The sequence below is a fragment of the Papaver somniferum genome, chromosome 11 (genome assembly GCF_003573695.1).
Source record: "Papaver somniferum cultivar HN1 chromosome 11, ASM357369v1, whole genome shotgun sequence".
Lineage (NCBI taxonomy): Eukaryota > Viridiplantae > Streptophyta > Magnoliopsida > Ranunculales > Papaveraceae > Papaver > Papaver somniferum.
Genome location: NC_039368.1, coordinates 126,284,874 through 126,356,962, shown reverse-complemented (window position 1 = coordinate 126,356,962; position 72,089 = coordinate 126,284,874). Strand labels below are relative to the sequence as shown.

The 72,089-nt window shown below is 35.7% G+C and overlaps 3 protein-coding genes and 1 long non-coding RNA gene across 8 annotated transcripts in view; all 4 read left to right on the top strand.

The window, feature by feature from the left end:
- The first annotated feature begins 4,207 nt into the window (after positions 1 to 4,207).
- LOC113325080 (geranylgeranyl pyrophosphate synthase, chloroplastic-like) lies at positions 4,208 to 8,004 on the top strand. Its single transcript, XM_026573315.1, has 2 exons — positions 4,208 to 4,445; positions 7,847 to 8,004. The coding sequence occupies exons 1-2, from the start codon at positions 4,208 to 4,210 to the stop codon at positions 8,002 to 8,004; spliced, it is 396 nt and encodes a 131-aa protein (XP_026429100.1).
- Positions 8,005 to 33,765: 25,761 nt separating this feature from the next.
- Positions 33,766 to 35,105, top strand: LOC113325414. Its single transcript, XM_026573620.1, has 2 exons — positions 33,766 to 34,050; positions 34,138 to 35,105. Exons 1-2 carry the CDS (start codon positions 33,929 to 33,931, stop codon positions 34,841 to 34,843), a joined length of 828 nt encoding a protein of 275 aa, XP_026429405.1. The 5' UTR covers positions 33,766 to 33,928; the 3' UTR covers positions 34,844 to 35,105.
- A 29,855-nt stretch (positions 35,106 to 64,960) lies between these two features.
- Positions 64,961 to 68,406, top strand: LOC113323424. 2 transcript variants are annotated; one of them, XM_026571735.1, is made up of 7 exons: positions 64,961 to 65,258; positions 65,630 to 65,662; positions 66,359 to 66,562; positions 66,784 to 66,846; positions 66,925 to 67,068; positions 67,317 to 67,495; positions 68,155 to 68,406. In XM_026571735.1, the coding sequence occupies exons 1-6, from the start codon at positions 65,082 to 65,084 to the stop codon at positions 67,470 to 67,472; spliced, it is 777 nt and encodes a 258-aa protein (XP_026427520.1). In that variant the 5' UTR covers positions 64,961 to 65,081; the 3' UTR covers positions 67,473 to 67,495; positions 68,155 to 68,406. The 2 variants fall into 2 exon arrangements, with proteins under 2 accessions (XP_026427520.1, XP_026427521.1); XM_026571736.1 differs by having other exon boundaries at positions 64,963 to 65,258; positions 66,374 to 66,562.
- Positions 68,407 to 68,697: 291 nt separating this feature from the next.
- LOC113323458 overlaps positions 68,698 to 72,089 on the top strand; it is a 3,976-nt gene continuing 584 nt past the window's right edge. For 2 of the 4 annotated variants that reach the window (XR_003347621.1, XR_003347622.1), the window contains exons 1-4: positions 68,698 to 68,941; positions 69,050 to 69,206; positions 70,781 to 70,935; positions 71,317 to 71,411. This is a non-coding gene — a long non-coding RNA (uncharacterized LOC113323458). Of the gene's footprint in view, positions 68,942 to 69,049; positions 69,443 to 70,780; positions 70,936 to 71,316 lie in introns of those variants that run through there. The other 2 variants (XR_003347620.1, XR_003347619.1) reach the window with 2 other exon arrangements.

Genomic DNA, 72,089 nt, shown 5'->3' with positions numbered 1-72,089 from the left:
TGGTTTAGGTGATGAGTTGATGAATTAGGGTTTATGTTATGTTCTTCCTCATTAGGGTTCATGAAGTGATTGAACATATACAGAAACTAGAAGAGATGAATCTGGCAACGATTAAACTTGAAACACATGAAAGAATTGGTTGAGATGGTGGTTAAGATTAAAAAGAAGACTAAACTGAGTTAAATGAATGACTTATGGTGTTTGTAAAATATAAGAGTTGGTTAGGTTGGATTGAAGACAACATGGATTGGTTACTGCAAGGAAATCTCAGGGCCGGCTTATGAGGTAGGAAGTATAGGCAGGGTGCCTAGAGCCCAAAATTATAGGGGCCCAAAATTTTTAATTTTTTTTTCTTATTATGGTTAGTTTGTAACACTGACTGTTAGTAAGGCGTCTTGTCACAGTTAATCACTTTACAGATAGTTGTAACAGCTATAAGTGTACCAAATACCATGAAACATCCATACCGCTACTAATTTCTTAATTTTGTGAAATCAATAACAAATTTTGGGGGTATTTTTTTGACTAAATACAAGCTTATTACTCAAATCAAACCGAAATTCAGAAAACAATTAAGCGGCCTTCGGCCGCATCGCCTGGTTCCAAGTTACTGCTTAATTTATCTCTCTCTGCAAAAAAAAAATCTAACTTTATCTCTAAATTAGTGACCTATAAAAAAAAACCCGTAGTTTTAGTTCGCCTAGGGTACGCCAATCATATAAGACGGCCCTGGAATCTGTATGAGTAGTGGTTAGATAATTGGATGTAATTGACTATGATATTGTGAGACAAGAAAAGGGGGTCTACTGTTGTGTTGTTGTTGAGTGGGATGTAAAGGAAGTGAAGCTACAATTTGTAGAGGAGAACTTGATGATATTTCAGAAAGCAGAGAAAGATGGCAGAGAAAGGAAGTTGTCTGTGTTGGTGATATCTGCAGGGAAGTGTTTGAGTTAGTTTATGCATGGGTGTGCAGCTGACCTAGTCTAACTTTTAGGTATGGTGTTGCTGGATTGAAGGCAGTATTGAGTATAATGAGTTGTTGTTCAGATGTTAGTGAAGTTTAGAAGAGTAATGTGTTGTTGTTGCTGTTGTGTTGGGTGTAGAAAAGATATTATTTTAGAATGGTGGGTTTGGTGGTTTGAATTGCATGGATGAATGGTAATTGGAGTTGTTCTAGTTGAAATAAGCAAGAAAGTAAAGGGAAGATAGTTTCGGGGTGAAATGCAATTAGTGGAATTGAACTGAGCTGAGTTGTATGAGAAGTATTGATTTTGTTGTTGTAGCTGACATGAAGATGTGAAGATTGTAGTTTTGAAGTTATTATGTATTCTTGGTAGATGATCTGCAACTAAGTAATAATTGTGCAAATTAACTAATATTGAGGGAACTGGGTTAGAATTGCATTTGTTGATGTATGTTAGTTAGAGAAAAAGGCTTTGCAGATGAGAATGGTTGGTGTAGATGAATTTGGTGGTGTGTCACAAGGGTTGTGACTGAAAGAAGTTGGGAATGAATGGATTGTATAACTGAGACAAGAACTGTTGGTTTTAGAGTAATGGTGAAATTGGTATGGTTGTGGACTGGTTGATGCTAATAGAATTTTTTGAGAATCACGAATAAGAAATGAGAGTTGTAATTTTAGGCTGAGGGGTTGCAATTGCAGTTAGAATTACATGTTTGGAATAGGTCTTTGTTGTGTAAGTTGTGTTTGATGTGTAGTATAAAAGTTTGGCTTAGGCATTTGGACTAATAATCTCCAGTCAGTCTAGCTGACACAATCAGTTTAGCTGACTTAGTGTATATGACTGAGTTAACTCCGTTGACCATTTGACTAGGACCTTGACTTGACTATTGACGTTGATTGTTCGCTGACCATGTTAGACTGGATGTTGACCGTTAGCGACCGTTATTTTACCCTGTTAGACCGGGCCTTGGATTGATGGACCGGGTTAGTGGACTTGGGCTTAGGTGTAGTTTTCCTATTTTGATAACTTGGACCTTAAGGTTCGAATTAACCTTTGATCCCTTATACAAAGTTGTATCTTTTCTTAAGACTATTCGAATGAACTATAGAATCAAACCAATTGAATTAATAAACCTTATATATGCTAAACATAGATAATAAAAAGGTGTGGAACCATAAATGGGCTTAGAACCATTAGATATAATTGTATGATTCTTGTGTGAGGCATTTTGGCTAGATTCTTAGAGTTCTTGTGTGATTAACAGTTAGTTTTATTAACAATGATCGATTATTCAAAGGATGAACCAGTGGATTGAGGATCTCAAGGTATGCGAGGATTGTTATCAAATCAGGTGGGAAATTTGTAACCTTACTATAATCATTAGCGTTTCTTTTTATCTGCGAGCATGATGTGCACTTACTTCTTGTGAGCATATGTGAACGTAATTGGATAGGTACATTGTGTGATATGCATGTGTGGTTTCCCGTGAGGAGTGCCAGTGGTTTCCCCACATTTCCTCGCTAAGATCTATTAGGCGAGAGGTTGTTGCGAATATTATTACTTTTATTATATATTAAATTTTTGTCTTTAATAGGACGGGAGACCGTTTAAGAATATTACCTTAATAGGACGGGAAACAGTTTGCGAATATTATCTATTAGGCGAGAGGTCGTTGCGAATATTATATTATATATTATCTGAGGAAATCATTCGTGTGCATATCATACTTGATTGTATTATGTTGATTGTTCCATCGAATGTTATCTTCCTATTTTCTTTCTTGAATGTTGTATTTCAATATTAAGTTTAGATTTGAGAGTGGAAGTGTCAATTGTTTTCCTTTACTGTTGTACTTTAATTATTCTATCTTTTAGTAGCATGTTACTGATTACTCTAGAGTTGTACATTTCCATTGGGCACCCCTTTGGGATGATGTGCTCACTCGTTCCCACTTCAGTTTCAGTAATCAGAAGAAATGGTGCACGTGAAGATATATGTTTTGTAGCGTAAAGTTTTAGCGAACGAAAGATGTTTATTTATCTTTTATATATGTATTCTTTCTCTGTAAACAACACATTATTATATACATATCACTCGAGAGACTTTCATTTATATAATATCAGAGAGTTCGGGTTATGTTATTAGCGTTTTATGTAATTATGATTCTTAAAATCGATAATCTAGATTTGATGTTTCAATTAGGTTGTAATCCCATTATCTAAGCAGGTGATTAGATTGGGGCGTCACAGTTCGCACTATGATTTTTCCTCTCAAAATGTTAATTTGTCGGGATCTTTCTCATGATGAACCTGTGTTGGTGAAGGTTTAACCAGGTAAATCCACTATTCATTTACATGTCCTCTATGATGACTTTTTCATAAAGGGAGATCTTAATATTGAAGTGTGTTTTTATTCAATGCTCTCTATTTCAATATGATACGCTTGTTTCTCTGATGTGAAAGTTTGGATATACTTTCCATCCATACCAAAATTTATATTGTCAGATAAGATATCGTAGGAATACGAAATTGATATGACACGTGTTTTGATCCTAGTGAATCAATCTTGATGAGATTAAATGCCCATAAATTAGCCATGAGTCTGATGGAAGAGAAAAAAATTAACCCACATTCAACTCACAAATCAAAGTTCGTTAATGCCTTATGCTTTTTTCACATAAATGATTGCCATTACTAAATAATATTAAACACATTGCAATGTATCGTGTTACATTCGTTACCAAACATATCTATAAACATTGGAATGTCTAGAGTCTAATTAAGAGAAGACATAATCCTTGTAGAACACTTGATTAAAAATCACAGACAAGGAATAAGGGAAAGGACATGCACAAGAATTTGTGTGGAAATTACTAATGTTTTATTAGTAAAAAGTAGGGCTGTACATGGGCGGGTTTGGGAAGGTATTAACTAAAACCAACCTCGCATCCATGGACTGCGGTTTTTTATTTTCATAACCAACTCCGCACCCACAAACAGTGGGCAGGTTTTGTTACCTGCCCGCTACGGGTTGGACGGGTTTGGGTTTAAACCCGCTTAAACTCGCATAATCCTGTCTTTTCTCTTACAAAAGCAAAATGATTAGACATTTCTTGTTATCCATATACTTCTACTGCAATCTCCGTTGTACATCTATCTAACGAAGATAGACTCAAGGAAGAAATTGAAAATGAAGATAACCCAATTGAGGAAATGAGAATACCCTTCAATTTTAAAACTTATATGTATCAGAAAGGTAATTATGTTAATGAAGCCCTAGAAAAGTCAATTACTGTTAAAAAACCAATTAAAATTCATGAAGCTATGAGATACTCTCTTCTCGCTGGCGGGAAACGGGTTCGTCATGTTCTTTGTATTGTTGCATGTGAATTAGTTGGAGGGGATGAATTGACCGCGATGCCATCTGCTTGTGCTGTTGAAATGATTCATATTATGTCGTTAATTCATGATGATCTTCCATGTATGGACAATGATGATTTAAGACGAGGAAGAAGATGAAATGAATAACTGAGGAGGCGCCTAACAGAGAGGAAAAGTCGAAGAGACTAGTACCACTAGGGAAAGAGGGTTATCTATCTTATCTACAATCTACTAGTACCACTAGGCTTTTGATAACGTACGGCTAGGATTGGTTTTATCAATGGTGTATATTTAGCGGGTTTGGGCGGGTATTAACTGAAACCAACCTCGCATTTATAGACACCATGTTTTTATTTTCATAACCAACCCCGCACCCACAACGAGCGGGTTCGGATTAAAAACCCACGAGTTTAGCGGGTACGGGCGGGTTTGGGTATGATGGGCGGGTCTTGTGCATCCCTAGTAAAAAGATAGTAAAATATCACGGAAACCAATACAAAAAAAGAGTATTGCTACATTGAAGTTCATTAATTTGCACAAGTCACTTAAATTCCAAGTGATGGTATTCATTACTTGCACATGTACTTCCTGATATATGCAAAACTTCGCAAATGAGTAAACGCATATGTTAAAAAGTGTTGTCTGTAAACTCAAATTCCTTTTTCTTTTTTGATAAACAAGGAACCTTTTCATTAATGGGATTTCAAGGTTACAATGAGTTTAAGATCGAAAATAAGAGAAAACAGATTAACAAGAACATACTCTAAGAGTACAATACCGAGAAATCCGACAAGAGAAAGAGAAGGATTACCGGAGTAAGACAAATATAAGTATGAATAAGATCCGATTAAATAGGAAGAAGGATGGTTTTTCTCGGAATTAAATTCCAACCATTTAGTTTATTTTTCTTCTTTAAAAAGAAATGCTCCAAAGTAGGAGTGATTTTCTCAAATCTCTTGTAACTAATAATGAAGCTTCCGTCGTCAAAAAAACCACTGATGAAGATTTCTCGCCGGATAAGTTGATGATGAAGATTCCGATGAAGAGTTCGTCGCTGGAGACAACAAAGATGGAGATTTCATTGTTGGAGAGCATTACTGTTGATCTTAAAACCCAGCCCAATAACCCAAAATCGTCATTAAAGCAAAGATAAACCTCAAAAGAGTAGATAAAACCACCAAAACGGTGGAGATAAGTAGAAAACATAATAAAAACTAAACTAATCTACTTTTTTTTTACTCGGTCAACAACAAATAGAATAAAAAACGAAACTGTACAGGGACTAGGTCTTACTAGCGCATATCCAAGAGGCCATCGCAGGTAGAAAACCTATTTGAAACAAAAATAAACCTGTCCAGGCCATTCTACAGATAGAATGAAACCTGTCCTACCCTCATAAAAATCAAAAATATCTTCGTCCAACAAACAAGCTTGCTTGGCCAAAGCATCAGCTGAAAAATTAACTTCCCTATAGTTGTGGACATATCGTATATTGGAATAGAAACTCTTCGTCATTATCCATCTCTTCATTAGTTGCCAAGGCAACTCGCCTTTTTGAAAAGCTTGGATGCAACTCATCGAATCTGACCGAACACAAAGGTTTTTAACTTTCCATCTTTTAGCTAACATCGCACCATAAATAACCGCACACACCTCCGCATAAAAATTAGTCTGCCAGCCAAGTCCTACACTAAGAATGCCAAGCACTGCCGAGTTGGAATCACGGAAAGTAACACCAGAATCGGCTTGGCCTGGGTTACCAAGAGATGCACCATCACAACAAATCATAATTTCACCTGGGTTAGGAGTAGACCAACTAACCTCAACTGGATTGGAGATTTTACAAGCTCTATGCGTACCTTGAAATAGTTCAAAATGCGCAGGTCTTCTAAATTGTTATACATATGACCCTTCAGTTAAATTGAGTTGTCACGAATTACCTGATAAACTCTCCCTTTAAAACCGAGCCACTGAACCACAATATCTTCGTAATAAGCCTTATTGCGCAGCTTCCATAATTCCGTGATAATTGCAAGATTAGCAACAATCTACAGGTCCTTTATCATTTTGATGCGCCCCTTTGCAGCCTTATAAGAGGCCACAAGATCCTCGTTTGGTTGCAGTTAAAAAAATTCCGCCGCCCAAGCCCAAATCAAATGGCTTGCGAGCTGCATAAGTAGTTCCTTTATTCTCTGGATCCAATGTTTCTTCTTTGTCGGGAACCAGCTCGTCAACATTCACAACTACTATCACAAAAGAAACTAATAATGGTGATTTACACTAATTTCCACCAAAAAAAAAAAAGCTAAACGGGCTTTGTTACGAAATCGAGCCCAAATGACACGATTTAAACCCAGTGTAATAATACATTCCCAAAACAAACTAATGACAATGATTTTATGTAGGGCTGAGCAGAAAAACCGTAACCGCGGATTTCATCCGTATCCGTCCACAAATTTTCGGGTGAAAACCAATCCGCAAGAGTTATGGACCGGACACGGGTGCATTCTCAAATCCGCATGCGGTGCGGTTACGGTTGCGGTTGGGATTTGATAACCGCGGATTACCCCCACCGTAGGACAATTAGGGAATTTAGTAAAGTATTTAGGATAATATGGGAAGTTTTTGGACAGAATAGACCTCATCGTCTTTCTAATTTCTTCTTTTTCTTCTTCTTCATTCTTCTTCTTCTTCTCATTTCTTTCCTTCTATTTTTCTTCTTCTTTTTCTCTGTGTCGAATTCAATCAGAGGATTGAGTTAAGTGGAAGAGTGATTCATAGACTACTTGATAACGTGATGAATTGAAGAAGTAGGTGTCGTCTCTAGGTGTTAATCCGAGTTCTGGAAGAAGATAATCGGTAAGATGAATTAGGGTTTCATAATCGGTTTTGGATTTTGATTGAGATGAATTTAATTTGATTAAGGATTTGACGGGTTTGCTTTCGTTTAGGGTAGAGATGATTGCATGCAGTTTAAATATTGGTATCTTTAAGAAATTGAAGTCCACAGAGAAATTGGGTTTTCTGAATTTAGAGTTCGAGTAGAATTAATGTTGTTTGTGAGTTTCTGGTAGTTTTTGAAGGAAGTGGTGTTTATTAATTTAGTGATATGAAGATGTTCTGAAGATGAATTGAAGAATCAAAGAGTTAAGGTTTTCGTTCTTCCCTAAATTAAGAACTAGGGTTTCATAAGAAGTTCAAAGAAGAATTCGAAGATGGAATTGATGTCATAGAATGATGGTTAGGGATGGGTTTAGCCTGAATTAGAGTTTGAAGTTGAAGAATAGCTTGAAATTGTAGTTGAGGATTGATTCTATTTTAATGATTATTCAAATGCTTACCATCATCATCACCAATCATATTCTCAGATAGACAATACTCCTCCTATCCAACCACCATGAGTTTCCTCAGAAGCAGCAGCAGCTGTGGCTAGCCAAATTGCTTATTATACTCCTTACACTCAACCACATGATAACCCATCAACATCTTCTGATTATCCAGGTTTGAACCATGGTGCTGCCGCTGCTGTTGAGGCATTATCACAATTGACACACTTTGCTGGTAATATGGATGCAGCTGAGAGAGCAATGGCTGCTGGAGTGCAAGGCAGACATTGGAATCCTAAAAATGAACTAGGAGTTGGAGGAGGAGGAAGATGAGGAGGAATGTACAGTCAAATGCAAATGCCGCTTCAGCATGCTCCCTATCCGGTTCATTTTAGGGTATGTGGTTTTGTAACCGTTACTAGTTTTATTTGCATATGAATGTTAAGATCATTTATTGCCTGTATTTAATCAAACTACGCATATTTCTGAAATTGGATTGTTCTGTTGTGGTTTAATCAGTCTTAGGCTTGCTGATACCTCTTGATACATAGCATTTTCCCCCTTCCAGACGGCATCTAGTTACGGATTTCGCATGCCTAGTGACTTATGCTGCTTAGATGGCTGATAGGGAAACTTTTGGAGGATTCGCTTGCCTAGTGACTTATGCTGCTTAGCTGCTTAGATGATTTTTGTGATTAAATCCGCGGTTAATCCGCAACCGGCCCGCAAAATCCGTTGATCCGCAGAGGACAAATCCGCGGATGATTGGGCCGGTCACAGTTAAATTTTCCGAATCCGCAACTTTGACGGTTTGGTTGCGGGTGACCCCTAATCCGCATCCGTCCGTCCGTTGCTCACCCCTAATTTTACGTTAATTTTCCCCATCACTAAAAGAAGACAAGTGGGTTTCGTAAGAAATAGAGCCCATTCAAGAAGAACGATTTTTTGGGGACCATGTTTTATTTTGGGTAAAGACATTAGAAGTAAATTTAGGTCACCCCTTCTCTAGATATTTATATTAATACCTAAATTATCCTCCTGATTAATGTTGTGTGATGATTAGTGAATGATTTAGTTAAAAATAATTAGTGAGATTAAATTAAAAGATGGGTTTATTATTAGTTGAGTAGAATTATTGAGAGAGTAGAGTTACAGAAGATGAAGGAGAAAAACATGGAAAATAATTTTTTTTTCCAATTCACTAAGTTTGAGTATTCAAATGATGAAAACTCATCTGATTCTTCATCTCCATCCTCTCCTAGAATATTTGTTAATCTTCAAAATGATCCGGATTTGAACTGGATTTTCAACAGTTAGGTTACTTTATATGAAGAACAAGTAACCGAACTCATCTGAAGCTGTAGTTCGGTTGACCCGTGAGATGAACAAGTAACCGAACTCATCTGAAAGTGTAGTTCGGTTACTTGTTCCAAACACGCAGGTTACCGAACTCTCTAATAATAGAATTTCTAGGAGTTACAACGTTATGTTCGGTTGGTTCTCAACTAACCGAACTTTGATGTACAAAGTTCGGTTGGTTCGCAAACTGCATGCACTTTTGATATAACCGAACTTTACGTAATATAAGAGTATATAAGTTTACAAAGTTCGGTTCTTTCGCAAACTTGAACCTAACAGCTAACCAACCGAACTTTGAGTTCGGTTTCTGCGATAAAATTGTGAAGTTACCGAACTTAAAAAACAAAAAAAATGTGAAGTTCCAGCGTCTATTGTCAAGTTCGGTTACTTTGTAGTTTTAAAATTTTTTGCGAAAAAACCGAACTCTATTGGCTAAGTTCAGTTATTTTGGAACTCAAGATAGTGGCCACAATAACACAGTTCGGTTAGACTGGATTTGTTTTTTTTCGGTTCTAAGGGTGGAGTTCGGTTACTTTGTAGTTTTAAATTTTTTTGCGAAACAACCGAACAGAGAGTTCGGTGACTTAGTTTTAAATCCAATAGAACCGAACGGTTCTTCGTGTTCTTCATTTTCAAGAAGCTCGGTTAGTAAACTAGGATTTTTTGGAAAATCGGCCTAACCGAACATGGCTGTGTAACTCCTACTAAAACCCTATTTTGATGATTTATATTCGATTGAAGCAATCAAAATCAAATTAAAGTGAAGGGTTTGTTGGAAAATACCTCCGGAGTGATCCCATGGCAGAATCAGGCTGCGGCTGGCGTCTTTTATACTCGATAAAATTATCATGTAATAGAACTTAATTGTGATTGCATTGATGTTGTTACATTTCTTAAATAGGCGGTGGTGGTGGTGGTGGCAGGAGGTGGTGGTGGTAATCGGTGGTTGGTGGTGGTGATAATCGGAGGTGGTGGTGGTGGTAATCGGCGGTGGTGGGCGGTGGTGGTGGTAATCGGTGGTTGGTGGTGGTGATAATCGGAGGCGGTGGTGGTGGTAATCGGCGGTGGTGGGCGGTGGTGGTGGGAGGAGGTGGTGGTTATTAGGTTGGTTTTAAATTAAATTAGGTTAAGGGTAGGTTAGTCATTTCAACGTTTTAGGACACCCCTTATCACTATAGGGAAGATGGCCTAATAAAATCATGATCCCCTCAAAAAAACCATGGTCCCTGAAAAATCATTCATCAAGAAATGCCACCCATTTAATCCCACCGACCACCAATAGGCCCCATACTACATTCCTTAATGGAAAAGAAAGATGTTAGGCGTATAAAAAGCATAAGTCTACAAAATAAAAATTCTCTGGATCTTACTAACTATTGCAAAACGACGATGAATCCGAATACTGTAGTCGATAAATATGGAATGATTTTAGAACAACTCGAACAAGTATTACGAGATCTTACAAGTATAAAAACCAATTATGCGTGCCTCAGTGTAGCTGATATGCAAGATGTCATCAAGAACTCTAGAAAAGTCCTCGACGAAGCTCAAGAATACTTAAAGGAAAGAGAAGCTGAAGAAGCTATGAAGTTCGCAATGGAAAGATTAAACACCTGCATGAATGGTCTTCACGTTTAATATATGATAACGGGTAAACGATTCAGTCCACTTTGTGTTTATTTTTGGTGTTATCTTTGTTAACTAGGTCTAAGAAGATTGAATTCTTGATCATCATTAGTAGGAATATGCATTTGATTCATATAGCTACATCTTACTCGCGTTCAAGAAGATAATAACAAGCCTTTGAGGTGCAATAAAAAAACTTTATCCACGACTCCATGCCAATTTTTCTATCGGAGTATGAATTAAGTGCAATGAAACACATTGTTTGGTTTCTTTGATTCAGTTTTGTCTACCCACACGTTGATGTACACCCCATTTTTTTATTTTTTATTTTTGAAGCAATTGTACCCCTCATTGAACGTCCTGTGAGCATCTCTTGGGTCTCCTGCCGACCTCTTCAAGTTACCAGACAGGATCACTAAATTAAAAATGTATATGTAATAATAAAACGTGGTGTGGTGTCGTAGTGTGGATACATTCTAGTCATTGACTTTGCAGACTCATCGTTGGTTGTTGTTGAGCCGCATATTATTTTTCTATATATACACCCAAATAGATTATGATAATTATATATTTTCACACCCATGAGGTATTAAATTTCTCTGAGCATTTATCTCTGCCCCATAACAAAGAGAGTGATTTTGATGATTTATTTGCTTACTTGACTAGAAATGATAAGTATGTGAATTGTAAAGGTCATGTCATCGACTGGATAGCTCCAAACCAGCAAAGTAGATCATTTACTTATTCATGGTCACATGAGTTACTTAACTTGCCCAGCTATGGTGTACATGCTAGTCCTCAGGGAAATGAATCTGTTGCAACAATGGATCGTGTATCTATAAATGATCCAGTTCGAGAGAAGGCTGAAAAATTGCAAGCTCTTGAGAAGAGAGTATCGCATCTGCTCGAGCAACTGAATCAGGAGAAGAACGATAAGCAAGCTCTAGAGAAAAGAGTATCAGATCTAACTGAGCAATTCAACCAGGATAAGCAAGCTCTGAGAGACGAGTTAATGAGTTAACATTAAAATTTGAAGAGTGCTGCAGTGGTGCTAAAGGTGGATCGGCTAATGAGTAGTAGATCATGTTGATTCAAATCGACCAATTGGAGTACTTCCTGCGCTCATCTGTTTAAGAAAGAATGATTTTTTAGGGACCATGGTCTTATTAGGCCACCTTCCCTATAATTATAAGGGGTGTTCCAGAACATTGAAATGACTAACCTACTCTTAACCTAATTTAATTTAAAATCAACACAATAACCACCTCTCTCTCTATATATATAATCACCACCTACCGCCACCGCCGATTACCATCACCACCACCAACCACCGATTACCACCACCACCACCACCCACCACCGCCGATTACCACCACCACTGGTGTAATTTTGAAAGTGGTAAATAAGATTCGTTCGCTCGGACTTGTAAAGACTCGATTCTAGACTTAAAAATAAAGAAAATATATTCACAAGATTGTCACGATAACGAGAGATACTAGGACTTCGGATTCCACCAATTCTAATGTTCATGAGGTTCAACTAATTATTCTAGACATTTATAGCTCCAAAGTTAACTTTTTATAGACTCTTCTTCTTTGCCAAGGTGGATTTTTAAAAGATTAATTGTAAATCACAAGCATAACGCATCAAAAGTATTATACTAAGCATACATTATCAAACGAAATCACAACTAATTAGTGAAAATCATAAAACAATTAAATCAAGTGCAAAAAGTCATACAAGAAATAAGTAGAATTACCACATGCACGAAAAATAGCTTCCTCTTTTTTCCCAGTATTGGGGTTTAACTCCTCATTTATTCACATTCTCAAAATAGGTGTTCATAGCTCAAATAGGTGAAAAATAAGAGAAAACTTATAAAGCAAACAGTTTGCAACGCTGTATTGGCGTTACAAACAGCTGTTACAACGGGTGTTGAACTATTACAGAGAAAAGATGACAGCTTATGATATATGTGATCTATTGAACAACGATACTTCTGATGTGCTGTTTGAATACGACAGCCTTTGCGACTGTTCTCCAATGTTCTTCAGCTTCTCTTGTTCACCAGCAGCAGGTGAATATTCCTGCAACTTCACCCGCGCTTCTCTGCTCCGATTCTGACCCCCAAACTCTCCACCTCCTTCCTTGACCTCCCAACAACTTATATATAAAAAACAGAGCGATTTGATCTCCCCAAAACTCCTCGAAATATCTTCTTTCCTTCCTTGGCAGTTACAGCAATAATCTCTTCCCAAAATTGTTTCACGCGTTTCTGAGCTTTCCAACTTATCTCAAACTCTTCCTTAGATAGATATGTATCTTTGGGAAAGATATCCCTCTTTTAATCTCCCTAGAACTCCCAAAAATAGCTCCAACAGCAAACCGTGTATAACTTGACTTCTATTTCTTTTCCGGCTATTCTAGCCAATTTGGGTTCAAACAAAAGACTTCACCAGGCCTGTTTAGGCTAGGGAGTAAACCCAATAAATTTCAGCCATTGAATCGCTCTAGAACTCGATCGAATCATCACCCAAAAATCATGCAGACGTGATGAATATTTTCCCGCCAAAATTTTTTATTTGAATTTGGGAAGAAAGTGACCTCCCCCTTATCTGTGGATGGTCTCCCTTTAGCAGATGCCTGGAAATGGGTCACCCCTTAGTAATTAGGTTACCCCTTATCCAAAGTGAGAGTCCGTATAGTAATTTTCTCCACGAGCGCAAAAACCACTTTTTTAGCCAATTTCGCCGCAAAAACTTATTTCTTTAAAAATACCTACAGGGACATAAAAAGCCATAATAAATATAAAATCGAGCACTAATAATATATACAAATGAGATTATATAAGACACAAAAATGTGCCTATCAAATACCCCCAAACTTATTACTTGCTAGTCCTCGAGCAAATCAAATAGAAAATAAAATCCTAACTCACTGTCGCAGGAATCGTCGATTGCATTTAGCGTATGCAATAAGCCTTTAAACCCCTAGGTGGCCCAGTGGCCGAGTTGTAGTCTCGGGAGGGCTTACAAGAGATATACCCACAAAACCTTTACTCCAGACCCTAAATATCTACACAGAACCTTGGAAAGCACTAAAGAATCTCCTTGGTTGGCATACTTATTGACTACAGGAGGAAGTACCCTGATGCGAAATTCCAATTGCTGTACACGAGTTTGCACTCAAGCATACTAAAATTCATATAAAGTGACAGAGCTCTACTCAGATAGTCGCACTATGGACATCAATATCTGGAGTCAAAACTAATCACATGGATAGATCAAGAAGATGGATATAGAGAAAAACATAGATGGTTTTGATGTTTACTAAGTGAACGGCATTTCCCATATCTGTCTGAAGGCCTCCGCCAAAATGAACCTATCCTAATGGATTGAGGTACTAGTCTGACTAATATCAACACACTGGCATATACAAGGGCACCAGTGGTCGATAACCTAACTCTAGGTCAACACAACTGGCATATACAAGGGTACCAGTGGTCGACTTTACTGAATTTATTCCTTTTGGTCAAATGGTCTGGTCTCAATTTCTCTCTCTCTTTTTTTTTTTCTTTTTTTCTTTCATCTTTTTTTTTCAACTTTTTTTTTTTTTGGTATCTCAGTCACTCTAATTCACCCTTGCATTGGTAACAACTTGAATCGTGAGCCCCACCAAATCACTTAAAAACATATTAAAAATAAAAATAAAAACAGAAGTGAAAAGGACTCAACGAGATATGGCGAAACTACCATGTTATTTCTAACACCTGAGCTCTGTGCTTTTATGAATAGACTCTTTAGATGTTTCCATCTAATCAGATTGGTTCCTCAACTCCTACAACCAAAATGCTTCCATTCACTTAGATTGGTCAGTGCAATCCTTAATAGGCATAAATTTCTAGGCTCCAGAGTTTATTTATTGCAACTAAAAAGTTTCTCCCATAACCCCAAACTTAAATCTAACATTGTCCTCAATGTTCTAAAGATAAAATTAAAAGCATGAACAAGGAGAAACTGTTACCATTTGAAGAAAAAGAGATAAGGAAAGATATTACCGTGTTGCATGAGATTGGGTTACCTCCCAGGAAGTGCTAAGTTTAATGTCTTCATCCAGACATAAGAAAGGATTAATCACCTCGTATCATAAAGTAATAGCCGAAATATCTGTGGGTCATCAAAACCAAATAGAGCTATCACAAGTAAAAGGAATCTGCAACATGCCAAGAAAATTGACAAATAAAGCGCACCCTTGTCTAGTTTCCTATTTAAGACAACTACATCTAGCTGTGGTTCAGGTTCAGGCTCTATGAAAGGATCTAGATAAAATATTTTCATGCGCTGGAATTCCTCAAAGCTAAGGTCCGGTTCAGGTATTAGAGTCTGGAAAAACTCAAGTAAAAACTTAGAAGCACATAATAATAACCTGAATAATTGTGGATCCTTAAAGTCAATCACTTTTGACTCACACAACTGACCACAATGAGAGTGGTGGTCTTCCTTAAACAAATGTGTCGACCCTAATCTCCTAAAATAATTAGGTTTAGTCTCAAAACATAATAATTGACACATATGAAACTTATACGTTCCCACAATTTGTCGAAAAATATTTGGTGGAAAAACAAAGTCAATCTGGATATCATAGCCTGGGTAAACCGCATCAACTAGAGGATGGGTTTCTAACAACTGAACTTCCTTATGGACATCACTAGGTTCAGGAAAACGTGTATGAAGATAATCTTGTAAAATGGATGAGGCACATATGTCAAGTCCCAAGTGAGGGACCTTTCTAATAGTTAAAGCACATGGAGAATGATAATCACCCCCAAACTTAGAGTTTTTAGTGTCTCTGGAAAGACTAGTCACAACTTCCCTAATTTCAAGGTCATCTGATTCCTGAAAATGGTCAATTGATTCTTCTAAGTCAGGTTCATCCTCACTCATCTCTACGAGTTCACTTTCTTTATCTAAGATTAATGTTTCTAAATCGCTAGACTCTAAAACAATATTCTCAGAAAAAACTCGTTCCTCTAAACCATTATTAGCTTCGTAATCAAAAGGAAATACTACATCGTCTAAAACGGGAGTATCTCTAGTCAAATCCTCGTCCTTTTGAATAGGTGAATAATTATTAAAATTATTTGGATTTGAACTAGAAACATTATCATTATTAAGCTCAATTGGAGTAACAAATTCCTGATCACTATGCCTACTTATTTCAAATTCTTCATCAACACTATGCTCATCATAATCATCATTATAATAACATGAAAATAGTTGAACCTCATCTAAACAAGTAGTGTTACCAATTTTATCCTCGTCATCTTGATTATGTGAATAACTATCTTCATTTTCAAAGGTACTATTGGAAACACTATATTGGAAATTAAGAGCAGTTATGTTCTGGGCCTCTAACAAAATATATTGAGTCGACTCACATGACTTCCTGATTGAATCTAGGAAAGAAAGTTCACTCGTTGCATTGCTTTCGTCCATTACTAAGTTATTCATTTCTTCTAACTTACGTGTCGACTCAGCTAACTTAAGTGTTGACTCTAGTAGAGAGGAATTTCGCTCGTATGACCGGTTGGCGTGTGGATAGTAATTGGGCTCACCATGGTATGGACCATAACCTTCAAAAGGCTGATGTTCCCAACCATTATTCACACTATGGTCAAAGTAGTAACGTCCATTTTCAAACTCAGTCTGATATTCGTTGTATTGGCTATTGTAATACCAGTTCGACATTCTATTGCAGGGGTGTGAGTTGTCACACAAAATAAAACCCACTGACAGGGGATTCGTTGGTGGATAGAGTCTTACCTCCCGTATCAGACGGGCGATGAACCGTTGAAGTCGACTCAGGCCACCGACTCCTATGTCAGTGTACGAACCCGAGGGGATGAGGCGATATCGTAATCGTCGTCCTTCCCTGCAAACAATTTTTATTTAATCTTTAACCCTTCCTTAGGGTATTAGAAATAATGTCCAGTCCAAAAATGTCCAAAAAGGAAAAGAAAAATTACAAAAATAACACCCTATTTACAGTTTCTAAAAATAAAACAAAATAACTATATACAAAATCTTCTTCTTCACTCCTTTCGGATTCCTCTTTTCTTTCCTTCTTTGGCGATGCTTTCCTTTTATAACACTTTTTCTTCCCTTGTAGCTTCGCTCCAAATCTGAAAAGAATTGAAAAATACCAAAATGCGTAAAAAAGAACAAAAAATAATAAAAATAAAAAGAAACCTAAAACAAATCTAAATACAAGTCTGCGTCGGCGGCGCCAAAAATTGATGTAATTTTGAAAGTGGTAAATAAGATTCGTTCGCTCGGACCTGTAAAGCCTCGATTTCTAGACTTAAAGATAACGAAAACACTAAAATAAAGAAAATATATTCACAAGATTGTCACGATAACGAGAGATACTAGGACTTCGGATTCCACCAATTCTCATGTTCATGTGGTTCAACTAATTATTCTAGACATTTATAGCTCCAAAGTTAACTTTTTATAGACTCTTCTTCTTTGCCAAGGTGGATTTTTAAAATATTAATTGTAAATCACAAGCATAACGCATCAAAAGTATTATACTAAGCATACATTATCAAACGAAATCACAACTAATTAGTGAAAATCATAAAACAATTAAATCAAGTGCAAAAAGTCATACAAGAAATAAGTAGAATTACCACATGCATGAAAAATATCTTCCTCCTTTGTTCCAGTATTGGGTTTAGCTCCTCATATTATTCACGTTCTCAAAATAGGTGTTCATAGCTCAAATAGGTGAAAAACAAGATAAAACTTATAAAGCAGACAGTTTGCAACGCTGTATTGGCGTTACAAACAGCTGTTACAACGGGTGTTGAACTATTACAGAGAAAAGATGACAGCTTATGATATATGTGATCTATTGAACAACGATACTTCTGATGTGATGTTTGAATACGACAGCCTTTGCGACTGTTCTCGTCTGTCCAATGTTCTTCAGCTTCTCTGGTTCACCAGCAGCAGGTGAATATTCCTGCAACTTCACCTGCGCTTCTCTGCTCCGATTCTTTCGACCGCCAAACTATCCACCTCCTTCCTTGACCTCCCAGAAACTTATATATAACAAACAAAGCGATTTGATCTTCCCAAAACTCCTCGAAATCTCTTCTTTCCTTCCTTGGCAGTTACGACAATAATCTCTTCCCAAAATTGTTTCACGTGTTTCTGAGCTTTCCAACTTATCTCAAACTCTTCCTTAGATAGATATGTATCTTTAGGAAAGATATCCTCTTTTAATCTCCCTAGAACTCCCAAAAATAGCTCCAACAGCAAACCGTGTATAACTTGACTTCTATTTCTTTTTCCGGCTATTCTTGCCAATTTGGGTTCAAACAAAAGACTTCACCAGGCCTGTTTAGGCCTAGGGAGTAAACCCAATCAATTTCATCCATTGAATCGCTCTGGAACTCGATTGAATCATCACCCAAAAATCATGCAGACGTGATGAATATTTTCCCGCCAAATTTTTTTATTTGAATTTGGGAAGAAAGTGACCTCCCCCTTATCTATGGATGGTCTCCCTTTAGCAGATGCCTGGAAATGGGTCACCTCTTAGTAATTAGGTTACCTCTTATCCAAAGTGAGAGTCTGTATAGTAATTTCTCCCACGAGCTCAAAAACCACTTTTTTAGCCAATTTCGCCGCAAAAGCTTATTTCTCCAAAATACCTACAGGGACATAAAAAGCCATAATAAATATAAAATCAAGCACTAATAATATATACAATTGAGATTATATAAGACACAAAAATGTTCCTATCAACCACCACCACCAACCACCGATTACCACCACCGCCCACCACCGCCGATTACCACCACCACCACCTCCAATTATCACCACCAACAACCACCGATTACCACCACCACCTCCGGTTACCACCACCACCACTATATACATAGCTTAATATAAAACATTAACAAAGAGATTCTCACAAACCCATTACTTGTCATTCGTTTTTGGTTGAATAAATGAGAACTAATCATCAAAATGAGTTGAAAATGGAAGTTGCAGAGAGGTTTAATGGAGTTTTTTTCAGTAAAAAGGTCGGTTATCACAAATTATTTTTTTCTTAACCGAACTCAAAGTTCGGTTGATTCGCAAAAAAATACTTTTAACCGAACTCCTTGTATTAGAACAATACAAGTCCATATGTTCGGTTTGTTCGCAAAATTTTTAAGTTTTCTTTGTAACCGAACTCTACCTATAAGCCCAGTTCGGTTGATTCGCAAAATATGTTGAAGTTTGCGAACCAACCGAACTTCTAAAACTAGGTTACTTTTAACCTGAAGTTCGGTTGGGAACTTAGTTGCGTTGAAGTTTGCGAACTAACCGAACACACAAGATGTATTCAAATAAATTGTTAAGTTCAAAGTTCGGTTACCTACCATTTTATCCTAGGTAACCGAACATTGCACTGTACGACCAAAACCTCCATTAACGAGCGAGTTCGGTAACCTGCGTGTTTGGAAAACGTAACCGAACTACACTTTCAGGTGTGTTCGGTTACATGTTCTTGACATATGGTAACCGAACTACACTTTCAGATGTGTTCGGTTACATGTTGCTGACATATGGTTAACCGAACTGGCCCAAATTTACATAAAAATTTCATTTTTTTGAAATTTTGGAGCAATTCAAGCAACATTATCTAAGTTTGAAGCATACCTGGGTACCCAAATACCCTTCCTCCGGTTGTGGTTGGTAAAATCCATCTTTTTCATGTTTTCCTTCTTCATCTTCTCTAACTTTAGTCTCTCAATAATTCTACTTCTTTAAAAAAAGAAACTCATCTGATTTTTTAATCTCACTAATTATCTTTAACTTAATCATCTCACTAACTATTATTAACACTAGATAATCATAACCCAAAATTAATCAGGAGGGTAACTTAGGTATTAATATAAATATCTAGATAAGGGGTGACCTAGATTTACTTCTAATGTCTTTACCCAAAATAAAACCATGGTCCCCCAAGAAAAACCATGGTCCCCAAAAAATCGTTCTTAAGAAAACGCACGATACAAATGTTAATCTGTTTCAAAGGCCCAAACCACCTTTGCTTATCTGTTTTAAAAGCCCAAGCCACCATTGCTAATTTTCTTTTGTTTATGTTGTATGGCTATTTGTAAGTTGTAATATTCTCCTTCAAAAAAAAATTTGGTTTCTTTGTTGTTTAACTATTTTCGAGTTGGTAAACATATAGCAGTTGTTATTAACCTAGTAAAAAGATTCTTGTAACTAACATCATGATTTATGATTAGTTATACATCAAAATTTAGAACTAAGATTAAGGATTCCAAATGAACTTGATTTAAGATCGCTGAGACTTGGTAATCTACACCTACACTTATGTTCGTCTTTGATTATCATGTAGTATCTATTTATTTCAATGAATATGAAAAAGAAAACATAATACATAATGAAAATTGAAAATTGAAAATTGAGAAGTGCTTGATTTACTGAGCATTAAATATATGAGAATATTTTGAGATTCAAAAGAGTTATTTCTTACTACCTTTTATTAGTGAAAGTTTAAGTTTTCACCTTTATACTTACATTTGTAATTCATAAAGATGAAAACTTCAAATTTCATCGGTTATTAAATCGGAAAAACTTGTGAAAATAATTTTCACCGCCGGAACCAATAAAACCAACCGTAAACATATAAACAAAATGCAACAAAACCATATAAACAAAAAGATAATATATGAAAAAGTTAATCACGAGGAATACGAAAATCAATTCATTAATTTCAACTAAACAAGTAAAAAAATATACAATCTACATGGATTTTTATTTAAATAAAGATTATATTTTGTTATTACCTTTTTTAACTTGAGATTTGGTAGTAGTAAGGTGGGTGTTCATTTTTTTCTTAGTTTCACTAATCCGGAAATCCCCTGATTTTAAAATCCACTATATTATTTCTTTTATCTCCTTTTAGTTCTCTTGTTTCAGTTATGCCTTTTCAAACTAAGGAATAAACCAACATCAGGAAAGGTGAGATTTTTTTGGAAGTCCACTTAAAATATTAGCAATTATAATTCTTTTGAAAAGAAATTAACAAGTAATTTATACCGATAATTTAATTTTGAAATAGATAGATGGGATGATGGATTAGATAACTTAGTTCTCAAGTTTAACCATTGTTAATAATTCCTATTTTATAATTAGTAGACGTTGTCGAGGATGTTAAGTTTTGAAGAAAACTACTACACTAGACTTTAGTTTTTGTATAAGAACTATATGGTATGGTCTTTTTATTCGTATATATTTTATTCAACTATTAACTCGTGTCTATTAATACCCATTTAATTATGAAACATGTCTCATCGGTTACAATACATTATATCGAAGATAATAATAAAGAGATTCAATTGGAGGAAATAAAAAAACTTCAGACATTTTTTGGTTGGATGTGGATAAATATTTATTTGAGGATAAAATATGATAATGTATTCGTAATGTACTTACGTTTTGTTTCAATATTAACTTAATCATGGAAATCCATATCATATGTTAATAGTGCCTCACATTCAAAGCATAATAAAAAGAACAAATTGATTAAAAATAAATAATAAAAGAACCAACTGGGAAAAGTTTCTTGAAATGTCATTTTATTATTATATGAAGATTAATATTGAGAGACAGTTAAAAGTAGAATATTATTTGGTTAGAAAAACAAATGTATCCTTATATTCAGTGATAACTATAATAACATCTAAGTATGAGGTAAACACATATTTTAGAATGTTTTGATGTAAACTCAAATTGTTAGTTTCATATATGTGCAACCACAATTTTCTTATTAATTATTCTCACATCATGCATGTGTATGCTACATTTCGAAGAAATAAATTTGTAAACAAAAATTCAGAAGTTTCTTTTTAGGAAACTAAAAAAGTGGGATTTTCATGTCAAAAAACACATGTTAACTTTCAAACAAAAAGATATGAAACTGATCCCAGATTTTAAATATTGTCAAAACCACATCTCAGATTTTGGTGGGACTCAACAATTCCTCACGAAGGATTCATATGTTTTGGGAGATGGAAAAGACTTTATTATGGTCATAAATTTGATAACTACCATGTTGGTGTTGAAGAAGAAGCTTCACCAATAACTAGTTCTTCAAATTCACGAGAAACTTTTGGTTGATGATTAAAGAATTTTAGGGAATCATATACATCTGAGAAAATGTCGAGTAAACACTTATGGTGCTAATGTTTTTTTTACTTGGTACCGTAGATATCAAAATCCTCACGATCGGGTGTCCATTTGTCTGGGACACAAAGTCGTGCGTCTTCATTGCAGACTTCAATTGTATTATGTGAGCAGGATTATTTTGTAAGATGATGTTGTGGTTATTTATAATAATAGTTTTTAAGCTCCGGTGTAGTATCTTTGTAGATTCACAATGTCTATTGTAACAAAAAGTAAATATGAATCATTAGTTGAATATATTTGGTTTAAAAATTCGGTTTCCATATTATGCAGCAGACAATATATCGATTAACAATCTTTACAACTCCATATGAATTAATAATAATGTATCATCCACCTATTTTATAACGACAAATCTAACGGCCTAAGGTTTGTCATACCACTCTCCCCCACATGGAAAATGCAATTTCTTAGAAAATTACAAATCGCGCGCCGACTATACTCACATGTCATGCGCCAACTTTGGGCGAGGTGTAAAACATCAATTTAGACAAAATATTTTGTAAACAATAAATTGTTCTTGACTAAGATTGCTAATGATCCATGAAAAACCTTATTCTTTGAATCATATTTTGAGATTGATCAAGTCAAGCTTGAAAGTCGAAATATCATATTTGTAATGTTTAAACCATAATAAAATCACACGACATTGTCATAAGATAAAATGGTAGGAGCATTGAGTAAATCGTACACTCCAGTCATCATATAGCTTTGTTGTTGAAGTTCTCCCAAATTTCTTCATTTGTCTTTCAATCTTCGAGGATATACGATGATATCTAATACTTAATATCATGCTCTAATCCTAATCCGAGAAAGTTGACTAGAAATCAAGATATAGCTTTTTGCATCTAACATTGACAACAATTTTGAGATAAAAAAACTTGCGAAATCGACCAAGCGATGCTCTAACAAGTATATTGTATTTATACCGTCGGATCATATATAATCGAACTAACATTGCATGTTATAAAAAGTAAAACACAATGATGAGTCCATGAAGACACGTTTTTCTAATATGTTTTTGTACCTTTTTCTCTTGGCCATAAGATGTGGGGAATTATGATGACTTTTTCTCGTAGAATGATGTAGGGGTTTTGATGATTTCGTGTGATTTCTTCTCTACTCCAATTACAACATCAAGGTCATTAATTATGTTTTTGGTTGATGCAGATAAAGTAAGGGACTAATGATTTCATATGATTCCATCGTTGTAGATCTAGATTTTAGCGCTTTCATATGATTTTTATTAGGATTTTCTTTTACTAGCTAGCTATAGTTTATCTCTTAATTTCTAATTTCATTTTTAGTTTATCTCTTAGTTTAGCTTAATTTCCTTTTCTATCCTTAGTTATTATTAGAATCGTTGAATCTTATATAAGGAGGGTCCTAGAATTGTAGAGAAAAAGAATTCCACAACCAAATTATTTGATAAATATCAAAGTCATCTTCGTTGTTATTATATTTATTTTGTTAATGATTTTTTGAATATTTTGATCTCATGCTAGTTTTTATTTATTTTTTTGGATCTTTGATCCAAGTTATACGCTTCTGGTACGTTATGTGGTATCAGAGCGTGGTAGAAATCCTTCACTAATGAGTGTATGGGATTTGCTTCTATCCACGATTTAAGCTTCTATTGAGTGCTTTAACTTTCAAGTTCTTCATCATGGACAAAATTTTGTATTAATGTTAGAGTAGATGAATGGTCGATAGTTTTATTCTTGATCTGGCGTGTCCACGAAACTGTGTGTCTATTGCAGCGGAAAATTACTTGAAGAAAAATAATTGTGGAGAACGGGATTTTAATGGCGGTATTCTTAAATCCAATTTCCATAAAGGTAAATATCGAAGTATTACTTATTGGGAAAGATATATAAGTGAATCATCTATAGCTTTCGAGTTTAGGTACCTTTTGTAATGAAGGTATGCATAGTTTTGAGTTTCTTCATGGCAAGACATTGCCTTGTTCACGTAATTCTTCCGATCCATAAGCACCAGCCCAAAATCTTCCTACCCAACAAATATCATTAGATTATAGGGTTGATTTTTTTTTTTGTCATATTTACGAAAAAGACTTAGATGAGACATTGGATCGTTTTATAGAGAAATATAGGAAAAGATTTATTTATAATGATCCATGTTCTAAAGATCTTACACCGATATCCATTCACACGAATTCATCTTTGATGAAGAAGAAAAGAGTGAAAATGAAGAGACTTCTAGTGTTATTGAAATCAAGCACCCACCATCACCTGTATTTGACTTTCCAGTCACATTTAGTTTTATTCTTAATTATATGCATACTCAAGAGAAACACGATAATAATGTTATAAATCCACCATCTTATTTGATTTGGTTGGTGTTTCCATTAGTACTCCCATCGATTTTGTTATGCCAACATCAAACTTCCATAAACATCAATTCTTATGTTAAGTGTTAGAATTTTTGTATTTTTATGGCTTGGACAATTGAAGTTCGAAAAACAGCCGAAGTACATATCCGTTGGCATCGACGCTTTCAAATATACTTACAGAAATTCGAGGGCGATTTCCTCAAAAAGTGGCGGGAAACTCAAGTCATTACTTTTTTATTTTATTCTTGATCAATCATTAGTCAAGTCATTGTTGTTATTTTGTTTTTATATTAAAATTTTAATCGTCGATCCATCCATCTGTATATCCATTGGATGAAAATCCGTTAAATGTTAGATTGGATGCATATGCCAAATGTGAATTTCGTCTTATATTGTATCTGTCTTATATTCTTATGGTGGTCATCTTCCAAAAGAATCTCAACAACCATATTCACATAGCCTGTTTTTAGTTGGGCTATAATAAATGTTACGAATTTTAAGCTTAAGCACGATCTAAGAAAATTCCCAAGCCCACCCCATCACGAATGTCTAGTTCCACCACCTTTTTTTTATAGAAAAAGCTTAGACCGAATCCGAAAAAACAAGCAACGCGTTAGCAAGGCTGCCACTGAGCCTGTTAATATTTTTTTTACATGCCATAACAATATTAAGAGTTTCCAGATTTTGGAGTTTGTGGATAATTTTAAGACTAGTTAAAACAAAAGAATTTGGACTAATCTTATTGATAGTGTATTCTTCTTCACTTCTCAAAGATTCATGGTAACTGAGATGAAATATTCTTTTGACTGCCTGATGGTATAGGTGTTTGAATCTGACCAGAATATCCATGGACTCAGCTTGTATTTCTACATTGATATGCTTCATTTATTTGGCCCAGCCGAAGGCTAAATCTGCTCCTCCTGTTTTTCCCCATTCTCCAAAGTGTCCTAGATGTCCTCTGGTACCAATGGTGTTTCCTGCAAAGTCCAAAATATCTAGTGGAGAAAAATAGATGAGACTGTCGTGGTCTTGTAGGGTGCATATTTTAATGTTAACACCAAAATCCAAATTATGATAAAGATTTAGATCATAAGGAGCAACAATATTTTCCTCTGTGTCAAACTCTCCACCATTTAGGGAAATAGTGTTCATTATGTAAGTTGGTAATTTGTGAATTCTGTTATAATCACTGTAGTTGCAGGAAATCCTACACTACACCCCTCATATGATTACATTATTATTCAACTCATTTTTAGATTTACACTCTTAATTTCATTGATCAATCTTTGAATATTATTACAAGAAACGATAAAGGAATCAAGAATGACCTCTGCTCTAGACTTTTTCTCTCCTATTTACTTGTTTCTTACTCAAAAAGATCTCTCTCCCTTCTTTACAACTTGAACGACTATTTATAGGGAAATACATAGTGGATGACAGCTAATCTGTCCTTTATTTTCGGGTATGGTTTGCGACATTCTCGCAACCTTACAAATTTTAAATTCTCAAGATCTCTAATTTTCGCAGGACTATCACATCTTTCTCGTAATCCTAGCAGACGTCGTTTATCGTATCATTTCTGAAATTGTACTTCGACGCTGTTGTGTTGTGTTGTTGATAATTTCCCTGAAAAATTATCGTTGCGAGATTCTGATCCTACATCTTGCCTCTTCTCATATCTTCTCTTCACAGTAGAGAATGATGTGAGAAATACCGCAGCTGTTCATCTCTTCATATTCTGCATTTATCACACGTATTCTTTCTTCCATTTGTTTCTTGACACATCTTATGTAACCGCTTCTTTTCAACCGCTCACGTCTTTTCGTTTTAGTGGTGTTTATTTCTTCGAGTAAAAAAAAATCTCATTTATATACTCTTCTTTCCACTTTCTTTTTACTTTCTCTTCTATTTTTGTTCTCTCATCTCTGCAACTCTGTTATTCTTCTGCAAGTTCTGCTGCTGTAATTTTTCCCCCTTCAATCCTCTTACTTTTTATTCATTCTCATACTCTATATTCAAATATGGCTCCAAGTGGTCATAGACATGAGAAGAATTTAAAAGATGTCCAAAAAGATCTTGCTGATAAAGGTTTCACACTCTCTACCATTCCTGGTGAAAATGCCAAATCAATTCTTTCTGTCAAACTTTTCTCTGATCAGTACTGTGATGATCAATCAATCATAATTTCGCTAGGCCAGATTCTCGCAGGTCTCCCTATTCCTCTATATGACCCAGATATTCCTCTGTTCTATGAAATTCTCGCTCACTCGGGATTTTCGCGAGCTATCTTCCAACTGAGTGGGGACTGCATCCGTCTGATGCTAGAGTTCGCTAACCGTGGTGCTGGTAAAGGATCTTTGTATTCCAAAGAACTTAGGGATCCTAGATTCGCATACCTAGAGATAATTGTTGAGAAATACACAGTAGCGAGTTTCTTTGAGAACTATGAACTTATCTCCATGAAGAAAGAGAATACTCGCTGGGGTATTCGCTTAAAAAGGAAAGATAACATTGATGAAGCTAAAATTCTCATGCAAGATATTGACTGGCATTCTGGTAAAAACACAACTCCTCGCCAACCATTACAAAAGTGCGACCCTCCATCACTAATTATAGCTCGCGGTGTACCAAAACGTGCAAGTATATTATTTTTTAAAAACTCAATCACAGCCCTATGGTCATTGGTTTTACACGCAACCGCCTCAATCCACTTAGAGACATAGTCTACGGCGACAAGGATGTAAAGGTTACCAAAAGAATTAGGAAACAGACCCATAAAGTCAATACCCCACACATCAAAGACCTCAACAATTAAAATCGGGTTCACGGGTATCATATTCCTAGGGGAAATGGTTCCTAATTTCTGGAAACGTTCACAAGTAACACAGTAACTATGGGAGTCTTTAAACAACGAAGGCCAATAGAATCCACACTGCAATATCTTAGCAGCAGTTTTCTTAGCACTAAAGAGACCCCCACAAGCATGATCATGACAAAAGGAAATAATACTGGACTGGTCACTCTCAGGTATACATCTCCTAATAATCTGGTCAGGACAATACTTAAACAAATAAGGATCATCCCAAAAGAAGTGCTTAACCTCGACTAAAAACCTAGAACGATCTTGTTTACCCCAATATTGAGGCATACGACCAGTAACAAGATAGTTCACGATATTCGCATACCAAGGTAATTGGGTAACAAAGAAAAGTTGTTCATTAGGAAAACTATCCCTTATAGGAAGGGAATCATCAGGGGAATCAACAACTATCCTAGACAAGTGGTCTGCTACTACATTTTCGGCACCCTTTTTGTCTCCAATGTCTGGAGAGAACTCTTGCAACAAAAGGATCCACCTAATCAATCTAGGTTTCGTATCCTTCTTAGACAAAAGATATTTCAAAGCAGCATGATCATTATATATTACGATTTTAGAACCTAAGAGATAGGGTCTAAACTTGTCTAAGGCAAACACAATGGCTAACGGTTCCTTCTCAGTAGTGGTATAGTTGAACTGGGCATCATTCAAAGATTTGCTAGCATAGTAAATCACATGAAGTAATTTGTTTCTCGCTGACCTAGCACAACACCAATAGCATAATCTGAAGCATCACACATGATCTCAAAGGGTAAGTTCCAGTTGGGTGCCTGGACTATGGGCGGTAGTGAGTAAAGTCTTAAGCTTCTCAAAAGCCTCTACACAAGCATCATCAAAGACAAACTTAACATCTTTTGCAAGAAAATTGCAAAGAGATCTAGAAATCAAGCTAAAATTCTTAATGAATCAACGATAAAAACCTGCATGCCCTAAGAATGACCTAATATCTCTTACGGTTTTTGGGACCTGTAAAGTATTGATAAGGTCAACTTTGGCCATATCTACCTCTATACCCTTAGAAGATACGATATGCCCTAAAAAAATTCCTGATCGAACCATGAAACGACATTTTCTCCCAATTAAGCACTAGATTCTTTTCCTTACACCTAGTCAACACTAATGAAAAATGATGAAGCACTCATCGAAAGACGAACCAAACACTGAAAAATCATCCATAAAGACCTCTAAAAACTTTTCTACCATATCGGAAAATATGCTCATCATGCAACGCTGAAAAGTCGCAGGGGCGTTACATAGCCCGAAAGGCATGCGTCTATACGCAAAGGTACCAAAGGGACAGGTAAAAGTGGTTTTCTCCTGGTCTTCTGTGGCAATAACGATCTGATTATAACTATGTCCAGTTAATCTCTCTAGCATCTGGTCGATGAAGGGAAGGGGAAAGTGGTCCTTCCTAGTGACCTTGTTCAATTTACTATAGTCAATACAAACACGCCAACCCGTGGTCACTCGGGTTGGGATTAACTCACTAGGGTTCTTCTTTGCGTTCTCAAAACAGATTCGAATCCCATGAATCACCTTCAGTCATCATCAATCTCTTTATATCACACGGAAGCAACAGTTCTTTTTCACGGGTTTGATTAAACAAATCTCACATAAATCTCCAACTTATTCTTATGCTGATTCAGCAAACAAACCAATTACGTCTGTTTTCTTTTAACCTGACTACAGAACATGGCACCGAACGCAACCAGAACTAATCGATTGCCATTGACCAACATCAGGTCCTCGGTTTGGTTTTCCGTTACAAAACTCACCCAAACTTCCTTCGTTGTTCTCTAATCTAGAAAAAATCCTTCTCATCTGCTTAAACAACTACTCAGCTTTCATCATTCATCTTCAATATCATCGGTAGCAATTATCTTCCATCACCGATGATCAATTACCAGCCAACCATGTTTGCTTGCCAATCTTCAGTCTTCATTCTTTCTCTGACTCCATCATCTTAACAACATCAACAGAAAACAGTTTGCACATCTCTCCATCGAACTAACAGCAGCCAAACATCATCGAATTGTAAATCAAATCTAGGGAAGTAACATCTTTCCTTCTTTATATAATTCTCCATCTTCCTCCAAGTCCTTTTTGTCAACAACACATGAACAAAACCACACGATCACGACTTCACAGGCAACAAGTCACGAAGAAGCAAGATATCTTATGTCTTTTTCCCGACAAAAAACAAACGCAGCATCGACGCCTTCAGAACAAACCCTAAACAGCTCCAGCTTGGCCTTTATGACCATCTTTGCGTCGAACTCTTCTCATCAAAAACACCGGTAACACTTCTCTCTCTCTCTCTCTTTTTTTTTTTTTAATTGTGTTATTTTTCCAAACCCTAACGTCTTCTTCCGGTTCCAGCAACTTTTATTTTCATCACAACTTTGCGCAGCAACTTCAACTTCTCTTTGAATGAAAAACTTCTCTAACTCTTTCTCCTTCTCCCCTCTCTTCCTCTCACCTTGCTCTGATACCATTTAAGGATCGAGCAAGAGAGAGGAGAGCATAAACGCGCGAAAGCAATAGATTACATTGAGAATAACTTGGTGTGTCTTTCTCATTAATTCGCAGGCTATTTATACAATCACAAGACTTGATTTTCAAGACAATTCCTGATATAACTCTCACAAATTAAAGTGAGTATCTCCTATAAATAGACTCATATATTATTTCCTATTAATAATGATGGTTGCTTTTAGCTAGCTAGGTTCAAATAAGGGGACCCTTATATACATGAGTTCGGATTTTTTAGGCTCTACTAGCACTAGGTATGATGTAAAATTTTCCCTCCCAATTTTCTTCTTTATTGTTTTGTTTTTGTTTAGAAGTGATTTTAGATAGTAAATTTTAGCAGAAACTAAGTTTAGTTTGTGGATATTGTCATAAGATGGATAGAAACAGAAAGCTACATCTTCTGAAAGACTAACAGAGGGATTGTTTCACAGACGTCAACATTAACTTCCACAAATCCCAGAAACCCAAATGTAAAACGAACAAAACATGACTGAGAATATTTCAAACATGCAGTGTAATCCCACTCTATCGTTCTCTGAGGAAACCCTATCTGGATTCAAATTCAGCACTCAACTTTGGTTGCTGAACGTTAAATATGAACCTAGATCTTCATGACACAACGAATTTTTCTAGTTTTTGTTAATTATTGAAGACTAATTAATTAATCACAAAATTGGTTAAAAAGATCAAAATCAACAATTCCTGGGTGAAAAGGACATATAGATTTTGATATTGTTTAAATGGACAAAAATGTAAAAATAGCCACGATGTAAACAGTTTCATCCTACCCATTTTCAAATACTTTTCTTTTTTTTTAATTTACATCAGGATGCATCCAGTTTCATCCTTGCTATTTTTTAAGTTTAAGTAAGGATGAATCCAGTTTCATCCTTACTATTTTTTTGGTGTCCATTTCACCCATAATAATTTTTACTCATCCATTTGAACCATGTTTTAAAAATATTTGGACAAATGACCCAGTTTTCGTTAATTAATTATTTCCTAAAGTTAGCCGTGGTTATTTAGGGAAGGGGTTTTCTAAACCGGTTAGAATTCTTGGTGGTAGTTAGGCCTTGTAGAATTTGTGCATTGTGTAGAAAACGTCGATAAGGAGTTGTATATCGATATTTATGATATTTCTGGAAGAAGTGTGGAACAAGAAGAGCATGATGTTGCTGATGGCAGAGAAGTACAAGTTGAAGAGACTTCTACTGCAGTGGGAGTTATTCCTACAGTTTTACAAGAAGTACGAAGATCGTCAAGAACTCCTAAACCAAACCCAAGGTATGCTTTGAATTATCTATTACTTACGGATGGAGGCGAACCTGAAGATATTAAGGAAGCACTAGCGGCTGATGATTCAGGCAAGTGGAAACTTGCTATGGAGGATGAGATAAATTCACTTGATGAGAATGACACTTGGGTGTTAGTAAAATTACCAAGAGGTAAGAAGGCGTTGCATAACAAGTGGGTTTATCGGATGAAATCTGAAGCAAATGGAGAAATTCGCTACAAGGCGAGGTTGGTTTTGAAAAGTTTCCAGCAAAAACCTGGTGTTAATTACAACGAGATATTTTCTCCAGTTGTGAAGATGACTACTATTCGAGTAGTGTTAAGTCTAGTGGCTTCTGAAGATCTCTACCTTGAACATTTGGATGTAAAAACAACTTTTCTTCATGGTGACCTAGAAGAAGAAATTTACATGAAGAAGCCAGAAGGATTCATAGTAAAAGGCAAGGAAGATATGGTGTGCAACCTAAAGAAGAGTTTGTATGGTTTAAAACAAGCCCCGAGACAGTGGTACAAGAAGTTTGATAACTTCATGCATAGAAGTGGTTACTCACGGTGTAATGCAGATCATTGTTGTTACTTCAAAATGAATGGTTCTGACTACATCATATTATTACTGTATGTGGATGATATATTGGTTGCCGGAACATCTCTACAAGAAGTTGAGAATTTGAAGAAACAATTAGCAAGTGAGTTTGCTATGAAAGATCTTTGTGAAGAAAAGCAGATTCTTGGTATGAGGATCATAAGAGACAGATCTAAGGGTGTACTTATGCTTAGTCAGGCTGAATATATTGAACGAGTGTTGCAAAGATTCAATATGGAGAATACTAAACTAGTTAGTTCTCCACTTGGAAGTCAAATTCGTCTTTCAAGTATGCAGTGTGCGAAGACAGATGAAGAAAAGGAGTACATGTCTAACGTACCATATTCTTCGGCTATTGGGAGTCTAATGTATGCTATGGTGTGCACGAGACCGGATATTGCACATGCAGCGGGAGTAGTGAGTAGATATGCAAGCAACCCAGGAAAACAACATTGGGAAGTTGTGAAGTGGATTCTTAGGTATTTGAGAGGTAACACAAACGTACCATTGTGCTATGAAAAAGGTGGTTCTATTTTGAGGGGTTATGTGGATGCATACTTCGCAGGTGATGTAGATAAAAGGCGAAGTACGGCCGGTTATGTTTATACTATGGGGTCAGCTGCAGTGAGTTGGAACTCAAGGTTACAGAAGTTGGTGACATTGTCTACTACGGAAGCGGAATACGTAGCGGTGACGGAAGCGAGCAAGGAGATGATTTGGTTACAAGGATTATTAGTTGAGTTGGGCAAGGAATAAGGAGATAATGTTCTGTTTAGCGACAGTCAAAGTGCTATACATTTAGCCAAGAACTCAGACTATCATGCTAGGACGAAGCATATAGATATCCGTTATCATTTTATTCGGGATCTCTTAGAAGAAGGAGAGTTGAAGCTCGAGAAGTTCTTGGTTCGAAGAATCCGGCGGATATGTTTACCAAGGGAGTTACATCAGACAAGCTAAAGCTCTGCAAGGCTTTAGTTGGTCTCTTAGAATGAGGATCTAGGAGGGGAGCCGCACTAACAAGGATGATGTTTTAGCACCGTCAATACAAAGTTTAAGAATGGAAGACAATCCATAAGTCTTCAAAGTGGGAGATTGTTAGTTACTGAAGACTAATTAATTAATTATTTCCTAAAGTTAGCCGTGGTTATTTAGGGAAGGGGTTTCCTAAACCGGTTAGAATTCTTGGTGGTCAAGTTTGTAACCTATATAAATAGGTAGTTAGGCCTTGTAGAATTTGTGCATTGTGTAGAAAACGATTAAGAGATCGGTGAGAGATTTCTTGTATAGCTTTTAGGTCTAAAGCTAAGGTTTCGTTGTGAGAGCATATTGGTGAGGAACAAGAGACAAGGTTATCGTCTCGGGTAATTGTTGCGGTGTAACCAAGGGTTTGGTGGGATTCACACGACGCTGTAATCGTTTTTCTTCATAATGGATTTGAGTTGGTGCGGCTCAAAGTGGACGAAGACAATATATACAAATTATATGTATTGGTCGAACCACTATAAATCTTGTGTCTTATGAGTTGATTTATCTTTTTCGTATTTTCATAGTTGCTTGTGCTTGGTTTACTTATTATTCATCATAATATCTCAAGATCCGTTATTCCGCGGTTGTCAAGTGATTTCCTACAAAAATCCTGACAGTTTTACATATTTAGATGGTTCATGGTAGCTTGGCTAAGCTCCAGCTTCTTTCAGTTTGTTCAACATTAATGTCAGTCAGCAAGCTTCGACATTATCAAATTACTGAAATCATAATAAAATATAACTTTATGGGAACTCAACAAGTTTTGTTCATTTCTACACTGAATGTCACATCATGGAGATGCCTCTTGATGATGAGGTCGCAGCCGGCTTGGCTCTTGGCTTCTTAGAGGTGGACTTTAAAAAATCAACCAAAAAAGAGCAGTGCAGAAACATTGTAAGAGCTGTAGGTTGTTTTTCTATACATTATAGTTATTTTTCCAGTAAAGAAAACATTATAGCCATTGACTAGAGCTGTCTCCAACAATTACAACAAAATAAATAAATAATTGGGCGGCCGATATATATCATCAGAGCTTGTATATATTATAGACTAGTTCGTGGTAGCTTCGTGTGGTGTCGTGGTGTGTATACATTATAGTTATTGACTTGAGCTGGATGTAATTGTTACATAATTTAATCACTAGAGCTAAGACGGAGAATTTAAAACTTGACATATGTTTCGTTGTGTATATAGATCTGATAACCCCTGGTGTTCTTGGATACCAAATAAGCCTAAGCTTCCTCTCTTTTTTCTCTCTTTTTTCTTTCAATTCATTCCTGCCAAAAGATTTTTGGTAACACTATTATCTTCTTTCTCTCACACTTACTATGTCGTTTTTTAGGGATCCTGAGTTATATTTCGTATGGGGACGCACCATGGGTTTGAAGTTTTTCATATTCAGGGTTCAGAAAAAAGTCGGTTGCCCTCTTGTGCAACAAGATTTTTTCAGGTACGAGGAATTAAATTTCTCTAGACATCTATCTTTGCCCCATAACAAGGAGACTGATTTTGCAACTCTCTTTGCTTATTTGGGTAGAAATGACAAGTTTGTAAACTGTCAAGGTCTTGTCATCGACTGGTTTCAAATTAATCACAGCACCTTCACTTATTCCTGGTCACATGAGTTGCTTAATTTACCCAGCTATGGTATACATGCTCTTATTAGTCCACGGGAAAACGAATCTGCTGCACAGTTGGCTGCGTGTATAAATGAACGAGATCGAGAAAGGGCTGAGAAACAAGCTCTTGAAAAAAGATTGTCAGATCTACAGGAGCAGTCAAACCGGGAGAAGCAAGCTCTTGAGAAAAGACTATCGGATCTACGTGAGGAATTGAACCGGGAGAAACAAGCTCACGAGAAACAAGTTCTTGATTTGACATCAAAGCTTGAAGAGTGTTGTGGTGGTGCTAAAGGTGGATCGGTCGATAAGGAACATTGGATGACTAGCCATTCAATATCCAGTAACTTGGTTCCTTTCGAGGAACTTGATGTTATAACATTCCCAAAAAATACTCCGCTGACTATCACAAAGGCCCCAACCACGCCGGTGATCGGTGAAGACTATTCAACCAATGTTAAGGTAAACCGTTTCTACAGAGGGGTGTTTCCGATAGTGATTGTGAACGTTGAAGAGCTGGTTCCGGATAAAGAAAACGCAAGGTTCAGTCCAGATATTTGGGGTTTGTTTCAGAATGCCGGAACTTCTTATGCAGCTCGGAAGCCATTTGAGTCGGAGATGTAGATCGACATACAAAAAGACACCTTTGGAAGGATCAGGCTTTGTTAATTTGCCTTTATTTATGTAGCATTTTGTGTATCCGGTGAGATGAGTTGATACAGTCAATCAGACATGTATATACTCATTTTATTCATTTGAATTTACGATCATGTTTGGCTATCTTAGAATTTAATTTCTTATCGTGTATGTAAATTTCCGTTGTTGTTTTTCTGGGTTCTGCAATATAGTATTCTGATCAGAATAACATGGTCACAAGTTATATCTACGATCTCGATGTTACATGCAGGAGAATCTGTTGAGATGGTTTTTCTCACCATATCTTGTCTCTATATCAAATTAGTGAGTCGACAACAATTCCTTGGCTTCCGGGACCACAACTTGTGTTGAGATGGTTTTTATCGCATTTTGTGTCTTCATTAAGTCCGTCGGAAACTCTGACTTGTATCGCCTATTGGTTCATTTGGAAATGGATGTATGTTCGCTTGGCTACTTTCTCAATAAGGAAAAGCAAAATCGACGAAACGACCTATATTTTCTATTTAGAGATCTAAAAGTTGCTTATAGCCCAAGAAGTAGTAACTGTGGTTCAAATTCCGGCATGAGATTAAAATCGTCAACTTCTTAATGAAGTTTTCAAGTAAACTTGTCAGCGTAGCATTGTCATGAACACCATTCACAAGAGCAACTCCCGTTTTTTCATTAAATTGAGACCCTCTTTTAAGCTGATAACTAAAATACTGGAGGGGGCATAACACAGGCCTGGACGTTGCTTTCGCTGTGTCAACCATGTTTTACCACATTATTCTTGATGCCGCCATTTCCATAATCTTCCACATTAGTCTTTATGCCGCCATTTCCACAATCTTCAATCGTTGTTACCATACTTGGGATCTTATCCCAGTTTAAAGCCTCTACACAACACAGAATTAATCAAAACATATTGCACATCCGTTGACTAAATTGAATCCACAAAATTTGATTGAAACCAAACAAAATCACCACAGCAAAAACATAACAATAAGCATAGTAATTGAAATCCACCAATTAGTTATACCGATCGAAGAGAAAAAAAAAAACAGAATAATATTTACCTTTTTTTGAAGAATAGGTTTAGGTCGTCCGTAAACGTAAAGGGGAATCAAGGGGAAGAGGAGAACCCTAGGGGAATCAAGGGGAAGAACCCTAACTAATTTAAGGAGGATTAGGGCAACACGAACCGACTCATCTCCAGATTTAAGGAGGATTAGGGAAACATGAACCGACTCATCTCCAGTTAACCAAGGACGTTCTTATCTGTGGATCCGTAAGATTGTTTATTTGTGTTTTGCTCGTCTGACCATGACCCTGGACAACTGGGTTATTTTAAGAAAGTTAATACTACTCTTATATATAAGTCTATTTTGTTGTTAGGGTTTTGCAACTTGTTTGTGAACCTATTTTCTTGTTCTCCTCGATCGTCCTCTCACACAACACGAAGTTGAAGAAGTAAGAGGCAACTGCAACAATGTCAAATAACCTCCCGGAAGAGATTCTCCTAGAAATCTTCGTAAGACTACCAAGGAGGTCTCTTTTGCGGTTCAGGTGCGTGAGCAAGTCTTATTGTGCGCTATTTGATAGTCTTAGTTTCCAAAATACGCATCATGAGCTTAGTAACATAAAAAACAATACTAGAATTATATTTTGCACCGATGAATGTAAAAACATGTATACGATAGATTATAAGTCAGTATGTTCTTTATTGCCATTGTCAACATCATCATCAAGAATGTGTGAATTTATGAATCGGATGGATTACCCTACTATATTTCAAGATTGTCAAGTTAAATTTTTGTCTTCATGTTATGGATTGGTCTGGATAAGTCGTACTGCAAGTAAATGGGGTGAAGAATTTTATATCTGGAATCCTTCAACGGAAGTATACAAGAAGATACCCATGCCACGAGAAGTAGACAGTGATTATGTATATGGGTATGGATTTGGTTATGATTACAAGACCGACGATTACAAATTGGTAAGGGTTGTGGTTGACTGGGATTCAGATGTTCTGAGGTTGATATCTATACATTAAGCTCAAATTCATGGAAAAACACTCATAGAACACCTTACTATCTTAATCAAGAAGCATTCTACTCTGCTGTGCTCTTTAATGGAGCTTTTCATTGGCTTTCGCGCACTATTGAAAATTATGACTCCACTGTAATGGTCTGTTTTGATATTTCCAGGGAGAGATTCGAGGAGGTACCACTGCCTGAAACACCTCTGCCATATCCAGAAGAACCTTTGAAAAACGATATGTTTAGTACTGACAACCTTAGTTTGACAACCTTATTATAACATAATATTCATCATCATCATCTTACTTAATTAAAGCTTCTTCTTCTTCATTCTTTATCCAAGCTAGTCCCTTTCATTCAAGATATCTCTTAATTATTTCTCCTCGCCTTTACTGATATACACACTTTCTCAAATTTACTATCAATCTTTCAATCATCAATTACCAACCCCTCCTACTTGGTTTCTCATAAGAACTCTATTTCTCTATTCAAACTACCGCCACCTCTATTCATCTTATATATGTATCTTTCTCCTAAACAAAACACCTTACACTTATCTCTCCCTCCTATGAATCAGCTCTCAACCCTCATGAACTCAACGGCTCCTACTCCTAAAAGAGAAGAATATAAACTCTTCTTTAGATTCAAAATATATATAATTGATTGAAATACTAATTAAGGTTTCACTATGCAATATCTAAGTAATTACTAAGGGGCGGTTTATTACTAGAGAGAGGTCCACACAAAATTACGGTTCGGTCAACAATTGACAACGGTCAGACGCCCCGGTCAACGGCATCAAAATTTCGACATCAAAAGTCAACATCGGTTGCCTTCTGACAAACTTCGACATCAAAATTTCGGTGTGTGATATCTTTCTCATCCGGAGTCCGACTGACGCGTTTGAGTAGTCCTTTTCGCATAACTTTTCGATATATAACTAGTGGTACTAGTCTCATGTTCAAATTATGGTTATATTATTTCCTATTAATTAATGTCTAAATTGATTAAATGAGTCATTCGCGACTAAAACGTCTCTTAATCATCTGTAGATCGTTTCTTGACCGGTCTAATGGTGTTGACGTGCTTCAGAGTCATTACATTCTCTCCACCTTATGACATTTTCGTCCTCGAAAATCAAACCATCCTTCGGTCTTCAAAACTCCCCACTTATAGGGAAAAACTATCCTTGACTAAATGCAAGAATTGCTCATACTTATAAACTCACGTAAACAACTAACTCATCTCATATGAGTTCGAAACAACATGAAATCAAGCAAAAACCTATATGACTTTCTAGAAATAAAATTTGTAGCTTTAGGTTCAAATGACTATATTATATTTCAACAGATAACTGGTTCTAAATACAATGAAAGACTTCTTATAATAAGGTTTCTATTTGAATCTGTAATTTATCAATCAAATAGATCAGCCTTGGTTATACTGATTTATACACTAACAGATAAAAAGTCTAAGTTCTTCATACTAATTTTCTATTTCAATATATTGATGGCTCTACGTATAAGTCAAGGTACTCAATAAGTTTCTACATGACATTCGGGCTCTATCAAATATGTTAATTTCATTTTATTTTATTTGATTTTTTTTAATTATGGATTGACTACATCTTCTTAATTTCAAACTAATTAGTGTTTAATCTCTATAAACTTCAAATCTATAATACAATTGGTTTAACCTACAATTTTTACTTCTTAGAATGTATACACCAACAACAAACAAATCAATCAACCGAATAAATATTTTAGTTATTGATAGCTTTTAGTGATTAATATTTATCTCACAACCCAACCCAGTTCTTAACTACTCTGTTTAACTATCGGGAACTAAGTATGATTATTATTGCCCATGTAAGATCTAATAGTGAGCTCTGATACCAACTTGTGACGTCTCAATTACTAAACCTATTTAGCCGACATGATTATAACCTAATAATAGCATCAAACCTATATTACCGATCTTAAGAAACTCAGTTACATAAGCTAAAACCAAAGACAAACCCATACACTCTTATATTGTATAAATGAAGAACTCTCTTGTGATCTGAATATATTAATGTGTTGTTTTACAGAGTAAATAAATAATAAAGATATGTAAAGGATTCATAAACGTTCTTAATCTGCTATATCTTTGAACTACGAAACGAATATCTTCACGCGCGCCATCTCTTCTGAAAACTGGAAACTGGAGTGGGAACGAGTGAGCACATCATCCCAAAAGGGTGCTCAATGGAAACAAATAACTCTCATGTAATCACCAACATGCATCAAAGTTTTACTAAAGAAAATACTGTAAACATATTCACACACAACATAGAGCAGAAGATTGCTTCAACTCACCTCCCCAGATATTACGTCCATAGTGGCAATATTCGTGAAAGATCCACCACCGGATGGATCTACGAGAAACAAATTTAACAACCTAAACATATGTTATCCCAACCTCGTCTCACTCATGGAGTAGATGATGCTAGGAATAACTCCAGTCTCAAATGATAACATGAATCCAGGTACCGTAAGATATTACCGTGGAATGCGTACACCTCATAAATCCCAATGCCACCATATAAGCCAAAATATATTATGGTTTTGATTACTATGATCTGACCCTGCACAACAGGTTCACAAAAGGCCCAATCATTATTCGTAGGATGAAATCTCCAAATAATGACCATATCCAATCATGAACCTAGAATTTCTTCCTAAGACAAGGTCATAGTAACCCAGTCATACTACTAAGACTGCACAAACAAGTATAATATGTACATGAGTGACTTCCCCAAATAAAATAGTATATATAATAATCAACCGGGGTAAAGCCGGACTACTAGGTAATAATCAACCGGAGTAAAGCCAGACTACTATCTTAAGACAATAAAATGTAATAATAATCAACCGGGATAAAGCCGGATTACTAGGTAATATTCGAACAACGTAGCATTGCCCTACTAAAACTTATCCAAGAGCTATGGGGAATCACACACTCTTCGCGGGGAAACCACAGATCGCATATTACACAACATAGCCATTGAGTTACAAACAATATGCTTACCGAAATTAAAGACTCATCATGCTCGCAGATAACGTAAACTTAATGATTACAAGAAGGTTACAGAGTTCCCACCTGATTTGATTACAAGCCAATCCTACCTCGAGATCCACTGGTTCATCCTTTGAGTCGATCGTTGTTAATTAAGACTAACTATTAATTACACAAGAACTCTAAATATCTATCCAAATGTCTCATACAAGGTTCATAACATAATATCATACAAGTCTCCAGTTATGGACTAAATCAAATAACTAATGGTTCTAATTTTATTAATGGTTCTATAGCATGATAATAAGTAATTTTGGTATAAAACAATATATACCTATCCAATTAGGATCATATTGCGTATCATCAGAAAGCCCTCGAAAAATGCTACAACTTTGTAGAAACAACCGAAAGCTAATTCGGACTTTAAGGAGTCCAAAACATCAAAAGAATGCATCTGGTTCTTACCCTAGCCCACGGGCCAACCAGGCACGGTCCACTAAACCGGCCCACCAAAATACTAAGAAATAGGTCTGACTCGGAATGAGTCAGACGGGTAAACTGAGTCAGCGATTTGACTCGGTCATCTTCTTCCCTAATCTCTGAAAATATTCCAAGTGTCTCAAGACTAAAACAACTTAGCTTATGGGGTAACTTTTCGTGGTCTCTATCTTACTCAATTATAATCCAAAATTATCCTTGAAGGTCTCCTTAGAATTTAGGGACTTTGTTCTACAACCTTTGCGTACTGACAATTTTCCAGATCTCTTTTAAACCTAACTAAAGTTGTTCCAACATATTGATGCTCGCGACTGTTGCACATGTTTGCAGCTGCGTCGACTGGTTTTGGATCATGGATATCCCACTCGATTCTTAACAAAATTAAATGATCTTTATATGTACAGAATGACCACTGGATATTCTACAATTCATGTTAATAGAGCTATGTCCAATTATGCTTCTAAAGTACCTAAACGAATCTATACATTAAAGACAGTGAAACACACCATGTCACATCAAATCATGATTTTGAAATAATAATCAAATGTTTGGTTTCAAGATTATTTCACATATCTATCATACGCCCAAATCATTAAACACATACTAGAAACGATTAAGGATGTTACCTTAGTTTGACAACCTTATTATAACATAATATTCATCATCATCATCTTACTTAATTAAAGCTTCTTCTTCATTCTTTATCCAAGCTAGTCCCTTTCATTCAAGATATCTCTTAATTATTTCTCCTCGCCTTTACTGATATACACACTTTCTCAAATTTACTATCAATCTTTCAATCATCAATTACCAACCCCTCCTACTTGGTTTCTCATAAGAACTCTATTTCTCTATTCAAACTACCGCCACCTCTATTCATCTTATATATGTATCTTTCTCCTAAACAAAACACCTTACACTTATCTCTCCCTCCTATGAATCAGCTCTCAACCCTCATGAACTCAACGGCTCCTACTCCTAAAAGAGAAGAATATAAACTCTTCTTTAGATTCAAAATATATATAATTGATTGAAATACTAATTAAGGTTTCACTATGCAATATCTAAGTAATTACTAAGGGGCGGTTTATTACTAGAGAGAGGTCCACACAAAATTACGGTTCGGTCAACAATTGACAACGGTCAGACGCCCCGGTCAACGGCATCAAAATTTCGACATCAAAAGTCAACATCGGTTGCCTTCTGACAAACTTCGACATCAAAATTTCGGTGTGTGATATCTTTCTCATCCGGAGTCCGACTGACGCGTTTGAGTAGTCCTTTTCGCATAACTTTTCGATATATAACTAGTGGTACTAGTCTCATGTTCAAATTATGGTTATATTATTTCCTATTAATTAATGTCTAAATTGATTAAATGAGTCATTCGCGACTAAAACGTCTCTTAATCATCTGTAGATCGTTTCTTGACCGGTCTAATGGTGTTGACGTGCTTCAGAGTCATTACATTCTCTCCACCTTATGACATTTTCGTCCTCGAAAATCAAACCATCCTTCGGTCTTCAAAACTCCCCACTTATAGGGAAAAACTATCTCTTGACTAAATGCAAGAATTGCTCATACTTATAAACTCACGTAAACAACTAACTCATCTCATATGAGTTCGAAACAACATGAAATCAAGCAAAAACCTATATGACTTTCTAGAAATAAAATTTGTAGCTTTAGGTTCAAATGACTATATTATATTTCAACAGATAACTGGTTCTAAATACAATGAAAGACTTCTTATAATAAGGTTTCTATTTGAATCTGTAATTTATCAATCAAATAGATCAGCCTTGGTTATACTGATTTATACACTAACAGATAAAGTCTAAGTTCTTCATACTAATTTTCTATTTCAATATATTGATGGCTCTACGTATAAGTCAAGGTACTCAATAAGTTTCTACATGACATTCGGGCTCTATCAAATATGTTAATTTCATTTTATTTTATTTGATTTTATTTTAATTATTGGATTGACTACATCTTCTTAATTTCAAACTAATTAGTGTTTAATCTCTATAAACTTCAAATCTATAATACAATTGGTTTAACCTACAATTTTTACTTCTTAGAATGTATACACCAACGAACAAACAAATCAATCAACCGAATAAATATTTTAGTTATTGATAGCTTTTAGTGATTAATATTTATCTCACAACCCAACCCAGTTCTTAACTACTCTGTTTAACTATCGGGAACTAAGTATGATTATTTTGCCCATGTAAGATCTAATAGTGAGCTCTGATACCAACTTGTGACGTCTCAATTACTAAACCTATTTAGCCGACATGATTATAACCTAATAATAGCATCAAACCTATATTACCGATCTTAAGAAACTCAGTTACATAAGCTAAAACCAAAGACAAACCCATACACTCTTATATTGTATAAATGAAGAACTCTCTTGTGATCTGAATATATTAATGTGTTGTTTTACAGAGTAAATAAATAATAAAGATATGTAAAGGATTCATAAACGTTCTTAATCTGCTATATCTTTGAACTACGAAACGAATATCTTCACGCGCGCCATCTCTTCTGAAAACTGGAAACTGGAGTGGGAACGAGTGAGCACATCATCCCAAAAGGGTGCTCAATGGAAACAAATAACTCTCATGTAATCACCAACATGCATCAAAGTTTTACTAAAGAAAATACTGTAAACATATTCACACACAACATAGAGCAGAAGATTGCTTCAACTCACCTCCCCAGATATTACGTCCATAGTGGCAATATTCGTGAAAGATCCACCACCGGATGGATCTACGAGAAACAAATTTAACAACCTAAACATATGTTATCCCAACCTCGTCTCACTCATGGAGTAGATGATGCTAGGAATAACTCCAGTCTCAAATGATAACATGAATCCAGGTACCGTAAGATATTACCGTGGAATGCGTACACCTCATAAATCCCAATGCCACCATATAAGCCAAAATATATTATGGTTTTGATTACTATGATCTGACCCTGCACAACAGGTTCACAAAAGGCCCAATCATTATTCGTAGGATGAAATCTCCAAATAATGACCATATCCAATCATGAACCTAGAATTTCTTCCTAAGACAAGGTCATAGTAACCCAGTCATACTACTAAGACTGCACAAACAAGTATAATATGTACATGAGTGACTTCCCCAAATAAAATAGTATATATAATAATCAACCGGGGTAAAGCCGGACTACTAGGTAATAATCAACCGGAGTAAAGCCAGACTACTATCTTAAGACAATAAAATGTAATAATAATCAACCGGGATAAAGCCGGATTACTAGGTAATATTCGAACAACGTAGCATTGCCCTACTAAAACTTATCCAAGAGCTATGGGGAATCACACACTCTTCGCGGGGAAACCACAAATCGCATATTACACAACATAGCCATTGAGTTACAAACAATATGCTTACCGAAATTAAAGACTCATCATGCTCGCAGATAACGTAAACTTAATGATTACAAGAAGGTTACAGAGTTCCCACCTGATTTGATGACAAACCAATCCTACCTCGAGATCCATTGGTTCATCCTTTGAGTCGATCATTGTTAATAAAGACTAACTATTAATTGCACAAAAACTCTAAGTATCTATCCAAATGTCTCATACAAGGTTCATAACATAATATCATACAAGTCTCCAGTTATGGACTAAATCAAATAACTAATGGTTCTAATTTTATTAATGGTTCTATAGCATGATAATAAGTAATTTTGGTATAAAACAATATATACCTATCCAATTAGGATCATATTGCGTATCATCAGAAAGCCCTCGAAAAATGCTACAACTTTGTAGAAACAACCGAAAGCTAATTCGGACTTTAAGGAGTCCAAAACATCAAAAGAATGCATCTGGTTCTTACCCTAGCCCACGGGCCAACCAGGCACGGTCCACTAAACCGGCCCACCAAAATACTAAGAAATAGGTCTGACTCGGAATGAGTCAGACGGGTAAACTGAGTCAGCGATTTGACTCGGTCATCTTCTTCCCTAATCTCTGAAAATATTCCAAGTGTCTCAAGACTAAAAACAACTTAGCTTATGGGGTAACTTTTCGTGGTCTCTATCTTACTCAATTATAATCCAAAATTATCCTTGAAGGTCTCCTTAGAATTTAGGGACTTTGTTCTACAACCTTTGCGTACTGACAATTTTCCAGATCTCTTTTAAACCTAACTAAAGTTGTTCCAACATATTGATGCTCGCGACTGTTGCACATGTTTGCAGCTGCGTCGACTGGTTTTGGATCATGGATATCCCACTCGATTCTTAACAAAATTAAATGATCTTTATATGTACAGAATGACCACTGGATATTCTACAATTCATGTTAATAGAGCTATGTCCAATTATGCTTCTAAAGTACCTAAACGAATCTATACATTAAAGACAGTGAAACACACCATGTCACATCAAATCATGATTTTGAAATAATAATCAAATGTTTGGTTTCAAGATTATTTCACATATCTATCATACGCCCAAATCATTAAACACATACTAGAAACGATTAAGGATGTTACCTTAGTTTGACAACCTTATTATAACATAATATTCATCATCATCATCTTACTTAATTAAAGCTTCTTCTTCTTCATTCTTTATCCAAGCTAGTCCCTTTCATTCAAGATATCTCTTAATTATTTCTCCTCGCCTTTACTGATATACACACTTTCTCAAATTTACTATCAATCTTTCAATCATCAATTACCAACCCCTCCTACTTGGTTTCTCATAAGAACTCTATTTCTCTATTCAAACTACCGCCACCTCTATTCATCTTATATATGTATCTTTCTCCTAAACAAAACACCTTACACTTATCTCTCCCTCCTATGAATCAGCTCTCAACCCTCATGAACTCAACGGCTCCTACTCCTAAAAGAGAAGAATATAAACTCTTCTTTAGATTCAAAATATATATAATTGATTGAAATACTAATTAAGGTTTCACTATGCAATATCTAAGTAATTACTAAGGGGCGGTTTATTACTAGAGAGAGGTCCACACAAAATTACGGTTCGGTCAACAATTGACAACGGTCAGACGCCCCGGTCAACGGCATCAAAATTTCGACATCAAAAGTCAACATCGGTTGCCTTCTGACAAACTTCGACATCAAAATTTCGGTGTGTGATATCTTTCTCATCCGGAGTCCGACTGACGCGTTTGAGTAGTCCTTTTCGCATAACTTTTCGATATATAACTAGTGGTACTAGTCTCATGTTCAAATTATGGTTATATTATTTCCTATTAATTAATGTCTAAATTGATTAAATGAGTCATTCGCGACTAAAACGTCTCTTAATCATCTGTAGATCGTTTCTTGACCGGTCTAATGGTGTTGACGTGCTTCAGAGTCATTACATTCTCTCCACCTTATGACATTTTCGTCCTCGAAAATCAAACCATCCTTCGGTCTTCAAAACTCCCCACTTATAGGGAAAAACTATCTCTTGACTAAATGCAAGAATTGCTCATACTTATAAACTCACGTAAACAACTAACTCATCTCATATGAGTTCGAAACAACATGAAATCAAGCAAAAACCTATATGACTTTCTAGAAATAAAATTTGTAGCTTTAGGTTCAAATGACTATATTATATTTCAACAGATAACTGGTTCTAAATACAATGAAAGACTTCTTATAATAAGGTTTCTATTTGAATCTGTAATTTATCAATCAAATAGATCAGCCTTGGTTATACTGATTTATACACTAACAGATAAACAAGTCTAAGTTCTTCATACTAATTTTCTATTTCAATATATTGATGGCTCTACGTATAAGTCAAGGTACTCAATAAGTTTCTACATGACATTCGGGCTCTATCAAATATGTTAATTTCATTTTATTTTATTTGATTTTATTTTAATTATTGGATTGACTACATCTTCTTAATTTCAAACTAATTAGTGTTTAATCTCTATAAACTTCAAATCTATAATACAATTGGTTTAACCTACAATTTTTACTTCTTAGAATGTATACACCAACGAACAAACAAATCAATCAACCGAATAAATATTTTAGTTATTGATAGCTTTTAGTGATTAATATTTATCTCACAACCCAACCCAGTTCTTAACTACTCTGTTTAACTATCGGGAACTAAGTATGATTATTATTGCCCATGTAAGATCTAATAGTGAGCTCTGATACCAACTTGTGACGTCTCAATTACTAAACCTATTTAGCCGACATGATTATAACCTAATAATAGCATCAAACCTATATTACCGATCTTAAGAAACTCAGTTACATAAGCTAAAACCAAAGACAAACCCATACACTCTTATATTGTATAAATGAAGAACTCTCTTGTGATCTGAATATATTAATGTGTTGTTTTACAGAGTAAATAAATAATAAAGATATGTAAAGGATTCATAAACGTTCTTAATCTGCTATATCTTTGAACTACGAAACGAATATCTTCACGCGCGCCATCTCTTCTGAAAACTGGAAACTGGAGTGGGAACGAGTGAGCACATCATCCCAAAAGGGTGCTCAATGGAAACAAATAACTCTCATGTAATCACCAACATGCATCAAAGTTTTACTAAAGAAAATACTGTAAACATATTCACACACAACATAGAGCAGAAGATTGCTTCAACTCACCTCCCCAGATATTACGTCCATAGTGGCAATATTCGTGAAAGATCCACCACCGGATGGATCTACGAGAAACAAATTTAACAACCTAAACATATGTTATCCCAACCTCGTCTCACTCATGGAGTAGATGATGCTAGGAATAACTCCAGTCTCAAATGATAACATGAATCCAGGTACCGTAAGATATTACCGTGGAATGCGTACACCTCATAAATCCCAATGCCACCATATAAGCCTAAAATATATTATGGTTTTGATTACTATGATCTGACCCTGCACAACAGGTTCACAAAAGGCCCAATCATTATTCGTAGGATGAAATCTCCAAATAATGACCATATCCAATCATGAACCTAGAATTTCTTCCTAAGACAAGGTCATAGTAACCCAGTCATACTACTAAGACTGCACAAACAAGTATAATATGTACATGAGTGACTTCCCCAAATAAAATAGTATATATAATAATCAACCGGGGTAAAGCCGGACTACTAGGTAATAATCAACCGGAGTAAAGCCAGACTACTATCTTAAGACAATAAAATGTAATAATAATCAACCGGGATAAAGCCGGATTACTAGGTAATATTCGAACAACGTAGCATTGCCCTACTAAAACTTATCCAAGAGCTATGGGGAATCACACACTCTTCGCGGGGAAACCACAAATCGCATATTACACAACATAGCCATTGAGTTACAAACAATATGCTTACCGAAATTAAAGACTCATCATGCTCGCAGATAACGTAAACTTAATGATTACAAGAAGGTTACAGAGTTCCCACCTGATTTGATGACAAACCAATCCTACCTCGAGATCCATTGGTTCATCCTTTGAGTCGATCATTGTTAATAAAGACTAACTATTAATTGCACAAAAACTCTAAGTATCTATCCAAATGTCTCATACAAGGTTCATAACATAATATCATACAAGTCTCCAGTTATGGACTAAATCAAATAACTAATGGTTCTAATTTTATTAATGGTTCTATAGCATGATAATAAGTAATTTTGGTATAAAACAATATATACCTATCCAATTAGGATCATATTGCGTATCATCAGAAAGCCCTCGAAAAATGCTACAACTTTGTAGAAACAACCGAAAGCTAATTCGGACTTTAAGGAGTCCAAAACATCAAAAGAATGCATCTGGTTCTTACCCTAGCCCACGGGCCAACCAGGCACGGTCCACTAAACCGGCCCACCAAAATACTAAGAAATAGGTCTGACTCGGAATGAGTCAGACGGGTAAACTGAGTCAGCGATTTGACTCGGTCATCTTCTTCCCTAATCTCTGAAAATATTCCAAGTGTCTCAAGACTAAAAACAACTTAGCTTATGGGGTAACTTTTCGTGGTCTCTATCTTACTCAATTATAATCCAAAATTATCCTTGAAGGTCTCCTTAGAATTTAGGGACTTTGTTCTACAACCTTTGCGTACTGACAATTTTCCAGATCTCTTTTAAACCTAACTAAAGTTGTTCCAACATATTGATGCTCGCGACTGTTGCACATGTTTGCAGCTGCGTCGACTGGTTTTGGATCATGGATATCCCACTCGATTCTTAACAAAATTAAATGATCTTTATATGTACAGAATGACCACTGGATATTCTACAATTCATGTTAATAGAGCTATGTCCAATTATGCTTCTAAAGTACCTAAACGAATCTATACATTAAAGACAGTGAAACACACCATGTCACATCAAATCATGATTTTGAAATAATAATCAAATGTTTGGTTTCAAGATTATTTCACATATCTATCATACGCCCAAATCATTAAACACATACTAGAAACGATTAAGGATGTTACCTTAGTTTGACAACCTTATTATAACATAATATTCATCATCATCATCTTACTTAATTAAAGCTTCTTCTTCTTCATTCTTTATCCAAGCTAGTCCCTTTCATTCAAGATATCTCTTAATTATTTCTCCTCGCCTTTACTGATATACACACTTTCTCAAATTTACTATCAATCTTTCAATCATCAATTACCAACCCCTCCTACTTGGTTTCTCATAAGAACTCTATTTCTCTATTCAAACTACCGCCACCTCTATTCATCTTATATATGTATCTTTCTCCTAAACAAAACACCTTACACTTATCTCTCCCTCCTATGAATCAGCTCTCAACCCTCATGAACTCAACGGCTCCTACTCCTAAAAGAGAAGAATATAAACTCTTCTTTAGATTCAAAATATATATAATTGATTGAAATACTAATTAAGGTTTCACTATGCAATATCTAAGTAATTACTAAGGGGCGGTTTATTACTAGAGAGAGGTCCACACAAAATTACGGTTCGGTCAACAATTGACAACGGTCAGACGCCCCGGTCAACGGCATCAAAATTTCGACATCAAAAGTCAACATCGGTTGCCTTCTGACAAACTTCGACATCAAAATTTCGGTGTGTGATATCTTTCTCATCCGGAGTCCGACTGACGCGTTTGAGTAGTCCTTTTCGCATAACTTTTCGATATATAACTAGTGGTACTAGTCTCATGTTCAAATTATGGTTATATTATTTCCTATTAATTAATGTCTAAATTGATTAAATGAGTCATTCGCGACTAAAACGTCTCTTAATCATCTGTAGATCGTTTCTTGACCGGTCTAATGGTGTTGACGTGCTTCAGAGTCATTACATTCTCTCCACCTTATGACATTTTCGTCCTCGAAAATCAAACCATCCTTCGGTCTTCAAAACTCCCCACTTATAGGGAAAAACTATCTCTTGACTAAATGCAAGAATTGCTCATACTTATAAACTCACGTAAACAACTAACTCATCTCATATGAGTTCGAAACAACATGAAATCAAGCAAAAACCTATATGACTTTCTAGAAATAAAATTTGTAGCTTTAGGTTCAAATGACTATATTATATTTCAACAGATAACTGGTTCTAAATACAATGAAAGACTTCTTATAATAAGGTTTCTATTTGAATCTGTAATTTATCAATCAAATAGATCAGCCTTGGTTATACTGATTTATACACTAACAGATAAACAAGTCTAAGTTCTTCATACTAATTTTCTATTTCAATATATTGATGGCTCTACGTATAAGTCAAGGTACTCAATAAGTTTCTACATGACATTCGGGCTCTATCAAATATGTTAATTTCATTTTATTTTATTTGATTTTATTTTAATTATTGGATTGACTACATCTTCTTAATTTCAAACTAATTAGTGTTTAATCTCTATAAACTTCAAATCTATAATACAATTGGTTTAACCTACAATTTTTACTTCTTAGAATGTATACACCAACGAACAAACAAATCAATCAACCGAATAAATATTTTAGTTATTGATAGCTTTTAGTGATTAATATTTATCTCACAACCCAACCCAGTTCTTAACTACTCTGTTTAACTATCGGGAACTAAGTATGATTATTATTGCCCATGTAAGATCTAATAGTGAGCTCTGATACCAACTTGTGACGTCTCAATTACTAAACCTATTTAGCCGACATGATTATAACCTAATAATAGCATCAAACCTATATTACCGATCTTAAGAAACTCAGTTACATAAGCTAAAACCAAAGACAAACCCATACACTCTTATATTGTATAAATGAAGAACTCTCTTGTGATCTGAATATATTAATGTGTTGTTTTACAGAGTAAATAAATAATAAAGATATGTAAAGGATTCATAAACGTTCTTAATCTGCTATATCTTTGAACTACGAAACGAATATCTTCACGCGCGCCATCTCTTCTGAAAACTGGAAACTGGAGTGGGAACGAGTGAGCACATCATCCCAAAAGGGTGCTCAATGGAAACAAATAACTCTCATGTAATCACCAACATGCATCAAAGTTTTACTAAAGAAAATACTGTAAACATATTCACACACAACATAGAGCAGAAGATTGCTTCAACTCACCTCCCCAGATATTACGTCCATAGTGGCAATATTCGTGAAAGATCCACCACCGGATGGATCTACGAGAAACAAATTTAACAACCTAAACATATGTTATCCCAACCTCGTCTCACTCATGGAGTAGATGATGCTAGGAATAACTCCAGTCTCAAATGATAACATGAATCCAGGTACCGTAAGATATTACCGTGGAATGCGTACACCTCATAAATCCCAATGCCACCATATAAGCCTAAAATATATTATGGTTTTGATTACTATGATCTGACCCTGCACAACAGGTTCACAAAAGGCCCAATCATTATTCGTAGGATGAAATCTCCAAATAATGACCATATCCAATCATGAACCTAGAATTTCTTCCTAAGACAAGGTCATAGTAACCCAGTCATACTACTAAGACTGCACAAACAAGTATAATATGTACATGAGTGACTTCCCCAAATAAAATAGTATATATAATAATCAACCGGGGTAAAGCCGGACTACTAGGTAATAATCAACCGGAGTAAAGCCAGACTACTATCTTAAGACAATAAAATGTAATAATAATCAACCGGGATAAAGCCGGATTACTAGGTAATATTCGAACAACGTAGCATTGCCCTACTAAAACTTATCCAAGAGCTATGGGGAATCACACACTCTTCGCGGGGAAACCACAAATCGCATATTACACAACATAGCCATTGAGTTACAAACAATATGCTTACCGAAATTAAAGACTCATCATGCTCGCAGATAACGTAAACTTAATGATTACAAGAAGGTTACAGAGTTCCCACCTGATTTGATGACAAACCAATCCTACCTCGAGATCCATTGGTTCATCCTTTGAGTCGATCATTGTTAATAAAGACTAACTATTAATTGCACAAAAACTCTAAGTATCTATCCAAATGTCTCATACAAGGTTCATAACATAATATCATACAAGTCTCCAGTTATGGACTAAATCAAATAACTAATGGTTCTAATTTTATTAATGGTTCTATAGCATGATAATAAGTAATTTTGGTATAAAACAATATAAACCTATACAATTAGGATCATATTGCGTATCATCAGAAAGCCCTCGAAAAATGCTACAACTTTGTAGAAACAACCGAAAGCTAATTCGGACTTTAAGGAGTCCAAAACATCAAAAGAATGCATCTGGTTCTTACCCTAGCCCACGGGCCAACCAGGCACGGTCCACTAAACCGGCCCACCAAAATACTAAGAAATAGGTCTGACTCGGAATGAGTCAGACGGGTAAACTGAGTCAGCGATTTGACTCGGTCATCTTCTTCCCTAATCTCTGAAAATATTCCAAGTGTCTCAAGACTAAAAACAGCTTAGCTTATGGGGTAACTTTTCGTGGTCTCTATCTTACTCAATTATAATCCAAAATTATCCTTGAAGGTCTCCTTAGAATTTAGGGACTTTGTTCTACAACCTTTGCGTACTGACAATTTTCCAGATCTCTTTTAAACCTAACTAAAGTTGTTCCAACATATTGATGCTCGCGACTGTTGCACATGTTTGCAGCTGCGTCGACTGGTTTTGGATCATGGATATCCCACTCGATTCTTAACAAAATTAAATGATCTTTATATGTACAGAATGACCACTGGATATTCTACAATTCATGTTAATAGAGCTATGTCCAATTATGCTTCTAAAGTACCTAAACGAATCTATACATTAAAGGCAGTGAAACACACCATGCCACATCAAATCATGATTTTGAAATAATAATCAAATGTTTGGTTTCAAGATTATTTCACATATCTATCATACGCCCAAATCATTAAACACATACTAGAAACGATTAAGGATGTTACCTTAGTTTGACAACCTTATTATAACATAATATTCATCATCATCATCTTACTTAATTAAAGCTTCTTCTTCTTCATTCTTTATCCAAGCTAGTCCCTTTCATTCAAGATATCTCTTAATTCTTTCTCCTCGCCTTTACTGATATACACACTTTCTCAAATTTACTATCAATCTTTCAATCATCAATTACCAACCCCTCCTACTTGGTTTCTCATAAGAACTCTATTTCTCTCTTCAAACTACCGCCACCTCTATTCATCTTATATATGTATCTTTCTCCTAAACAAAACACCTTACACTTATCTCTCCCTCCTATGAATCAGCTCTCAACCCTCATGAACTCAACGGCTCCTACTCCTAAAAGAGAAGAATATAAACTCTTCTTTAGATTCAAAATATATATAATTGATTGAAATACTAATTAAGGTTTCACTATGCAATATCTAAGTAATTACTAAGGGGCGGTTTATTACTAGAGAGGGGTCCACACAAAATTACGGTTCGGTCAACAATTGACAACGGTCAGACGTCCCGGTCAACGGCATCAAAATTTCGACATCAAAAGTCAACATCGGTTGCCTTCTGACAAACTTCGACATCAAAATTTCGGAGTGTGATATCTTTCTCATCCGGAGTCCGACTGACGCGTTTGAGTAGTCCTTTTCGCATAACTTTTCGATATATAACTAGTGGTACTAGTCTCATGTTCAAATTATGGTTATATTATTTCCTATTAATTAATGTCTAAATTGATTAAATGAGTCATTCGCGACTAAAACGTCTCTTGATCATCTGTAGATCGTTTCTTGACCGGTCTAATGGCGTTGACGTGCTTGAGAGTCATTACATTATCTCCACCTTATGACATTTTCGTCCTCGAAAATCAAACCATCCTTCGGTCTTCAAAACTCCCCACTTATAGGGAAAAACTATCTCTTGACTAAATGCAAGAATTGCTCATACTTATAAACTCACGTAAACAACTAACTCATCTCATATGAGTTCGAAACAACATGAAATCAAGCAAAAACCTATATGACTTTCTAGAAATAAAATTTGTAGCTTTAGGTTCAAATGACTATATTATATTTCAACAGATAACTGGTTCTAAATACAATGAAAGACTTCTTATAATAAGGTTTCTATTTGAATCTGTAATTTATCAATCAAATAGATCAGCCTTGGTTATACTGATTTATACACTAACAGATAAATAAGTCTAAGTTCTTCATACTAATTTTCTATTTCAATATATTGATGGCTCTACGTATAAGTCAAGGTACTCAATAAGTTTCTACATGACATTCGGGCTCTATCAAATATGTTAATTTCATTTTATTTTATTTGATTTTATTTTATTTTAATTATTGGATTGACTACATCTTCTTAATTTCAAACTAATTAGTGTTTAATCTCTATAAACTTCAAATCTATAATACAATTGGTTTAACCTACAATTTTTACTTCTTAGAATGTATACACCAACGAACAAACAAATCAATCAACCGAATAAATATTTTAGTTATTGATAGCTTTTAGTGATTAATATTTATCTCACAACCCAACCCAGTTCTTAACTACTCTGTTTAACTATCGGGAACTAAGTATGATTATTATTGCCCATGTAAGATCTAATAGTGAGCTCTGATACCAACTTGTGACGTCTCAATTACTAAACCTATTTAGCCGACATGATTATAACCTAATAATAGCATCAAACCTATATTACCGATCTTAAGAAACTCAGTTACATAAGCTAAAACCAAAGACAAACCCATACACTCTTATATTGTATAAATGAAGAACTCTCTTGTGATCTGAATATATTAATGTGTTGTTTTACAGAGTAAATAAAAATAAAGATATGTAAAGGATTCATAAACGTTCTTAATCTGCTATATCTTTGAACTACGAAACGAATATCTTCACGCGCGCCATCTCTTCTGAAAACTGGAAACTGGAGTGGGAACGAGTGAGCACATCATCCCAAAAGGGTGCTCAATGGAAACAAATAACTCTCATGTAATCACCAACATGCATCAAAGTTTTACTAAAGAAAATACTGTAAACATATTCACACACAACATAGAGCAGAAGATTGCTTCAACTCACCTCCCCAGATATTACGTCCATAGTGGCAATATTCGTGAAAGATCCACCACCGGATGGATCTACGAGAAACAAATTTAACAACCTAAACATATGTTATCCCAACCTCGTCTCACTCATGGAGTAGATGATGCTAGGAATAACTCCAGTCTCAAATGATAACATGAATCCAGGTACCGTAAGATATTACCGTGGAATGCGTACACCTCATAAATCCCAATGCCACCATATAAGCCTAAAATATATTATGGTTTTGATTACTATGATCTGACCCCGCACAACAGGTTCACAAAAGGCCCAATCATTATTCGTAGGCTGAAATCTCCAAATAATGACCATATCCAATCATGAACCTAGAATTTCTTCCTAAGACAAGGTCATAGTAACCCAGTCATACTACTATGACTGCACAAACAAGTATAATATGTACATGAGTGACTTCCCCAAATAAAATAGTATATATAATAATCAACCGGGGTAAAGCCGGACTACTAGGTAATAATCAACCGGAGTAAAGCCAGACTACTATCTTAAGACAATAAAATGTAATAATAATCAACCGGGATAAAGCCGGATTACTAGGTAATATTCGAACAACGTAGCATTGCCCTACTAAAACTTATCCAAGAGCTATGGGGAATCACACACTCTTCGCGGGGAAACCACAAATCGCATATTACACAACATAGCCATTGAGTTACAAACAATATGCTTACCGAAATTAAAGACTCATCATGCTCGCAGATAACGTAAACTTAATGATTACAAGAAGGTTACAGAGTTCCCACCTGATTTGATGACAAACCAATCCTACCTCGAGATCCATTGGTTCATCCTTTGAGTCGATCATTGTTAATAAAGACTAACTATTAATTGCACAAAAACTCTAAGTATCTATCCAAATGTCTCATACAAGGTTCATAACATAATATCATACAAGTCTCCAGTTATGGACTAAATCAAATAACTAATGGTTCTAATTTTATTAATGGTTCTATAGCATGATAATAAGTAATTTTGGTATAAAACAATATATACCTATCCAATTAGGATCATATTGCGTATCATCAGAAAGCCCTCGAAAAATGCTACAACTTTGTAGAAACAACCGAAAGCTAATTCGGACTTGAAGGAGTCCAAAACATCAAAAGAATGCATCTGGTTCTTACCCTAGCTCACGGGCCAACCAGGCACGGTCCACTAAACCGGCCCACCAAAATACTAAGAAATAGGTCTGACTCGGAATGAGTCAGACGGGTAAACTGAGTCAGCGATTTGACTCGGTCATCTTCTTCCCTAATCTCTGAAAATATTCCAAGTGTCTCAAGACTAAAAACAGCTTAGCTTATGGGGTAACTTTTCGTGGTCTCTATCTTACTCAATTATAATCCAAAATTATCCTTGAAGGTCTCCTTAGAATTTAGGGACTTTGTTATACAACCTTTGCGTACTGACAATTTTCCAGATCTCTTTTAAACCTAACTAAAGTTGTTCCAACATATTGATGCTCGCGACTGTTGCACATGTTTTCAGCTGCGTCGACTGGTTTTGGATCATGGATATCCCACTCGATTCTTAACAAAATTAAATGATCTTTATATGTACAGAATGACCACTGGATATTCTACAATTCATGTTAATAGAGCTATGTCTAATTATGCTTCTAAAGTACCTAAACGAATCTATACATTAAAGGCAGTGAAACACACCATGTCACATCAAATCATGATTTTGAAAACATAATCAAATGTTTGGTTTCAAGATTATTTTCCATATCTATCATACGCCCAAATCATTAAACACATACTAGAAACGATTAAGGATGTTACCTTAGTTTGACAACCTTATTATAACATAATATTCTTCATCATCATCTTACTTAATTAAAGCTTCTTCTTCTTCATTCTTTATCCAAGCTAGTCCCTTTCATTCAAGATATCTCTTAATTCTTTCTCCTCGCCTTTACTGATATACACACTTTCTCAAATTTACTATCAATCTTTCAATCATCAATTACCAACCCCTCCTACTTGGTTTCTCATAAGAACTCTATTTCTCTCTTCAAACTACCGCCACCTCTCTTTATCTTATATATGTATCTTTCTCCTAAATAAAACACCTTACACTTATCTCTCCCTCCTATGAATTAGCTCTCAACCCTCATGAACTTAACAACTCCTACTCCTAAAAGAGAAGCTCTTCTTTAGATTCAAAATATATATAATTGATTGAAATACTAATTAAGGTTTCACTGTGCAATATCTAAGTAACTATTAAGGGGCGGTCTATTACTAGAGAGAGGTCAACACAAAATTAAGGTTCGGTCAACAATTGACAACCACCAGGCGTCCCGGTCAACGGCAAGGTTAAACGGTCAATGGAAAAGTCAACATCGGTTGCCTTCTAACAAACTTCGACATCAAAATTTCAGTTAACTTAATGATTACAAGAAGGTTACAGAGTTCCCACCTGATTTGATGACAAGCCAAGCCTACCAGTTATGGTTCTAATTTTATTTATGGTTCTATAACATGATAATAAGTAATTATGGTATTAAACAATATATACCTATCCCATTGACGAACACGCAAGTTTGACGCATATTCACCCATAAATACATTAGCTGTGACTCATTTTTATCACTAATAAACTTGTTTGTAGGTATTTTTGGGCATTAGACATTTTTTGAAAAATCAGCTCGAAAAGTTGTTAAAGGCACCCCGAAGGGCATTTGTCATTCGGACTCTCATTGTTGGTTAAGGGGCACCTCAATTACTAAGGGGCACCTGTTTTACTATTCAACACCCACTGCTATTCACACACCGGGTTTGGTTAAGGGCTGTCCATATTCTTCCTCGTTTGAAACTGAAAAAGGCGGGAAACTTGGTTCATCGGAAAAACAGATTTTAGGGTTTGGATTTGGAGACGATTCAAGAAGATTCAACGACCGAATTTGTTTGGGAAGTTTTGACTGAGCTTAACAGGCCTGGTAACGAGTTTTGATTCGATTAGAATTGATTGGAATCACCGCTGGAAGAAAATATGGACTGTTATTCTCGGGTTTATCCCGGAAAAGTTTTGCTTGGATTTGTGTGGAGTTTAAGTCAGAGTAAAGCACAGAAACCGGTTGGATTGGGCCTGTTAAACTCAAACAGGTCTGGTAAGTCCTTTAAATTCGAGAAAAGAAGGCTTGAATACATGGATTTTGTTATAACAGAAAAGAGAAGATATTCACGGGTTTTCCAGCATTTACTGAGATTGGCATGTGCGAGAATCAATATTTGAAGAGTTTTAAACGTCTTAGGAGGGTGTTTGGATGCTACAGAGTCGTGATGAAGTAAACCATGGAAGTGCTTGGTGTGATATTTTGGGAAGCAACGAGATATTCTGTTTTGAATTTGGAGAGATTTTCTCGTGATTTTATTCAACAGATTGATTGGAAATGAGATATTGTGACTTAACAGGGAAGGTAAGTCTCCCAGATTCGCAAAAAGAGGGATTATTCACCAAGCTAGGAAAAACAGGGCATTCACGTACGGGAGAGATACTCAGGATTCTGTGGTAATATTTTGGAAAGATTGCGTATCTCTACAGATATTAACTCAATATTATGCGTGTACCAGAATGTTTAGAGTGTGTCTGAAGCAATTGAACGCATGAAGGAGGAAAGAAAGGGAAGAAAATATCTCGAGGATATATTCTTTTACTGCCGAGTAATGGAAGAATTTTTGGAGTGATTGAGCGAGATTTCTTGCTGTTGCTAGATATATAAAGGGTGCTGGTGTTTCTTAGAAAGATTATCGAGAGTTTGGGGAAAAGAATAGAGAGTTGCAGAGCAACTTCTCTGTCGTTGCAGAGAAGAAGAAGAAGAAGAAGAAGAAGAAGAACTTTACACGCCTACCGACTGTCCCAGAGAAATGTCGTTTATAAAAAGTACTCGTAACAGTCAGTTTGGCACGCTATTTTGAATTTGGAACAACTCTTGTAACGGTGACTTCTGTAACGCCAATACAGCGTTGCAGTTTCATTGTAATATTAGCTTTCTTCAATAAAAGCATCATTTGAGCTATGAATTATATTTTTGAGTGTGTTTTCATTATGAGAAGCTAAACCCCAACACTGGGTCGACGGAGGAAGCCGAACTTCATACATGGGTGAATTTATTTTATTTTCTATATGACTTTTGCACTAATTAAAATAGAATTATGATTTGAATTAATTAGTTATCATTTTATTTGATGGGTCATGCTTGCTTAGATGTTTGATGTCCCATGCTTACGATTTATAACTAATATTTTGAGAATCTACCTTGGTAAAATAAGAGTCGATGTTATTTTATTGATTGAGCGATAATTGTTGAGAATAAATAATTGAGCCTTATATTGTGAATGCGGTGGAATACTAGACCCAGTAACTCTCTCTTTTATTATTTTCATTAAACCTTTAAATTTAATCTTCACAAGTCTTAGAGTTCGAATCTTAATTACTACAACAACAATCAAAAATCACATCATTTTGAAATTAGTGGTTAACGTTTTATTTTTCTTTTTCAGGAATTTTCATGCATTTTATGACCAGTTGTGTAGCGGGTCTACAAAAAAATAAATAAATAAATAAAAGAAAGATATATATATATATATTATGACCAACTGTGTAGCGGATCAATTTTATGTTTTGCTCGAGGACTAGCAAATGTAAGTGTGGGGGAATTTGATGAGCACGCAAGTTTGACGCATTTTCACCCATAAATACATTAGCTGGGACTCATTTTATCACTAATAAAATTGTTTGTAGGTGTTTTTGGATATTAGACATTTTTGGAAAAATCAGCTCGAAAAGTTGTTAAGGGCACCCCGGAGGGCATTTGTTATTCGGACTCTCATTGTTGGTTAAGGGGCACCTCAATTACTAAGGGGCACCTGTTTTACTATTCAGCACCTACTTCTATTCACACACCGGGTTTGGTTAAGGGCTGTCCATCTTCTTCCTCGTTTGAAACTGAAAAAGGCGGGAAACTTGGTTCATTGGAAAAACAGATTTTAGGGTTTGCATTTGGAGACGATTCAAGAAGACTCAATGACTGAATTTGTTTGGGAAGTTTTGACTGAGCTTAACAGGCCTGGTAACGAGTTTTGATTCGATTAGAATTGATTGGAATCACCGCTGGAAGAAAATATGGACTGTTATTCTCGGGTTTATCCTGGAAACGTTTTGCTTGGATTTGTGTGGAGTTTAAGTCAGACTAAAGCACATAAACCGGTTGGATTGGGCCTGTTAAACTCAAACAGGTCTGGTAAGTCCTTTAGATTCGAGAAAAGATGGGTTTAATACGTGGATTTTGTTATAACAGAAAATATTCACGGGATTTCCAGCATTTACTGAGATTGGCGTGTGCGAGAATCAATATTTGAAGAGTTTTAAACGTCTTAGGAGGGTGTTTGGATGCTACAGAGTCGTGATGAAGTAAACCAGGGAACTGCTTGGTGTGATATTTTGGGAAGCAACGAGATTTTCTGTTTTGAATTTGGAGAGTTTTTCTTGTGATTTTATTCAACAGATTGATTGGAAATGAGATATTGTGACTTAACAGGGATGGTAAGTCTCCCAGATTCGCAAAAAGAGGGATAATTCACCAAGCTAGGAAAAACAGGGCATTAACGTACGGGAGAGATATTCAGGATTCTGAGGTAATATTTTAGAAAGATTGCGTATCTCCACAGCTGTTAACTCAATATTATGCGTGTACCAGAATGTTTAGAGTGTGTCTGAAGAAATTGAACGCATGGAGGAGGAAAGAAAGGGAAGAAAATATCTCGAGGATATATTATTTTACTGCCGAGTAATGGAAGAATTTTTGGAGTGATTGAGCGAGATTTCTTGCTGCTGCTGGATATATAAAGGGTGCTGGCGTTACTTAGAAAGATTATCGACAGATTGGGGAGAAGAATAAAGAGTTGCAGAGCAACTTCTGTGCCGCTGCAGAGAAGAAGAAGAAGAAGAACTTTACATGCCTACCGACTATCGCAGAGAACTGTCGTTTTTAAACAGTACTCGTAACAATCAGTTTGGCACGCTATTTTGAATTTGCAACAACTCTTGTAACGGTGACTTCTGTAACGCCAATACAGCGTTGCAGTTTCATTGTAATATTAGTTTTCTTCAATAAAAACACCATTTGAGCTATGAATTATATTTTTGAGTGTGTTTTCATTATGAGAAGCTAAACCCCAACACTGGGTCCACGGAGGAAGCCGAACTTCATACATGGGTGAATTTATTTTATTTTCTATATGACTTTTGTACTAATTAAAATAGAATTATGATTTGAATTAATTAGTTATCATTTTATTTGATGGGTCATGCTTGCTTAGATGTTTGATTTCCCATGCTTACGTTTTATAACTAATATTTTGAGAATCTACCTTGGCAAAATAAGAGTCGATATTATTTTATTAATTGAGCGATAATTGTTGAGAATAAATAATTGAGCCTTATGTTATGAATGTGGTGGAATCCTAGACCCAATAACTCTTTCTTTTATTATTTTCATTAAATAGGATCAAATTGAATATCATCGGAAAACCCTCAAAAAATGCTACAACTTTGCAGAAGGAACCGAAAGCTAATCCGGACCTTAAGGAGTCCAAAACATCAAAAGAATGAATCTGGTTCTTACCCTAGCCCGTGGGCCAACCATGCACGGTCCACTAAACCGGCCCACCAAAATACTTAGAAACAGGTCTGACTCGGAATGAGTCAGACGGGTAAACTGAGTCAGCGATTTGACTCGGTCATCTTCTTCCCTAATCTCTGAAAATATTCCGTCTCAAGACTAAAAACAGCTTATGGGGTAACTTTCCGTGGTCTCTATCTTACTCAATTATAATCCAACATTATCCTTTAAGGTCTCCTTAGAATTTAGGGACTATGTTCTACAACATTTTTGTACTGACAATTTTCCATATCTCTTTCAAACCTAACTAAAGTTGCTCCAACATATTGATGCTCGCGACTGTTGCACATGTTTTCAGCTGCGTCGACTGGTTTTGGATCATGGATATCTCACTCGATTCTTAACAAAATTAAATGATCTTTATATGTACAGAATGACCACAGGATATTCTACAATTCATGTTAATAGAGCTATGTCTAATTATGCTTCTAAAGTACCTAAATGAATCTATACATTAAAGGCACTCAAACACACCATGTCACATCAAATCATGATTTTGAAAACATAATCAAATGTTTGGTTTCAAGATTATTTTCCATATCTATCACACACCCAAATCATTAAACACATACTAGAATCTCTTAATTCTTTCTCCTCCCCTTTACTGATATACACACTTTCTCAAATTTACTATCAATCTTTCAATCATCGATTACCAACCCCTCCTACTTGGTTTCTTTTTTTTTTTTGATCAGCAAAAATAGATAATTATATTGATAAGTAATAAAGAATAATACAATTGAGAACACAACCACCACAAACACATGAACAATCCTCAGGGAAATCCATTACAAGCACTCAACTCTTCACTCTCTTACTAGTTCCTCCCATCTAAGAGCAAGGTCTTCAAAGTGTACTCCATCTAACACTCCCGTTGGCTGAGCCCAGTATAGAATATCGGCTTTGATTTCCAGAATGAGATTATATATAAGGATTTCCTTATCATTAAAAGTTCTTTGGTTCCTCTCCTTCCAAATTCCCCAACAAATAGCAAATGGAAGCACGTTCCATATAAAATTTCCTTTTCTTGTGAAGACTCTAGTTTTTGTTTCAAGAAATACCATGCTAATATCTCTTCCCTGAACCCAATCCACTCCGAATGCTTTGTAGAAATATCTCCACACTTCGGTTGCCTCAGTACAATGCAAGAATAAATGATTAATAGATTCTTCCTCCATTTTACACATGTTGCATCTATTTACCAAGCATCGACCTCTCTTTTTAAGTACATCCTGGGTAAGAATGGAATTGTGGTGTACCAACCATGTGAAAAAAGTAACTTTAGATGGTACCTTACTATTCCAAACAGCCCTATGAGGAAACACCGTATTTTCTGTATGAGCCAATACTTTGTAGCAAGATCGAACAGTGAAAGTCCCATCTTTCGTGTGTTTCCAAACCCTTGTATCCTCATTTTCACTGATAACTATTGTTTCCAAAAGAGTTGTGAGTCTCACCGCTTCCTGAATCTCCTCATCAGTAAGTCTTCTTCTTAAGTCTAAATTCCAACTGATGTTGCCGTCAGTTATAGAATAGAACTTATCAATGTTGTGGTCTTTTTTCCTTGATACTCTGAACAGGTTGGGAAATTCTATCTGAAGCTTGAGATCGCCGATCCACTGATCTTTCCAGAATAGAGTCCTATTTCCCTTGCCAATGCAATATCTGATCCCCTCCATGAATTTTTGCAATCGCATGTTGACACCTTTCCAAACCGAACTACCATATGATGATCTAATATTCCTTATATCCCATTTATTCTTCGTAAGCCCATACTTCTCTTTAGTAAGGACTCTCCACAATGATTCTTCTTCATTCGTAAACCTCCAGCACCATTTGCACAATAACGCATCATTCATAACCCGCAACTGTCTAATGCCAAGCCCACCATATTCTTTTTCCATACACACCTTTTCAAATGAAACTAAAGCATATTTCTTCTTGTTGTTTGTGTCACTACCCCATAGAAAGTTCCGCATGATCTTGTTAAGTTTTTTCTCGACTGACGCCGGCATCGAATAAACTGACATGAGGTATATGACAAGTGTGCTTAAGACACTTCTCTTGGTTTCTCATAAGAACTCTATTTCTCTCTTCAAACTACCGCCACCTCTCTTTATCTTATGTATCTTTCTCCAAAAAAAACACCTTACACTTATCTCTCCCTCCTATGAATCAGCTCTCAACCCTCATAAACTCAACAGCTCCTACTCCTAAAAGAGAAGAAGATAAACTCTTCTTTAGATTCAAAATATATATAATTGATTGAAATACTAATTAAGGTTTCACTATGCAATATCTAAGTAACTACTAAGGGGAAGTCTATTACTAGAGAGAGGTCCACATAAAATTAAGGTTCGGTGAACAATTGACAACGGTCAGACGTCCCGGTCAACGGCAAGGTTAAACGGTCAATGGAATAGTCAACACCGGTTGCCTTCTGACAAACTTCGACATCTAAATTTCGGAGTGCGATATCTTTCTCATCCGGAGTCCGACTGACGCGTTTGAGTTGTCCATTTCGTATAAATTTTCGATATCTAACTAGTGGTACTAGTCTCATGGTTAGATTATTTCCTATTAATTAATGTCTAAATTGATTAAGTGAGTCATTCACGACTAAAACGTCTCTTGATCATCTCTGGATCGTTTCTTGACCGGTCTAATGGCGTTGACGTGCTTGAGAGTCATTACAGATTTCATACATTAACTTTGCAATCCCCTTTTTAGAAGTGTTTGGGTAGTATGTTTTTATTTCCGTTGCAAAAAAAAAAATTTCAAAACAAATTCTTTTCATCAAAAATCTTCCCACATGAGTTAGAATCAAAAACAAAATTTCATAACTTAAATTCATAAGTTTTAATCTACTCAATTAATTCATTTAAACACAATTAATTAACCCAATCAGAATTTTTAATGTTAATTAAATAAGAATATATATTATCCATTTAGAAAATACATGGTTAAGGGGTGGCTTGGTTTACTTCAAAATAACCAGATTTTGTCTCATTAGATATACCACAATTAATCTGAATATGCCCCAATCAAGCTAGGAAATATATATCTCCGAGCTAGATTTACGAGCCAAGGCATATCTCGAATCGAACAAAAGAAAACCAAAACAAAATGACAAGTAACTCGAGCGGAATTTCGATACCGAGTTAGATCCAAATCCCAACTCACTACATTACCAATGAACCGATTTATGTTTGTTTTTCGGTTTTTCCCTCTTTAAGGACGATCCAGTGTGAAGAACAAAAAGCATTTTCATACCAAAACTGATTAGCAGACAAAGAACACAAGAGGAGCTTAAAATCGAAGAATGGGGAAGAAGATGGCAGTTTACAAATTCATAAAATTGCAAAGGGGAGAAAAACCATGTCTGATGATTTACTTAGGGTTTCTACAACAAATTTGAGTAGTCAATCTGAAACAAGTCATTACCAACATGGTATTCCTGGAATCCCTACTGATGGTAAAGTTGTTCTACTTAAAAACTCCAGCAATGGGGCTCTAATCTATCTTGTTGGAACTAATCATCATTCTGTTAAAAAGGTAAAGTTGCTTCTTCTTTTTTCTAATTTCTGAATGTTAGGGTTTGTTTTGGTTCAGTTTTTTGTTGCTATTTCTACACTAGATTTCCGTCTTTCTCAGTGTTGAATCATCAATTTCAGTCTTGAATTGCAAAATGGAAAACCCCCTCTCTTTTTTTTTTTTTACTAAATCAAGTTTAGATTTCCATCTGTCTGTGTAGGTAATTTAGCATGTTCATGAGTTTGGACCTCAAGTGCTTTTGATAAGATATAACATCATTGACAAACAAATGCTGTCGCTTGTGAACTCACTTGAATTCTCAATTTTACATGTTTATGTTATAATGCCTTTCAAATGTTATTTGCTAATACAGTTGTTGTGTTGCATTGTAGGTGATCGATAATGTAAAGCCTGATGTAGTTCCGGTAGGTAACGCTCCTTATGGTTATTCTCGTTAAATTGATCATGTTTGGATTACTTCAATTGGTCTTATTGAAAGAGTTTGGCTTTGTGTTCACTGGTTTTTTTTTTTGGGTTATTTCAAATGGATTCTTGGGATCTTTGTAATTAGATATCTGAAAACTGTTTTCTTTTCTTCTTTTTCCCCGTGCGGCATTGGCCTTTCTTAGTAAATGGCATGAATTCCAACTCTCAGCTCAAACGAAATCCTGATAGCATATTACGGTCCCAATAAATAAGTTCCCTCTACTGGTACAGCTCAAAAAACTGTTATTGCACTCGGAACCGACATTTCCTAAGAATTATATTAGCATCCTTCAAACCTATCTAACCAATAGGGTTTATTGGTACAAATATTCAGGGAGTAACTCAATTTATCACAACAGTGCCTTTGATTAGTTCCTTTCCCTCGTTGCCTCGGCATATGATGTCCAGTTTGAGCTTCGAGGTGTCGTCGACCATGACAGTTTAAAGGATTCAATAGGAGTTCTAGCTGCTACAAAATGATTTTTGTTGCGACTGTGATGTATCATTAGAACTCTACAATTCTGAGATTTTGGATAAAAATAGTGATTGAGCTTGTACATTTTTAGCAAATTAAGGAACTTTGTGGTGGACTTATTTTACATTACTCTACTTAACTCGAGCTTTTACCTTGTTAGAATTTCTATTTGCAGATTGAGCAGTGCGAGAAACGTGCCAGGAGCCTCATGAAATTGAAACCTAAACATGCTACACTGTACAAGTTGTTCCGCTTTTCCATGAGAACTCCAGGTGGACTGGGCGTGAAGCTTGGAATGTTTTTAACAAATTGTCAGTTGCGCCGGTTGTTCGCACATGGTATATTTCCAGGCCTGGATTTCAAGGTAATTAGTGGCCTTGAAATGCATATGTACGTGTTTATTGCTTAAACTTGTTTTGTTTGTAAGCCTTACATATCCTTGTCTATGTTGTAAAAGGCGCCCAGGGGGAGCCTAGAAAAAAAGGCGCCAAATCATGCCTACTCGTGCAGTTTTTAAATTTTTCCTCGGCGGGCCTAATACAACCAAGATCCTTGTCATATTATAACCTTGGCTTTGTTTTCCAGGTTGCAATGGAAGAATCTTCTAGAGTGGGAGCAAGATGTTTCTACATAGATCAAGATATCGATGTACTAATCCTTACCTTCTTTGTTTTCTCTTTGGTCATTATCTTTTCCCGATCAATATATTTATAACATTATTTGCAGGTTATCGATCAACAATCACCTAAATCTTCCCTTTTCGACTTGCTTATGGAAACATTTTGTACCAAAGCTAGGGGTGAAGTTGAATATACAAGATCCTATGCGCATGAAATGTATAGCCTTCATAAAAAACTTTTTCCTGATAGGGTAAGTTTCTGTGACCACTCTTGAAGTTCCCCAGATATACATAGTTGAAATTTTCCATGAAAAGGCATCCATGTAAAGAAAGAAACACAAGAACACTCTTCCGTAACTGTATAATTATACCCGTGAACAGATCAATGTCATTTCTTTTTTGCTTTTCTGCTTTTTGCATACAGTAGTTTGTGTTCCACTTTTTCTTCTTGAAGAGTGATAACAAAACTAAATTGTTGAATCTACTTTAAATGGCACAGTATAAGGTGATAATTGAAGGCAGAGACAAGTTTATGTTTACAAATCTTAGAAGTTTTCAAGGAAAAATTGTGGCAGTGATTGGGTTGTCTCACATGGATGGAATTGAACTATTGTGGAAGCTTGCGGAGGAGGGTGACAAAAGCAACGTCCGTTAAATCTGAATTGAGGGTTGGCCATGGTAATCTCGCTTTCATACAACTCCTCGATTTATTCTTACTGTAAACAGTTTGCACTTTGCAGTATGCTGCACATATCATTTGACTAATACTAGACACGAACAGACCTCTCTTCCGTCCTTTTCCTAGTCAGTTTGAACTGTAAATAAGATAGTATCCCAAGATTGGAAACAATTGTGTACTATAAGAAAATCTATCCTTCATGCCTTGTGTGTTCCATATGTCGTCATTTTCATTTATTGAATAGAACAGAACAATTAATCCAACAATTCGAGTTTGCTAATCCATTCTTGACTTCATTAGTTCGTAAGTCCCATCTCTTCATTTTCATATTTGGTCGTTTTATTTTTTTTTGAAATGGGTTTTGCTTGCGTATTGAATTTGGAATATACATATCTAAACAACAAGGGGAATTTGTGAATTTTCTTTGTCCTACTACAATTGAGAACGGGGATAAAAAAAAAATCAGAGTACTTTTCATGAATTTCTATAATACAGAATATACTAGGTCTTCCGTGATCGACGCGTAAACAACCCTGCTTAATTATAGTGCATACTGTGCGTATCTTGTGATGGATGTTGATTATAATAGATTTAAATAGCTGAAATTGGCATGCGCACCACTAGAAATACTTAATTTGGGTTGATCTTTTATTGACAGAACATTCAGAGTAAGGCGGAGAACATTCAGAGTCTGTACCCTATGTTGCTTCAGATTGGGATTTCGTAGAACTTTTTGAACTTATTTGGTCAGTTAGCACATTAGACAATGTGTATTTGCTCTTTTTGTATTGACAGAGTTCTAACTGTCACAACCCAAAATGATATGATCAACAATGGAACTCTTGATAACTCTTGTTTTTATTTGTGGGCGTAATAGAAGTTTAGTTATCGTTTGATCGCCAAGCAATCAGACTGAGGCATTACCTTATCCGGCCTGTATCAGTAAACAATTTCAAGTCAAAACTAACTGTGGCTTTTATGCCAACCTAATCTTTCCTATGTTCACGATAACTGGTCTGAGGACTCGAAAACATCGAATCTGGAAAAGAGTTACTATATAAAAAATTCTTTTCAATGCGGCTTATTTTTATTTTTAAGCTAAAATAAAAAAATCATATTATCTAATGACTAGTGGTGTAAACAAAGTGTAGTTAACTTTTCTTATTTACCCTACTATTTAAGCATCATCATTTTAGGGTTTTTGGTGCTCTCATTCTTACTGCCTCTTTTCTCCATCTCTTGTTGTTTCGGCCGCCTCAAAACCGCCGCAACAACAGATCAGATCATGGCTTTTGATGTGATCATCAACAACAGCAGCAACAAAGATATCGCACAATGATTTCTTCTCCTCTCCAACACGAGTTGTATATTTTAGTGTCTACTTTTTCTGAGATCTTTGCTCGTCATTCCTCTCCTCCACTGGGTCTGCTACAAGAGGGTCAACTGTGAGTTTGGTCTTCCTTGTTTGAAGCTTATTAATTAGTAATAGCTTGATTATTTTTATCAAACTGATTGATATTAAGATTTTGTGCTTGTTATTCAAATTTTTACAGGGTTTTCTCTGACCCTTGGAGACAACAGTTGCAGTGATTCAGTGAAGCATCTTTCTTGCAAATTTAAAAGTTAGTAAGAGAGCAATAGTGTGAAAATGAAGTCTACAAATTGTATTATTTAGAGGATACTCAAATGAAGCTACGAAGTATTATGGTGGTGAGTTTCATATCCAAATGAATAAAAATGTTTTAATTTTTCTTAGAATTGGTTTAAGAAACAATGAATTACAATTGAAATAGATTTCGGTAGACTTTGTAAACAATGAATTACAATTGAAATACAAGTTTGCCTGCCTGAACGTGGCTTGAAAGGATCACAAATGTGAGTTAGAATCCTAGTAGTCCTTTCAATTTGATCGCTATTATGATTTGTATAAATTCTTGTTTACACCAGCCCAAAAGAGCTTGAATTGTCCCAACATTTGCAATGGCCAACGAATTGTACCGTTGTTACTTTTCCTTAAAATTATTGATGTATCAAAAGAGCTTGAAATTTTACTGAAATTTTCCTTGTGTTGGAAAAGTTTCGTATTTAATTGAATGCCAAATGCTGGCTAAAAATGTCTGATGTTGAACAAAAAGAGATTGATTTTGGGTAGATTTCTCAACGTGAGAAACCTAAGGTGAAAACCCGTTTATATATATGTAGTGTTTACGAAACTTGTAATACAGGGAATTTAGCCGTGACTTGGCTTACACTATATAACAAACTAAACCAAAGCTATATACAGGAAAACAGTATTTTAATAGGAAATAAAAATCAAAATTTCCTATTATCTAACACCCTCCCTCGATCTAAGCGGGTGATCAAAAACAGTAAGCTTAGAGCGTAGAGAAGAGAACCTATCTCGCGAAAGGCGTTTAGTGAAGACATCAGCAACCTGATCTTTGGAACATACAAAGCGAACAAGCAGTTGACCACGTTGAACCCTTTCACGAACAAAGTGATAATCAATTTCAATATGTTTAGTACGACCGTGAAAAAGCGGATTCATAGTAAGATATGTGGCACCAAGATTATCACACCATAAGACAGGAGGAGTGCAGACTGGAACTTGAAGTTCTTTAAGCAAACATTCAATCCACATGAGCTCAGCAGTTGCAATGGCAAGACCACGATACTCAGTTGAACTTGAACATATATAATGAAGCTTTTTTGTTTACCACCTGAGCCAAAAATGTCTGATGTTTCATATTTACTCTGTATCATTTCCATATGTTAAACATCATTAGCATCTGTTTATTCTGGTTCCCCTCATGACCTAGTGTTCAATGCTGGTTTTGTGTTTGTGGCGCCCCATCGGACTGCTGCCTTATCTATTTCTTCGTTTCATGAATCTGAAAATTGCGCAGGATGTTTTCAAGCCAAATGCAAGTCTTTATGAAATCTTTCATTGCCATGACCAGAGCCCGTAACTAGCAAGTTTGCAACGATCCAAAAATATCCAAAATGTATCATTTGTCTGCTTTAATGATTTGGTGTAATAATCCAAGCATGTTGGCGAGTTCCCAAACTATTGGCGTATAAGGCTGTAACTACTGGCCCCTTCCTCCATTTTCCCATATCCTAATCTTGTACCTTGCAACATGGACTCTTACTACACTTATCTACATCTATAGAATGTCACTCACACCTTGAAATGAATTTAATCAATGTTTTTTTTTTGTTGATGCAAATGTATGAGACTATGAGTTGTCTTCTAATCTCTATTTGAATTTTACTGTGTTTAGCTTGATTGGTATGAAGTGAAGCCGTACGTCGAACGTCTGGAAACCCGAGAAATCATTCATCTCTCCTGCCAGTTCTAATTCTGATTAGAATCCGCAGGAAACGCTTGCTAGAAGAAGTTGAACATCCCATCTAATGAAATTGCCTAAAGAACATGGTACTTGCTCTTTACCTTTAAATCGTTTAAATCTCATTTAAATCATTTAAACCCCTAAAGAATATGGGTTTTCAATCTGTGGCTTAGCAGGCTATCTTATTCCCAGTGAATCATCATCTGATTTGTATTTCGCTCCCGTAGATCTAGTCAGGGTTTATCAATTGTAGATGCAGGATTCCATTTGATATATCTTACTTAACACATATAATTTGTAGATGAAGGATTCCATTTGATATATCTTGAGACATTTTTTAATCTTAGTAACACCGTCCTCAAGTGTAGGAAAAAGCTTTCACGATCTAGGCATAAAAACTTAGATCATAATAAAAAATTATTGTGGATTTAAAAGACTTGTTCTGACTTCATAGTAGTTGAATGCAGGTACCTTATAGGGAGCAGAAAACAAGCATAGGTTGAAAGTTGAGACTTTTTCGCAAAACTAAAATGCTATGACGAATCAAATTTTGTTCCTAGTGGTGAGTTTCAAATTCATCTGGAATCAGATGAAACTTTTTGAACTTGGTAGATGGTAGATGATACATAAGATGCACATTGGACATGAGATTTGACCTTGTGTTATATATGTCTATACGTGCTAAGTCATGAATGTTGCAAAGGAAGCTCAGGCGATAATTAGTTTTTTCACTATACCTATGAGAACGAGTGTTGACATCTTACAGGTTGAGCATGTACTTTTAAAATACCATTGTGTATTTGAATGTAGTCGATCAATTATAATGAATTAGTAGTCGTCATTATTCTGTAAATGAAGGACTGACACATAGAATCTTTTTATTTTTCTTAGAATGAGTTTTTGAAGTAATTAATCAATTAAGTGAAAGATAGATTAGGTAGACTTTGTCACATCACATGTGCTGCTTGTATAATGTTTATCTGTGGTGATAGTTCTTGTTTCAGCGCTATTCTCGATGGGTATCATCTAGTCCTGTTTTTATAAAGCCTGGACCTGGAGGATTAGGGGAGGTCCACTGAGCATGATTAGCATTAGCAGCATTTGTAGGAGTAAATGCAGAATGAATTTCATGTAGATGATGCTAGTAATTATTAGAGGTAATATATTGGATAGCAGAGTTGGGGTTAGGAGCCTGGCCGTTAAAATTACTTTATGAGTTTCCAAAGAACCCACATAGTGT

Coding starts and splice junctions, on each gene's coding strand:
- LOC113325080 (XM_026573315.1), top strand. CDS start 4,208: ATGTATCAGAAAGGTAATTATGTTAATGAAGCCCTAGAAAAGTCAATT. Junction 4,446..7,846: donor AATTCATGATGATCTTCCAT/GTATGGACAATG, acceptor CTGATTATCCAG/GTTTGAACCATGGTGCTGCC.
- LOC113325414 (XM_026573620.1), top strand. CDS start 33,929: ATGTCGTTTTTTAGGGATCCTGAGTTATATTTCGTATGGGGACGCACC. Junction 34,051..34,137: donor GTGCAACAAGATTTTTTCAG/GTACGAGGAATT, acceptor TTATTTGGGTAG/AAATGACAAGTTTGTAAACT.
- LOC113323424 (XM_026571735.1), top strand. CDS start 65,082: ATGTCTGATGATTTACTTAGGGTTTCTACAACAAATTTGAGTAGTCAA. Junction 65,663..66,358: donor TAAAGCCTGATGTAGTTCCG/GTAGGTAACGCT, acceptor TTACCTTGTTAG/AATTTCTATTTGCAGATTGA. Junction 66,847..66,924: donor ACATAGATCAAGATATCGAT/GTACTAATCCTT, acceptor CATTATTTGCAG/GTTATCGATCAACAATCACC.